The sequence below is a fragment of the Sorex araneus genome, chromosome 7 (assembly GCF_027595985.1).
Source record: "Sorex araneus isolate mSorAra2 chromosome 7, mSorAra2.pri, whole genome shotgun sequence".
In the NCBI taxonomy this organism is placed as follows: Eukaryota; Metazoa; Chordata; class Mammalia; order Eulipotyphla; family Soricidae; genus Sorex; species Sorex araneus.
In genome coordinates this window covers 19,651,537-19,712,484 of record NC_073308.1, presented here as the reverse complement: position 1 = coordinate 19,712,484, position 60,948 = coordinate 19,651,537, and the positions used below count along the sequence as shown (strand labels likewise).

At 46.9% G+C, this 60,948-nt stretch overlaps 1 protein-coding gene across 2 annotated transcripts; it reads left to right on the top strand.

Annotated features, from left to right (window-relative positions):
- The first annotated feature begins 2,107 nt into the window (after positions 1–2,107).
- SLC30A10 (solute carrier family 30 member 10) lies at positions 2,108–41,046 on the top strand. 2 transcript variants are annotated; one of them, XM_055144314.1, is made up of 4 exons: positions 2,108–2,558; positions 27,351–27,428; positions 32,237–32,476; positions 35,379–41,046. In XM_055144314.1, exons 1-4 carry the CDS (start codon positions 2,108–2,110, stop codon positions 35,864–35,866), a joined length of 1,257 nt encoding a protein of 418 aa, XP_055000289.1. In that variant the 3' UTR covers positions 35,867–41,046. The 2 variants fall into 2 exon arrangements, with proteins under 2 accessions (XP_055000289.1, XP_055000288.1); XM_055144313.1 differs by lacking the exon at positions 2,108–2,558 and adding an exon at positions 25,924–26,602.
- The last annotated feature ends 19,902 nt before the right edge of the window (positions 41,047–60,948 follow it).

The following is a 60,948-nucleotide window of genomic DNA, read 5'->3' as shown; positions in this document are numbered from 1 at the left end:
GATAATATTCAGCCACACTTGTGTATAATTGCTACCCCCAACCCTGGATGATTTCTCTATAACTGACTCTGCGAGACATGAATAAAGCGCGACTGATGACCAGCCAGCCGGGTAACCCCTGTCCATCTCTGTCGCCATCGGCCAGCTGGGTGGGGGGACGTGATTTGGCCTCAATGCACGTATCGTATAACCACAGGTTGAACACACAAGGAAATGACTTTAAAATTAACTAACAAACAGTTTGACTTGTTGTTTACAGTACTATTGCTGATAGAGTTTCATACATGACACTTTCCCACCTTCCAGCAGCACCTCCTCCTCCCAGTTGGACGTTCCCTATCCTCCGCATAGCCCTTGCCCCTCCCCATCCTGACCCCCCCCCCCCCCCGCTCCTCAAGAGACATGTTTCCTACCAGTTCCCAGGTTCTTTTTCCCCCTGACTTTGGGTATTCGTGATTCCCCCATTAGTTTCCTTTATATGCCTGCATATGATAAAGATAATTTTGTGTTGGTTTTCCTCCGGACTAATTTCACTTAGCCTGAGACTCTTCAGGTCCTTTTGTGTAGCAACGAAATTCATGACTTTATCTTTTCTTCTTCTGGACTGGAGTGATAGCACAGCGGGTAGGGCGTTTGCCTTGCACACGGCTGACACTGGTTTGATTCCTCCATCCCTCTTGGAGAGCCTGGCAAACTACCACGTGTATCCCTCCCGCATGGCAGAGCCTGGTAAGCTACCCATGGCATATTCGATAGGCCACAAACAGTAACAACAAGTCTCCCAATGGAGACGTTACTGGTGCCCACTGGAGCAAATGATGAACAACTGGACGACAATGCTACAGTGTAGTGCTATCTTTTCTTATGACTGAGTAACATTCCATTGTATGTATCTTATCTTCTTTCTCCAGTCACCTATTCATGCACTCCTGGGTTGTTTCAAGATTTGGGCTACTGTGGATAGTGTTGCAGAGGTGTTTGTCTTGCACGCAAACAAACCAGGGTTTGCTCCCTGACACCTGGTATGGTCTCCCCTAAGCCCTGCCAGGAGTGATCCCTGAATACTGCCAGGAGTGACCCCCAAAACAACAATAACAACAACAACAAAACTCAAAAGAGGGTGCTGGAGCAGTGCACAGCGGGTAGGGCATTTGCCTTGCACGCAGCCGACCCGGGTTCAATTCCCAGCATCCCATATGGTCCCCTGAGCACCACTAGGAGTAATTCCTGTGTGCATGAGCCAGGAGTAACCCCTGTGCATCGCCGGGTGTAACCCAAAAAGAAAAAAAAACCCAAAAACTTCAAAAGGGACAGGGGTGTGGGAGGCTGAGAGACCGGACAGATGCTAGGGCACTCACCTTGCACATGACTGACCCGTGTTAGTTTCCTGGTACCACATATGGACTCCTGAGCAACACCAGAGTGGTCCCTGAGAACAGAACCAAAAAAAAGTCCTAAGCAGAGTTGGGTGTGGTCTAAGCACCCCCTACCGCACAAGAAAAGACACTGTGGTTATCTTCCTGATGTGAACTGGAGAGCGTCTCTCGTGCCTCGGTGGAAAGGCATGTCACCTCTTCTGAGGCAAGGCAGGCTTTCCTAATCTTGCGAGAATGTTTGCCAGGAGTGCAGCTATTTCTCCTATTTCAGGAGGCAGGGAGCATATCACTTCATGTTGCCTTTTTCCACCTGCAGCTGAGGTCTCCAGATCACCGCCCCCCCAGAATATTCCCTTGAAGCATGCAACCATTTACACCCCAGCTAGATAAGATCCTATGGTGCCACTCATGACTTCAGCTCCCAGAACTTATCTTGCATGTGGAGCGGGTAGGCCATGGCCAGTGGAGGTGCTTCTTGCAGGATCCGAAGACACAGAGGTGCTGGGCCTTGGGACCCATGCGTGATCCAAAAGAATCCCTTGGTGACTGGCCAGCACCTTCTTTTTTATAGCGTCCGGCTCACGTGACCCCTCTTGCTTAATTGCCCTTTACACCGTGTTATGGCTTTATAGCAGCCTATAAAAGGTGATTTCCAAAGGCAAAGCGCAGAGAAGCTGGAGGGAGAGTGATGCGGGAGGCACCTTGAGCCCTGCCCTGCCGCGGCGGCCGCCATGGGCCGATACTCGGGCCGGAGCTGCCGGCTCATCCTCATGTGCATTGTCAGTCTGCTGCTCTTCGTGCTGGAGCTGGTGGTCGCCTTCATTGGCAACTCCCTGTCACTGGCCTCCGACGCCTTTGCCGTCCTCTCGCACCTGGTGTCCATGATCATCGGGCTCTTCAGCCTCTGGGCCAGCCACGTCCAGCAGCACAGGAAGAGCACGTTTGGCCTCATGCGGGCCGATGTGGTGGGCGCTTTTGGCAACTCCCTCTTTGCCGTGGCACTCATGTTCAGCATCCTGATCGAGGCCGGCAAACGGTACGTCACGCCGCAGAAGACCGAGGAGCCGCTGCTGGTGCTCGGCACAGGGGTCATCGGGCTCTTCTTCAACGTCCTCAACTATGTCATCTTCCTGGACTGCTGCTACTGCTCGGGACACAGGCGCCCTGCAGACATTGAGGCAGGTAAGACTCCAGCTGCTCCGTGGCTCCAGAGGCCCTGGCACCCCCTCTCGCTCCCCCCCCCCATACACCCCGCATTTGATCCCTGAACTCACAGTCTTTCCCGGGAGTTCCCTCCGGTCTGCACAGGCGGCCGCTCCCCCCTTTCACCTGGGGAACCCTCCCCGGGAAGGGAAAGGTGCTGGGACATGGCTGCAGGAATGAAAGACCATGCTTTAGACCATGTTTTAGTGTCCCCCATAAAATTGAAAAACAAATAAACTGGGTTTTGCCACCAGTTGAAAATATCAAACAGTCGGCAGGGTGGATAAGGAGTAGAGGAAGAGCAGGGAAACGGAGAGAAACAGGAAAGGAGACCCGAGCCGACTTAGTTCTTCTGTGAGTTGGTGAGTTTGGGTTCATCTTCCCACTGGACAGCTAAGGAAAGGCCCGAGGGATTTTTAGGAGGATCTGAAGAGTGGGTGTTCTATTTGCTTGGTTGGGGCTGGAGAGACTGTAAGGCTAAGGCGCTTGCCCTGCAGACAGCCCACTCTGGTCCAATTCCCGGCACCACATGTTGTCCCCCAACACCATCAGGAGTGACTGTATCTATGCACAGTCAGGAGCAGATCCTGAGCACCACGGGGTGGCGGGGGGTGGTGGGGGCCCTCCAAAGCAAACACTAACCCAATAATCAAAGTCATTAGGTTGTCGAAGCTTGAAATCTTGGAAGAGAACAAAAAATCCAAGACAGATCCAAAGAACAGATTATTGCCACATAAGGAATTATGTTCATATATATTTATATTTCTTGAACTGTGCATAAATAAGTATATGTAAAGGGACCAAGAAGACAGCTAAAGGGGTTGAGCTTTACAAGCTTGATCCTGGCAGTGCAAGGACCCTGGAACACCACCAGGTGTAGCACCTATTTAAAAAATAGAGGAGTACTGGAGTCAGGAGTCAGCCCTGGCACTGCTGGGTGCAGCCCCCAATCAAAATAAAGCAAAAAAAAACCCAACCAAACAAAATATTGGGCCAGAGAGTAAGTACAGCTGATAAGGTTTGCATGCCCTCAACCCAGGTTTGATCCCTGGCACCCACATATATAGTCCCCTGAGCCCCATTCCTGAGCTCAGAGCCAGGAGTGCACCCTGAGCATATGGCTGAGGGGGAAATAAGTGAAAATGTTGTGCATAAGAGAAATTTTCTGTACTTTTAGAAAGGAGGCCTAGAGCAGTCCAGAGTGAGGTTCAATGCCAGGGCATCTTAAAACTCCTTCACAGGGTGTTGGGCCCCCTTTGCGGACTGGAGGGGGCCCAATGCTGGACTCAACAGGCACAGGACAAAGGAATGACTCTGACACAGGCCTTTGAATTACACAGTGGCCTGGGCCATTTATTCTAATGCTCACTGGAATTTAAGGGGATTTCAAGCTGTTATTTTCTTGGGAGATTTTCTGACTAATAGAGACATTTTATAACAAAACTCAGGGAACTCAGAGTGCAAGCTTGGATTTTCATTGGAACCCTCCTGTCTTGGTGACCACTGACCATTGTGTCCAACCAACCCAGGCCTTCTCCTGGGCTCAGTCTGAATTTTGCTCTTGGTAGGTTATGTCTTAGGAGAATTACTGTATTGGTGTTAAGAGTCAAAGGGAAGAAATAAGAAACTAGAGTCTGTGTCATTCAACTGATGTGGCCCTCATGTTTTGTAAGAGAGAATAGTTATGCCTTGCTTAGATCAGTCATGTTTGATGTTCCTAATAATCAAATTCACATGTGTGACACAAGACAAATATTTGTTAGTGCTCAGTGCTTGAAGCAAAGCAACTGAGTTGAAGCGAATGGTCAGTCCTGACAGTGGAAGTTGTGCCTTTAATAAGCTTTCCACTACGTTTCTATTTCAAAATTGGATTTAAAATTGCCATTGGATGCGTATCTGAATAGAACCAAAGCAGTTAAGGCAAAAAGAGTTGACACTCTGGTTTGCAGGAAAACTGATGAACAGCCATAGTTCTGCTTTGGTAAACTGAGCCACACACCTACCACTGCAGGTAGGTTTTAGTGGAGCTGCTCGGAAGAGAAGCCTTTTCAACTTTCCCCATATACCAAGATATCAAGATGCTTGAGAGATTCTGTCGACTCCATGGTTTTTTGCATTTTAAGTCCTGTGTCTCTATTTTCTTTTGAAATGTTTGATGCTGTATTCTACTTTAAATAATTAAGTACAGTGTAGTAAGTCCACACACCTGTAGTCTATGCTTTTAGAAGATCCATGTTTTCTATATATATTATTATTTATTTGGGATTGGGGGCTAGTCATGGCTGTGTGTGTAGGGATCACTTCTAGCAGGCTAGGAGAACCATAGGGGTTGCAGGTGATCAAAGCCAGTTGCTCTGTGTGTGAGGCAAATGCCTATCTGCTTTACTATCACTCCAGCTCCTATTAAAAATTTTATAGTGTTTTAAACATCCAGGTTGTTTTAGGATAGTTCTAGGGGTTGCATTATATTTCTATTCATGTCTTTATCACTTCCAAAAAATATGCATTTTAATATTCTTCCCATCAGCTCAACCAGTTTAAAGTTGTTGGAATATAGCTCTAAATATTTTAGGCCTGACTTTGGTTTGTCCTTTCTCCCTTGCTATAAAGACTTTAGCTTTTTCTGGTAATAATCTTTAAACAATTCTAGACTACATTGGTATGTCCTGCTCCCCTTGCCACTAGGAGCTTAAGTATATCAGTCACGCCCATCAAGGTGCTCCCGAGTCACTCCCATTCCTTTGTTTATCCGTAATCACTTCTATGCTCCCTTCCCCAACTAGTCATTCAGCTCTTCCCCTAATCAGACTCTGTTAATTTGTAAGGTCAGAATTTGCTAGGACAGTATACTTGTATTGTAAGTTAATACTGCCTTTCTCCACTCCTTATGTCTTTTGAATAGTTTACTTTAAAACAATATCCTTTTTGTATGGACAAAGAAAGACAATTGTTAATATGCTTTGGAACATGGGATTTAATTGGCTTCAAATATTATTCACTCCCAGGCATCTGCTTTCTTGACTTAAGCCTCAGCTGCCCTACTTCCTAGCACCCCCAAAAGCAGGGTCCCGACGAGGGATGGAACGGATCCAGGGAAAGCGGTGAGTTATGTGCTACCCTGGCATCGAGATGGGCCTGGCCAAAGTGCCTAATACATAACTATATGTTAAGTGCTTGGTCATGGACATGTCATGTCATGATCCAAGAGCAACAATGAGACTAGGACCCTGCTAGGGCTATGAAAGACTAATCTGGCCTGAGCACTGTAGTCTGAGATCAAGATGATCCCAGGAGAGCAATTCTATAAGCTTAATGCATATCTTGCTATGTCTATACAAAATGATTAATAATATGAATACTTATATGTTAGTTGGACAAGGAGAGGAGAAACACACCCATGGGATTCTGCTCTTGGGCGGGTGTCCTGCTGAAAGAGTATCTGTCCTAGTAGAAGCATTCCCTAAGGGATAGAACTTTACCCCCTACTGATTGTAACCACACCTATGTGTAAGCCCTGGCCCCTGATGCGGGGGGTGGGGGGTGGGGGGTGGGGGGGTGGCTGTTAAGGTGGCTGTATGAGGGGGTTTGGGGAAGAAGCAGAGAGAGAGACGGGAGTGTATAGAGAGGAGATTGGAATAAACTGCGATTGAAACCAACTAGCTTGGCTCCGTTCCTTCCTTCGCCTGCCTCATCATCGCCATCAACCTCCCCGGGGTGGGGAAGCGGCTGGAGACTACCGAACTCGGGCGGCAGGAGAGACAGCGCCGCTGCCCCGTGCCCAGTGCCTGGTGCGGTGAGGTGCTCCTCTCCCTCGCCCCCATTCTTTTTCTTTTTTATGTTTTTACACAAAAGTAAACTTAGAAGTTAAATGAATTTCATGAATGGACATTAAGTGAAGTTTAATAGTCTCCCATTTTAAGAAGAAATGTTATTAACCTCTACTCATGGAATTATGCAAGAAGGTATAAAATATAAGTAAATAGGATTCTTAAAAATAATTTATTGAATCACTGAAAATTACAAAGTTGCAAACTTATTCGTGATTGAGTTTCAGGGGTACAATGCTTGAGCACTCATCCCCTCACCATGCCCACATCCCTCCACTAATCTCTGGGGAACGGCATTCTTGACATTAAAATAGTTGACCTAGATTTCAGCTGAAGATTTTAGGATGAGACATTTTTGTAACTGCGTACTGAAAAGGGGCTGGTAAGATGATGCAGAGGTTTAGGCGCTTGCTATGCACATGGCTGATACTAACTTGATCCCCAGCAAAGTATAATAGGTCTCTCTGCCGGGAGTGAGCTCGAAGCACAGATCCAGAAATAAATCGTGAGCATAGCTGAGTGTAGGCCCCTAATAAAACCAAAAACTGCATCTGAGCACGGATGTTGACTAGTCTTGTTAAGTAGCTGTGCTGATAATTTCTCCATACATACAAACATCAAATCATTATCCTACACACACAAAAATAATTTGATGTAATATGTTAACTATACCCCAAGAAATATTTTTGAAAAATACACTTGTGGACTGGTAATGTAGCTCAGCAGTAGAATACTTGCCTGGCACACATAAAACCCTGAATTTGATCCCTCCCTAGTAACACACACCACACCACACACACACACACACACACACACACTAGCATTTGCTAGAAAAGAAAAGAATTTCTGTATGTCTAGAGCCATCATTCGCATACAGTTCCTATAATCCGGAGATATGTCACTTCTGGCCTACCAACCAGCACCAGATAACCACCCAGTTCTTGGGTGAAATCTGGGGACAGAATAAACTTAGCAAGGCCTTTCATCCCCCAGATTTTGGGAATCTTCCACTTGTTCTGTGTCCTGCCTGGTGTGAGAAGACACCTGTTTTGCTTTGTGATTGAGATCATAGAGAGTAATAAGAATAATCAAGACCACTAACTTCAAACTAAGTGTGAAAAAGACAGTTTTGAAACTTCCTTAAGAGTTGTAAAGTAAGATAGGGCACGGAATGAACACTCGAGTCAGCAGGGCTCAGGGGTGGAGCACTTGCCTTGTGTGTGTGAGTTCCAGGGCTCGAGTCCCAGCATTGCAGAAACAGTAAGATGAGCCCGAGAGATGGCGCAGGGGTAAAGGTCTTGCCTGCAGCCAACCCAGGCTCAATCTTGGGCACGCAGAGTCCGTTGAGCATCACTAGGTGTGGCCTAACCTTCCTCCCTGCCGCACCCTCCCCAAAGAAACAAAGCATAGAGAAGAATGTCTGGGAGATGTCCGGAAAGCGAGGGTGCCTGTGGCCCCACATGGGCGTCAGCTGAGGGCCAGCATGTGGCTCAGTGGCAGAGCACAGACCTTGCATGTGTGAGGCCCTGGGATCGATCCTTTGCTAAGGGAAAAGCAAACAAAAATGAAGATAGGCGAGTATCTGGGGCAAAAGTGGAAAAGATAAAACTTTCAAACATGAAGGAACAAAAGACCACATAGATGTCAAGTCCCAACTTTGCAATTATTATGCATCAGTGTGACTAGGGGAGAGACTCACCTGTTTGGGGGAAGGGGACCACAAGATGCAGACCCAGATGCTGTTGACTTCCTCATGCTCACCCTTTTTGGTTAAATTTGCTGCCTGCTCATTTCCCTTCCCCCCCTTGACCAGGTTTTGTATATATCTTCTGGCTTTCATATTTTGGGGTGCTCCCAAGCAAACTCAGGGGTCCAGCTACCACTCCTGTGATTCTTTGCCCTCTGGGCTGGCTGGTTGAATGCTGGGTCTAAGGAGGTGATGTTATTTTTACCCAAAGGGGCCAGGGACTCCCATACTTCCCAACACTTGATTTTTTTTTATGCCTATCTATTCAGGCTTGCATTTTCTTTAAAATTTACCCTCCCGGGGCTGGAAAGAGAGAGAGTACAGTGGGTAGGGCACTTACCTTGCACACAGCTAATTAGTGTTTGATCCCCGGCACCACATAGGGTTCCCTGATGCCTGTAAGGAGTGATCCCTGAGTGCAGAGCTGGGAGTAAGCCCTGAGCGCAGCTGGGTGTGGTCCCTAAATCAAAATAAAATAAAATTTACCTTCTAGAACTCTCTGATCTTGACTTGAATAGAGATCACGAGCCTTTATTTGAAACCAAAGGTAACTGGTTGCGGCGGTTTAGAGCAGGCTTCTCAGTCATGTAATTCATCATTTAACGAGCATCTATGAAATATGCTTCTTACTTTTTTCCTCCTTTCATATGAACTACATTGTTTTGTTTTGTTTTGGAGCCACACCCGGCAATACTAAGGGGCTACTCCTGGCTGTGCACTCAGGAATCACTCCTGGTGAGCTCTGGGGGCCGTAGGGGATGTAAGGGATTGCAAGGCAAGCATCCGACTTGCGGTACTATCACTCCAGCCCTCATTTGAACTTACTCAAAATATGTGTGTGTCAGTGTGTGTTTTGGCCACACCCAGCAGTGAGGGGGTGGGGGGAAGCTGCTCCCAGCTGTGTGGTTGGGGCTGAGGGCATCCACGGGGGGCTGGGGGTGGGTCTCAAGCACAGATGCATGTACTCTGCCCACCAAGCTCTCCCTCTGACCCTTTCAGCTCTTTCTGTTTTGAATCCAAATAGTCAAGCTTCACCGCCGCACCCTCTTTTGGGCCTCCCTGCCTCACTCAGTCGTGTTCTTTGCTGAGAAGGGCTTAGAGTACAGTACTGATCAGGGTCTCGTGACAGTTTAAGGCTTCATACTGTAAACTGATGGGAGCCCAGCACTGGGTAGAGCGGTGGGCCCTGAAAGCGAAGGCCGTTGCCTTTCCTTTGGAGCCAGTGTCTCCAGAGACAAGCAGCACAGGCTGGCTGGAAGTTTGGACCAGTGGGGTGGGTGGGTTTGTAGTCCCTCTGGAGTTAGGGACCAGACACTGCCCCCCAGGACACAGCTCTCCCAGTTGCCCTGGGGAGGGGTCCTGCCATAGGATCTCTGATGACCTTGCCTGCCTCAGGACTGGAATGATAGGAAATTTGCGTCATTATTAATCACGTGAGCATGATGCTTGGAGTGCTCCGAAGCTGTTACTTTGCCTTCTGTCCATATCTGACACATCTGACGCTTTCTGAGCACGGGCACAGACTATCAGCTTCCACGGCGGTGGCCAGTGGGCCGGGGGAGGCAGGGATAAAGACACACTTGTCACAGAGCAGATCCTACTGTGCTCTAGATCTTGGTTTATTCTTTCTGATGCTGGAGCAATAGCACAGTGGATAGGGCGTTTGCCTTGCACGAGGCCGACCCAGGTTCAATTCCTCCGCCCGTCTCAGAGAGCCCAGCAAGCTACCGAGAGTATCTCGCCTGCACGGCAGAGCCTGGAAAGCTACCCGTGGTGTATTCGATATGCCAAAAACAGTAGCAACAAGTCTCACAATGGAGATGTTACTGTTGCCCGCCCAAGCAAATCGATGAACAATGGGACACCAGTGCTACAGTGCAGCTGACAGCTTGCCAAGCCCCCAGAGTTGGAGCTCTGGGTGAGTAACAGGATGGAGGAAGGAGGGGTCCAAAGTGAGGAGCAATTTCCAGCTATGAAATAATATTCAGTGTGGGATGAAGTGGGGAGGAAGGTCAAGAAACCTGCCTCTTGTTCTCTCAGTCCCTTCCCCCTTGTTTGGAGGCTTCTCTGATACCAAGTTAAGCCTTAAGGAGGCTGAGCACTTGCTGATATCTGGGAGCTGTCAGGGCTGGGGACACGTGGAAAACATCAGTGCCCTGCACATGCAGTGGGACGAATATGTTTTGCAAAATACCCAGCTGGTGGGGATATTTGCAATTTCTATGCTCAGACAAGAAAACAGAGATAGAAAAACACACTGCAGTCACCAGCTGGGTTCTCAGGGGTCTTTAAAGAAACCCGAAGCTCGGGTGTAAGCCTAAATCATGCTTGGCTCCCCGAGTATCGTGGGCAATGAAACATGATTTGGCGATGGTGGAATAATAGCAGGTTCCAAGTACAAATTCGTGGGCAAAAAACTGGGCCAGGAGAGAGATATCAGCAGGCCGAGCTTGCATGTGTCATGGGTGAGAGCCTGTGTTTGATCTCCTGCACCGCATGATCCTCTGAGCACCACCAGGCTGGCCCAAGTACGGAGCTGGGAGTAGCTCTTGGCTCCTTCCCCAAATACTCAGTAGGTTAAATCTCCATTCCTAGAACTGCATGACCCCTAGAAAGTTACTTGAACCGTCTAAATCTCAGTTCCTCCTAAGATTAATCTTAGTTCCTTGCTTTTTTCCCTCATAGAATGTTTTTTTATTACCTATATTTTTAGATACAGATTTTGTTTTATTTTTTGGCAAGTGGTTATATACTTTCTCCATTTTTCAAAAAATTGTATCACAGTGAGATACACAGTTACAAAGTTGTTCATGATTGGGTTTCAGTCATATAATGTTCCAACCCCTGTCCCTCACCACCAACGTCCCTAGTTCCCTCCCGCTCTCTCCCCCTACCTCTTTGGCAGGCACTTTTCTTCTCCCTGTCTCTGTCTCTGTCTATATCTCTGTCTCCCTCTGTCTCTCTGACTCTGTCTCTGTTCTCTCTCTCTCTCTCCTATTTCCTATTGGGCATTAGGGTTTGCAATACAGGTACAGAAAGGTTACCATGCATATCCTTCACCTACTTTCAACACTCATCCTCCCTTTGTAAAGTGGGCAATACTCACCTCCCAAAGATGTGTCTGTGTTGAGATGACCTTGTCCCTATGAAGGAACCCTCAGCACAGTGCTTGAGGGTGTGGTTTGCAGGGATTGTCCAAAGGCTGATGGGCCCAGCATGAAATGGAATTTACTGTGACCCCTTGCTGTGGTCCACAGCGGGGCCAGCAGGCCGCCTGGTCCCGGGACACAGCCCTGTGCCCATCCTCAGAAACCCACACAAAGCATGGTTCTGCCTGGTGGAGGGTGAGCTGTGCCCTTCGTGGGATGGACCAGCAATGAGGAGACAGGTGTTCCAGAACCTCCTCGTGGCCCGCACTCTGTCCTGGAGGGGACACTCCGCCACTTGCGTCATCTCAGTGAGCATCTCGCCTGCTTCGTTTGTTTCCACCCCCACACCTACGTTAAAGACTGCACATGTCTTTCTTTCCATAACAAGCCCACCCTCACAGAGAATTTTTTTCTTTTTTTGACTTAGGTTATAAGCAGTGGTGCTCAAGGCTTATTCCCTGCTTCTGTGCTCAGAGATCACCCTTGGTGATGCAGTATCTTACCTCCTGTACTATTCTCAACCCTCACGTGCATTATTTTTCAAGGGCTCCTGTAAATGTTTCCTTCCTCTTCAATGTTTAAGACAGTTCTTTGTCAAAGGGCATAACTTAATTAATTTTCCCAACAGATTAAAAGGATGCACTTCATATGGTTGTGACCGTATTATTATTCCTAACCAAGAGGGCTAGTTTTCTAGAAGGTGGGGGGAGGAAGTAAGCTTGGGGCACACAGGTAGGGAGCTTGCCTTGCATGTTTCTAACCCAGGTTCGATCCCAAGAACTGCCAGGATGATCCCTGAGCACAGAGTCAGGAAAAAGCCCTGAGCACTGCAGGGTGTGACCTAAGCACCACCACCCCATCTGAATATAGAAAAAAAAATTATGGCTTGGGCTTTCTTATTGCCTGGATGCTTCCAAGCTCTTCATTGTAGAAGGTATTTGTCCATCATGGCGTCTTTGATAGAGAGTCATGGATGTTTTCTAGAAAACATCATGTCTGATTGTCTTGAAGGCGATGACATGGACTGGTTTGTGACCGGGTTTATGAGAGGCAATAATCCCGACAGCCTCATCTTTTGTAGAAGTCTTCCAAAGTCCACTTCCTGGGGATTTATTGTCTATGCAGATGAGAGCGTTCTGAAATAAATGTCTAAGAAGAAATGATTGAAGCAGTGTGGATTCCTGATGTTCGAGACACCAGCAGTGGTTTCAGGTGGGCAGCTGTGCCCCGACATCTGCAACAGCCCCACCAAGTCTGCCTGGAAAAGACTCGTTCCAGCTGCAGCAGGGGAAGGCCTGCCAGGCAACATCTAGCTCTGCTCCGCTCCGCAAATTTGGACTCTTGGAAGGCGCTGGAGGATGATGAGACAGGCCTGGGCTGCTTCCTGACCCAGAGCCCCGCAGTCGGGTGTAGGAGGCACCACCTCGATTCTCCACCCAAAGAAGCGGCCTGGAGATTTTGCAGGAGAATCAAAGTGGGGGACTGAGCCACGAGCGTTCTCACTTGGGGATGAGTCAGGTGGGGACATAGTTGGGCTTTTCCTGATGCCACTAAACAACTTGCATTGTGAGTCTAGGATGAGCTGAGGTTGGACTCAAAGATAATCACACAGTGAGAGAAGCAGGCGCTTACGGGTCTGGGAGAGCTCAGTGGGCAGCGCGCCGGCCTCGCTCCCAGGGCAGGCCCAGAGAGAGGGGCCCGGGGCACTCCACCTACCTTCCACCTACCCCGCATGGAGGCCTGCCTGGGCTGCCCGGGAGGGGGAAGGGGTGAGGAAGAGACAATCCCGGGGTCCCCTCGGGGAGACCTCCCCTTAGCGCCGTACACCCTCCAGCCTTCCATCTGTGCCCTACCAGATCTCCCTGAAGGGCGAAATCAGGGGCTTCCAAATACGTGGGAGCTACCACTCCGCTTTCAGGAAAAAATTTCTCAGTGCCCTCCTGGAAAACCCTTCTTTAAAGTGAAGAAACCGACAGAACCCCACACCCCCACTGTGCCTGTTTTGTACCTATTTATTGTACTGCCGATGTCAGTTTGACTGTCCCAGTTGTAGGGTGGCCCCACCCCTTCACCCCAGCACCCCCAGGGGGCGCTCTTGCTCACGTTGGGACAAACGGGTCTAAGTGACCTCGGGACAGTTGCTCTTCTCCATGCCCAGACCCCCTCTGCTCTGGGCCCCCGTGTCTCCATGGTTCTCCCCTGGGCGCCAGCGCAGCTGTTTTCGGTCCCTCTGACAACAGTGTCCCCGACAGGGGCTGCTTCAGTTCTGTGATCTGAGACCAGAGCTGCTCAGCGCTGCCTGTTGTCAACAGTTGCCCCCGGCTCTGGCTCCCTGGTCTCAGTCACTCACCGTGACTGGGGTCAAAAATATTTATACGGGGGTACTGCCATTTGGACAATGTCAGTTCTCCCAATCCATGAGCAGGGGATGTCTTTCCATTTCCTCGTGTCCTCTTTTATTTTGTGAACTAGCATTTCGTAGTTTTCTTTGTTAAGGTGCTTTGCCTCCTCAGTTAAGCTGATTCGGAGGTACTTGATTTTCTGAGGCATAATTGTGAAGGGGATTGCCTTTTTCATGTCACTTTCTTCTCTATTATTTGCATATAGGAAAGCCATGGACTTTTGGGTATTGATTTTATAGCCTGCAACTTTACTATACAAGTCTAACGTTTCTAGGAGTTTCTTGGTAGAGGTTTTAGGGTTCTCTAAATATAGTATAGCACCTGCGAATAGTGAAAGCTTGATTTATTCCTTTCCTACCTGAATGCCCTTTATATCTTTTTCTTGCCTAACCACTATTGCAAGTACTTCCAGTATATATTGAACAGAAGTGGTGAGAGTGGGCATCCTTGTCTCGTCCCTGATCTTAGAGGAAAGGCTCTTAGTTTTTCCCCATTGAGGATGATACTTGCCATAGGCTTGCGGTAGATGGCTTTGACCATATTGAGGAAAGTCCCTTCTATACTCGTTTTGGCGAGAGTTTTCACCATAAATGAGTGCTGGATCTTGTCAAATGCTTTCTCAGCATCTATTGATATGATTATATGGGTTTTATATTTTCTTTTGTATGACTGAAGCGCAAGCACGAAAGTTTGTAAGTCTGTAACTGTGCCTCACGGTGATTCACTATTAAAATTTTTTTTTAAATATTCATGCGGAAAGATGCGTTGGGGATGGCATGAGAGGCCTCCCAGGGCCTGAGTCTGCAGAGAGGGAGATGATTTGAACCACCCCAGCTGTTCCCGGGGCAGCCTGGCAGCGCCGGGGGACCACGCGGTGCTGGGGAAGAAACTGGGGCTGGCCACATCATAGCACGATAAGGAATTTTTTTTTTTATAATTTATTTATTTTTAATTAGAGAATCACCGTGAGGGTACAGTTACAGATTTATACACTTTTGTGCTTATACTTCCCTCATACAAAGTTCGGGAACCCATCCCTTCACCAGTGCCCATTCTCCACCACCCGTAAACCCGGCGTCCCTCCCACCCTCCCCAATCCCATCTCCCCCCCACCCCACCCTGCCACTGTGGCAGGGCATTCCCTTCTGTTCTCTCTCTCTAATTAGCTGTTGTGGTTTGCAATAAAGGTGTTGAGTGGCCTCTGTGCTCAGTCTCTAGCCCTCATTCAGCCCGCAACTCCCTTCCCCCACATGGCCTTCAACTACAATGTAGTTGGTGATCGCTTCTCTGAGTTGCCCTTTCCCCGGAACGTGAGGCCAGCCTCGAAGCCATGGAGTCAACCTCCTGGTACTTATTTCTACAGTTCTTGGGTGTTAGTCTCCCACTCTGTTATTCTATATACCATAGATGAGTGCAATCTTTCTATGTCTGTCTCTCTCTTTCTGACTCATTTCACTCAGCATGAAACTTTTCATGCCCATCCACTTAACTACAAAATTCTTGACTTCCTTTTTTCTAACAGCTGCATAGTATTCCATTGTATAGATGTACCAAAGTTTCCTCAACCAGTCATCCGTTTTGGGGCATTCGGGTTTTTTCCAGATTCTGGCTATTGTAAACAGTGCTGCGATGAACATACATGTGCAGATGTTGTTTCGATTGTACTTTTTTGCCTCTCTGGGATATATTCCCAGCAGTGGTATTGCTGGGTCAAATGGGAGCTCAACCTCTAGTTTTCTGAGAATCGTCCATACTGTTTTCCAAAAGGGCTGAACTAGCCGGCATTCCCACCAGCAGTGTAGAAGGGTCCCTTTCTCCCCACATCCTCTCCAACAGCGGTTGCTTTTGTTCTTTTGGATGTGTGCCAGTCTCTGTGGTGTGAGGTGGTATCTCATGGTTGTTTTGATCTGCATCTCTCTGATGATTAGTGATGCAGAGCACTTTTTCATGTGCCTTTTGGCCATTCGTATTTCTTCCTTGGTAAAGTTTCTGTTCATTTCTTCGCCCCATTTTTTGATGGGGTTGGATGTTTTCTTTTTGTAGAGTTCAACCAGTGCTTTATATACCATTGATATCAACCCCTTATCTGATGGGTATTGTGTAAATATCCTTTCCCATTCTGTGGATAGTCTTTGTATTCTGGTCACTGTATATCTTGCGGTGCAGAAGCTTTTTAGTTTAATGTAGTCCCATTTGTTGATCTCTGTTTTTACTAGATTGCTTAGTTCCGTGTCACGTTTGAAGATACCTTTATCTTCAATATCGTGGAGGGTTTTGCCGACCTTGTCTTCAATGTACCGATAAGGAATTTTTTTAAAAGAAGAACAGCATTGGGGGAAAAAGTGCAATAATAATGGAAAAGAATGGGGGTGCTCCCAAGCTGTGCGAAAGGACCGGGTCCCTTCCTGCCAACACCAGCAGGGCTCTGTGAGCCTGACTGTTCAGCGCTCAGGCAGGTGAGGTGCTGTGGGGATGCTGAATCCCTAGGGTGCTGGGGTCAGGGACCTTGATGTGTCGGGCGTCCACCTCCATGCATGTGCTCTAGCCCTTTGAACTGTCTCTCGGACCCTGAACAAATGCTTTGTGAGAGAGGTCACATTCATAGAACGTTTATGGCAGTGCATTATTACCATTCTTCCATTTTATTATTGGTGATTGGTGTTAATCTCTTACTATTTCATTTATAAACGAAATCCTCATGTTTTCACATGCACAGAACAAGAATACAGTGTGTATTGGATCCAGTATGATGGGTTTTGTACATTCACAGGGGGTCTTTGATTGTACCCCTCCTCTGGCAAGAGGACATGACTGTATCCTAAAAACTCAGTGGCAGCAGTACGGAAACACCTGCTCTTGGACACAGATGGTGCGTTCCGTCTCCATCTCTGCATACGGGCCTAGGCCAGGCCCAGAGTTATCCCTGAGCACAGAAGCAGGAGTAAGCCCAGAACACAGCTGGGTATGTCCCCGAAACTAAAACCAAGTAGGAAAAAAGAAAGGAATAAAAGAAAAAACATAAGTGGGGACAGAGAAAAAAAAGATAATTTAAACAACATAAATCCCTCCTACTATCAAATTATGAAGGGAAAATTGAAATGGAAAATTAAACACATTTGACTTATGAGTTAGTTAACTCCAGAAATCAGGCCCCTGATTATCCTCGTAAAGACCCAGCCACAGACAGATCGGGAGGGACCACTGGCCCCCCGAGCTCCTCAGCACACTGCTTTTCTGTGCGAGCAGGTCTGAGTGCTTCTTCCTGTCCTGGGTCCCACTGGGCCTGGACTGTCCTGCCAGGGGACCCCCAACCCTCCTCGCAGAGTCAAGGAAATCCCGCACCAAGACTCAGGATTTATTCACAGGCTTTGTTTGCTGTGGTTTGTTTTTCTTTCTGGGCGCCTGGCAGAATCCCTGGTTTTCACGATATCTCTTGGTTTTGACGGCCTTGGTTTCCACCTGCATCACGGCGGGCAGTGACCATTTGGAAGGCCATACAGGCCTTGGGCATGAGGGGGCGGACACAGAGGCCCCCATTAGCCTGTGTGGTGTGACTTGAGAAGGTGATAGGTGTCCAAACAGTCCCTGACAGAACGGAGGTTCCTGTCCCGGCCCTAAGCAGTTTGGGACAAATGTTGGCTCTGGGAAGTTTGGGTGCAGGCTTTGATACCAGCTTTCACCCCGCTCCCTGGGCTCGACCGTAGCCCCCAGCTGTGATGACACCCCTATGACAGTGTTTTCCTTCAGTTCTCTGTTTTGGAGTATTGCTCTCTTAGGGGGTGGGTGGGGGCACACCTGGCTGAGCTCAGGGCTTACTCTTGGCTCCGTGCCCAGCATCCGGTGGGGCTTAGGTGAGAGCATTGGGTGCCAGGGATCAAACTCGGGTCAGACACGGACAAGGCAAACAAGCCCCTCAGCCATGTATGTAATTAGGCCTGATTATTGCACTTTTTCTGTTTTCAGATAGCCATTTGGTTTTTCTTGGTGCCTCCAATTTCTTTTTCTTATCTATTTGTTCCAGTTGGACTGGAGCTATAGCACAGCAGGTAGGGCGTTTGCCTTGCACGCGGCTGACCTGGGTTCAATTCCTCCATCCCTCTCAGAGAGCCCAACAAGCTACCGAGAGTATCCCGCCCGCATGGCAGAGCCTGGCAAGCTACCCGTGGCGTATTCGATATGCCAAACACAGTAACAACAAGTCTCACAATGGAGACATTACTGGTGCCCTCTCGACCAAATCGATGAACAAGAGGACAACAGTGACAGTGACTGATCTGTTTGTTGTTGTTGTTGTTGGGGTCCCACGCAGCCTGTTGGGGTTACTTTCAGTTCCCTTCTTGAGGGTTGGTCACTCCTGGTGGTTCCAGGCCCTCCTGCATACACTCCAGCCTGGCGAGATGTCGCTCTGGACCTGACTCTTCTGTTTCTGTCGGAGACTTTGTGCTACTGCTTCACGTGTGCCCAGGGCCTGTGTGATGGCCTCGGACAACACTGGGAGATCATGTGTTAGCGCTGGGCGACTCTTCAGACCCCGAGATGCCCAGGGCTGCTTGGCTTCAGTGAAAGTTTTCCAACTGCACGTCTGGGATCTTGTGAGACCAGAACTTCCTGGCATTTTCGGGGTGAGCCCCGCTGCTCTGACTGTGCCTGGGGTGTAAGTGCTGCTGGCCCCTGGCAGACGGCAGAGGTCGCCAAGCAGCTCTCTGAGGACACCTTACAGCTGTGGGCTGGGGGACCTCAAGCCCCCAGACACCTTCATGAAGAGCATCCCGAAACCATGTGGCCGCTGTTGCGGCTGTGCAGCATCACAGGCTCTTCACTATCAGCAATAGAAAACAAATGATCTAACAATGCCTTTTCAACAGGTCTGATTTTGGGGGGAATATTCCAAATACTAATAGTGGGTTTTCTATCGAAAATTAAATGCAATCAAAGTTAAAGAGAGAGTAAAGTGAAAATCATCTGCCACACAGGCAAGGTGGGGAGTGAGAGGGGGGTATACTGGGGTTCTTGGTGGTGGAACATGTGCACTGGTGAAGGGATGGGTGTTTGATTATTGTACAACTGAGACTTAAACCTGAAAGCTTTGTAACTGTTCTCACGGTGAGTCAATAAAAAAATAAAATAAAATAAAATAATTTTATGTGTACCAGGGCTGGAGCAATAGCACAGCGTTTGCCTTGCACGTGTCTGACCAGGTTCAATTCCCAGCATCCCATATTGTCCCCTCAGCCCCGCCAGGAGTAATTCCTGAGTGCAGAGCCAGGAGCAACCCCTGAGCATCGCTGGGTGTGACCCAAAAAGCAAAAAAAAAAAAAATTATGTGCACCAATCTTACTGGTGTGAGCTGATATTTCATCGTGGTCTTGATTTGCATTTCTGAGGGGTTCCTTGGGGGAATAAACCATAAGTTTGGCACTAAAGGTTGTTGTTTGCTCTGTCCAGCGTCTGAGAGCAGCTCACGCCAGACTCGGGCTCACAGTGATGCGAGGCCCGGCCCGACCTGGCCACCTGGCTGCTCTCTGGAAATCTCTGGAAATCCCCCAGAGGGTTGCTAATGCTTCACCTCTCTCTCTCCTCCTTCTCCTCAGACATTCTTTCCTTCCACTAGCTCATTGCTCTGGGTCTGCCTTCTGTCCCTTCTCCCCCATAGACTTCCTTCTCATCGCAGCACGAGCAATGAAGTCAGTGTTCCCTGGGTCAGCCACAAACACCCGCTGTCCAAATAATCCTCATCCGCTCTCCGTGCTCTAACTTGCTCCCTCAAAGGGCATTTTCCAGTGAAACCCACCCCTGCCTCAGACCCGAGGGCCTCCCACATGTCTTCTCTTGAGCCCTCCTCAGACCCCACCCTCCTAGGGCCCATCCCGGCCTCCAAACCCAGCTTCCTGCTCTGCCTCTTCCCCCCACCCACAAGAACTGTTTTGAGGTGCGGCTTATCTGAGGCCACGTCTCACATCGCAAGAGACGGGAGGGCTGTGGGGCTTACCCCGCGGGGTCCCCTGGAGGAAGAGGAGGAAGAGCAGAGGCCGGAGGGACCGCCCCTAACCACCGACTTCCATCCCGTCCACAGGTGGCTCTGCTCACTGCCCCCTGTGTGCCGGAGGTCTCCGGCCCTGCATGGTGGACACTGGTCCAGTCCTGCTGACCTCCCCAGGCCAGTGCTGGGAAAGGTCCCTCGTTGTACTGCTCAGACACGGCGCCTGCCGGAGCTCTGAGCATGGGAGAAGCCCGGACACCCTGCGCCATGCCCAGCAGACACGGGCTGGGGGCTGCCGGGCCTTTGCGTCTCAACAGCTGCCACAGTCTTTTCTTTTTTTAGTTAATTAATTAATTTTGTAAAGTCGTTCGTGATTTATTACATTCAATATTGCAACACCAATCCCACCGCCATTGCACCTTCCAAGGCCCTTGTTTGCAATTTTCCCAGCCACCCATCAAGCCTGCTCCTATAGCAGGCCCTGAATGATGCCAGAGTCTTTTTTTTTTAAACAAATTTTATTTATTTATTTATTTATTTATTTATTTATTTTTGCTTTTTGGGTCACACCTGGCAAGGCACAGGGGTTACTCCTGGCTCTGCACTCAGGAATCACCCCTGGCGATGCTCAGGGGACCATACAGGATGCTGGGAATCGAACCCGGGTCGGCCGCGTGCAAGGCAAACGCCCTACCCGCTGTGCTATTGCTCCAGCCCCGATGCCAGAGTCTTTAAAAAGAAATACATTGATGCAGCGCCTCACACTTGAATGTGGCTTGATGAACACAAGCTGCAGCACCGATGTCAATGTGTTAAATTCACTTTTAAATGGAAGTCATGTTGCATTTTACCACGGCCTACATTTCCAGTGCGCAGACCCTGAGGCCCTCTGAAGGGCCATTTCTCTCCTTGGTTGCAGTTGTCCCTCTTAATCCTGATGCCCACCTGCTCAGAACCTGATTGGAGACCAGAACCAGCTCCTGGGCCTGGCGCCCCCTGCTGCTAGCAGCCAGCACTGCCCTGCCGCCTCCAAGGATTTATTCAGTTCCAGGGCCCCAACCTAATCCCCTCCTTAAGAATTTTTAGACGTGTGTGATTCCTGATGTTTTTCTGCACTTCCCTAGCTTCAGGAGCCTGCTCCTTCTCAGTCACGATCACAGCCTTCCTGCTCTCTCTGTCTCTGTCTCTCTTCCCAGAACCCTCCTTGCACAGTAGGATTGAAGCTCAGCATGCAAACCAGTCTGAAAAACCCTTCAGGGGGTTGGAGAGGTAGAACAATGGGCAGGGAATGTGCCTTGCGTGTGCCAACCTGGGTTCTATCCCCGGCACTCCACATGGTCCCTGAGTGATCCCTGAGTCAGAGCCAGGAGAAACCCCAAAGCAAACCAACCCTCTCAAAACTGGAGCCACGGCAGAGGTGAAGGGGCATGGGCCAACCTGGTTTGATCCCACCCCGCCCCCCACATCCCTTGCCCCTCTGAACAGTCAGTGTCCAGACTTGGGGCCCCTGGACATCACCAGGGAGTCCCCTTCTTTCTCTTTTTCTTCCCTTTGCTTTTTGTTCTTCCTTCCATCTCCTCTGTCCCCTCTGGGCTGGAGTGCCTTGAGAGTAGGGTTCCCTCCCAGACGTGTCCTGCCGCGTCCTGAACCAAGACCAGTGCCCAGAGCATGGCAAATGTCCACAGAGCTGTGTAACTGCTCCTGGCTCTCACTGGTCCTTCTGTGGCTTCCGAGTCCCTTAGGATCTCTGCACATTTGCCCTGAGCCCCGGAGACTTGCAAGCACCAGGACTCGGTTTATCCAAAGTCTCTTAGCCTTCTTGTGTTCCACCACTGACTCCGTCTCCTCTCCGGGCTCCACTTTCCTCCCCAGAGATGGCATTGAAGAAGCTGGTCGCTCCCTCCACCCGATGACCAGTCACACAAGCTCCCTTATACAGCAAGAGTCAGAGACACGTGTCAAAGCCAAGCCCTCAGCTACCCAAAGCAGTGAGGTTGCTACTCTTTCTGCAAGTTTCCTTCTGGACCGGCATCTTGTTCTAAGATGCTCTGTGCGTCTGGAAGTTTCTGTGGCTCTGACCGAGGATAACCACCACAGGCAGCTGCCACAGAGAAGGGGTCCCACTTCTTTGAAGTAGGGACATGGTGTCTCAAAGGAAAGGTTCATTTTCTTCCCTGAAGGGAGCATTGTCTATTGTCAGGAAGAACTAAAATGAGAGTTAAAGGGCGCAGAGTGATAGGACAGCATATGGGGGCTTGTCTTGCATGCAGCTGATCCAACTTCAAGCCCTGATGCCCCATAGGTTCCCTGAAAACACCAGGAATTATCCCTGAGCGCTGAGACAGGAGCAAACCCTGAGCACACCGGGGTGTGGCCCCCAGACCAAAAAAGAACATAAAAACAAAATAATTTTTTAAAAAGTAAAAATAAAACCGTGCTCTTTCAACTTCTAAAAAGCAACAGCATATTCATGTCTGGGACCAACACCAAGGCAGAAAAAGCACTTTCCATGTCATTATAGCTGCTCGCTGGAGTACATTGAGTCTGCATCAATAAAAAGCAAGTTAAAAAAAATCACTTCAAGGTGCTGGAGAGATAATATAAGGGTTAGGACACTTGCTTTGCATGCAGGGGACCCTGGTTTGATCCCTGGCACCATATGTGATCTCCTGGCCTTTCTCCTGTGAAGGCCTGGGTCGGACCCCTGGCAGTGACAAACACACGGCATGAATACAATGGAGCACCACACAGCACCTTGGGGCTGAGTGCACGCTTCCCCTGGCTCTGCGCCCCAGCACCCCAGGGGTCCTGAGCACAGGGCTCGGAATAGCTCCCCAGAGCCATAGGTTGTGGCCCCAACCATATCATGAATCCTTTTATTGGTCTAGAACAAAGGCAGTGTAGAAAGGGACAGTGAGGACCTAGAGGTGTTGTGTTTCCGTGGTGCAGGGATCTGACTCAGGGCCTAGCATATACCCCTACACAGCCCCGGCCCGGCCCAGGGGAGGGTGAGGTGGGACAGAGAAGATAGCTCTGCCATTGGGGCTGGAGCAATAGCACAGCGGGTAGGGCGTTTGCCTTGCATGCGGCCGACCCAGGTTGATTCCCAGCATCCCATATGGTCCCCTGAGTACCGCCAGGAGTGATTCCTGAGTGCAGAGCCAGGAGTAACCCCTGTGCATCGCTAGGTGTGACCCAAAAGGAAAAAAAAAAAAGAAAGCTCTGCCATTAAGTCTACACCCTCTTCCTTATAGATGTAATGATTTGGGGGCAAATTACTTAAAACTGCTGGGTTTGGGGGCCTCGTCTCTGAGAGCTCTTCATATTCAGGCTCTAAACTGCTTAGCCCTGCGTGGGGCAGAGCAGGGCTTGGAGTCTGTCCAGCTACTAGGCAGTGTTCCTTGGGCCACACCTGCTCAGGGTTAGCGCCTGGCTCTGTGCCCAGGGTCCCGTCCTGAGGGACCGGAGGGGACCATATGTGGCACTGGAGCTCAAAGTTGGGTTGACGGCATATAGGCAAGTGCCTCACCTGCTGTACCCTCCCTCGTGCCCCACACAGGCCACTTTATACCGTCTATACTCTCTGGAGTATAGACACTTGGAGGTCCCTTATATACGCCTCTTTAGGCGGGCTTCCCTTGCCTCTGCTCAGCGCTTACTTCTGTCTCTGTACTCAGGGATCAGTCGTGATGGTGCTTGGGGGGTCATATGCGGTGCCGGGGGTCAAACCTGGGTTGGCTGCGTGCAAGGCAAATGCCCTCTCCACTGTCCTATCGCTCAGGCCCCAGCACAGTTTTCTCAAGTACACGGGTGACCCCGTGGCCCTCCTGGCAGCCAGGGCCGGCTGAGGGGTGCACAGACCCTGGCAGCCACAGCCACACCCCTGTGCCCCCCTCCCCCCAGCCCTGGGATTGTGACCTTATCCTTATCTGTCTTAGGCTGGGAGAATGACTACTGGCTGGGTGCGGGTGATACGTTTGTGCTGAACTCGGGGTTTTCTTGCTGCTGAGAAGGACACAGACATGCAACAGGCAGGGACAAGCTGCCTTTCCAAGGCGACTTTTGAAGGCCTCACTGGGACCCCCACAGCATGGCTTCCTGTGCCTGTGACGGGTCCAGGCCGGATATGGGGACAGCACTGCTCTGACCTCTCACCTCGCCTTAGTCATGTCACCTGTGCTCAGGTGTCCTTCTGCTCCCTACGTGCTGTGTGGCCAGGCCTGGGAGCAGCTGACACGGGGCCTGACGCCACATGGACCTCAGCACTGGCCCTTCCCTGATGGCGGGCCCGGCCTCTTCGCTCACACCCACACATCTCCACTCACTTTTTTTTTTTTTTTTTAATGAGCAGTGAACTCTTTTGGAGGCTTTCCCAGGTGCCAGCTGCCGCCTGCTCTCTGGTCGCCTCACCTTGTCTAACCCTCCCAACCATGCCTGGTCCCAGCAGGGCAGAGGGGGCTGAGTTTGGGACCTGCAGTCTCCTCTTTTTTTTTTTTTTTGGTGTGGGGGTCAGACCCGGTGTAGCATAGGGGTTACTTCTGGCTTTGCACTCAGGAATTACTCCTGGCGGTGCTCAGGGGACCATACGTGGATGCTGGGAATCGAACCCGGGTTGGCCGCGTGCAAGGCAAACACCCTACCTGCTGTGCTATTGCTCCAGCGCTTCTCCTAACTCTTATTGGCAGTGCTCAAGGATCACTCCTGGTGGTGCTTGGGGATCACATGTGGTGCCAGCGATCAATTCTGAGCCAGCTGCATGCAAGGCAAGCTCCCTGCCCACTTACTGCTTTTAAACAGTGTGTTCATAGATGTGGAGAGATGAAGTTACAGGTTTCTCTGAAGTGATACTTGAGCACTGCCAGTAAGAGTCAGGAGCCTCCGCAAACCCCAAACTCAGGCCCCTCTGCCCTGCTGGAACCTGGGCATGGCCGGAGAATCCCCTGGCTCGGTTGGGAGGGTTAGACAGGGCCAGGTGGCCAGGCAACAGGGTGCGGGGTGCTCCTAGCTGTGGGGCTGGAAAGCTTGGCAGGGTCCCTGGTTTGGAGGTTCCTCTAGGGTAAAGGGTACCGCTGGTTAGGGGCATGTTGTTGATGGCTGGCCATGACCCAGGCCGCTCAGGTGACCAGGAGGCTGCGTGGTATTTCCCCGGGTGAGCCAAGGGGCCGCAGTGAGCATGCTCCTGCAGAATTCTGGGGCTGTTCCGGGCATGACACTTTTCCAGGTCACTTTCAGGCTGGTGGCCGCTCTGCTTTTCAGGACTGGTCACCGCTAGGGGAAGGAAGAGTAGAGACCCTCAGACTTCACCGTTTGCTCTGTGTGTGTTTGGGGTGTGTGTGTGGGGTGGAGGGGGGGAAGGCCTCAGCTAGGAAAAAACAGAATCCCAGACCCAGCTTTCACTGGTTGATCCTCGGCGGTCCTTCCTAAACTGGAAAATCCCCTCTCTTCCCCGGCTCCTCTGCAACCCCCATGTCTGATACCGAACAGAGCCCCTTCTTCCCGCCAACTCCGTCCATCCGACTCTTCTGGTTCTGTGGCCACAGCAGTGATGTTCGCAGGCTCCGTGCTGAGTGTGTGCGGGGACCGGTCATGCCCCTCCAGCGTGGGCTCAGAAGCGTCTGTGAGGTGCGGGGAACCGAACCAGGGGACTGGGAAGCAAGCGCCTTCGGCCTCGCAGGATTTCACCAGCCTCAGAAAAGGCTGCAGGGGCATGAAGCCTCCCTGCGGACCAGCACCCTGAAGTGATGTCCGGTCCCAAAGCGAGGCATGCCCGGGACTTGCAAAAAGCACATGTTCAGTGACGCTTCCAGAGGGGCCCTGGGAAGGAAGGGTGCCGCATGGGGAAGCGCGCAGGGCCGAGGCCCGTGCCCCCCTGCAGGCCGAGAGCTGCAGGATGCAGCGGCCAGGTAGCGGGTGGGCCCCGGGACAGCGCCCGGCCCGCTGCATGGGCACGTAGGCGCCGGCGGCGACGTCCAGCCCCGCGCACACGCCCCGCGGGCGGGAGCCTCTTATCTCTGGGGTCAACAGTCAGGGCGCCGGGGCTCCGAGGAATGCTTCAGATCCCGGGGCGCAGCCCGCGTCTGCCGCAGGGAGGCCGCGGGGCGTGGCAGTCCGGGCGCCCCCTCCTCTCCGCGGCTCCCCAGATCCGGCCCCAAAGCCCGACCTCGGCCTCCTTGGCGCGCGGCCAGGCGCGGGCGCGGGGCGCGGGAGGAGCCGGGGCGGCGGGAGGCCGGGCAGGGCCCTGCGGGTAGATACGGGCCCGCGGCGGTCGTTCGGCGCAGTCGGGTCGCGGGGCGAGCGGGGGGCGCTGCGCGAGCGCCGTCTAAGCCGCGGGCCAACGGGGGAGGCGGCGGTGCGGGACGCGCGTCCCCACGGGCGGCGACATGGGGCGCTACTCGGGCAAGACGTGCCGCCTGCTCTTCATGCTGGTGCTCACCGTGGCCTTCTTCGTGGCCGAGCTGGTGTCGGGCTACGTGGGCAACTCCATCGCGCTGCTGTCCGACTCGTTCAACATGCTGTCCGACCTGATCTCGCTGTGCGTGGGGCTGGGCGCGGGCTACGTGGCCCGGCGGCCCGCGGGGGGCGGCGGCGCCTCGTACGGCTACGCGCGCGCCGAGGTGGTGGGCGCGCTGAGCAACGCCGTGTTCCTGGCCGCGCTCTGCTTCACCATCTTCGTGGAGGCCGTGCTGCGCCTGGTGCGGCCCGAGCGCATCGACGACCCCGAGCTGGTGCTCATCGTGGGCGCGCTGGGGCTGGCGGTCAACGTGCTGGGGCTGCTCATCTTCCAGGACTGCGGCGCCTGCCTCGCCAGCTGCGCCCCGCGCCGCCGCCGCCGCCCGCGCCGCGCGCTCGGGGACCCCTCGGGGGCGCGCGCCGCCGGGAAGGACGAGCAGGGGGCGACGGTGTTCGCCAACGTAGCAGGTGCCTTTCGGATGCAGCCTCCGGCCCCGCTCGGCTTCACCCTCCGACCCCGCGCCCGTCCTCCTTCTCTTCCTTGCCCACTTTTGGTTTCGAAAAAATAATTCGGGCGGGGGGGGGGAGGGGGCAACTAATTCTCCTTGCCTTCTCTTCTGTTAACACATGGTCCCCCATTCTCTTGCATCTCCCCTGGGGTCTCCTTTTCTTTCATTTTGTTTCCTTTCACCCTAGTCGCTCTGCATAGGAATGTGGTTTCCTTGGAAACCGGTTATTATTATTACTAATACTGTTAGGATGCAGCTAACAAGGATGCTGGCCCCTGGGCTTTTCTAGACTGTCTTCTGCACTCCACCCTCCCCTACCCCCACCCCGACGCTCATCCTGCGGTCTCCTGGTGTTAAGGTTTTGGGTTTTGGTGTGTGTGTGTGTGTGTGTGTGTGTGTGTGTGTGTGTGTGTGTGTGTGTGTATTCTTCCTTATCTCTCTTTTGGGTCATAACTTGAACTCTGAATGAAGTCTAAAACTGGGTCGTTAGCTTTATCTCAAGGCCAAAATGCATCATCCCTGGGGTGCTCTCTCTCTCTCTCTCTCTCTCTCTCTCTCTCTCTCTCTCTCTGGTGTGCGCGAGTGTATGTACTGTCAGAGAAGCAAGGGGGGTATTAATAAGAGAAGAACAGACTTTTTTTTGAGTCCTTTGGTTCTTTTTGTTTGTAGAACTCATACACAACACAAGGTTTCTTCTTTGAATGCAGGTGACTCCCTGAACACCCAGAGTGAGCCAGAAGAGACGTTGCAAAAGGAGAAAAAGTCGGATGCCCTGAATATCCGAGGTAGGAGGGATCTGAAGTTGGGGCGAAAAACCATGTCAAGGGCTGGTGCTGGGCTCTGCCACTGTGTTTACTTGTCAGGATTGTGTTGGAAAGGAAGGGCTGCAGGGCGCACTCTGACCCCGGGCTCTTGCTTCATCCCTGCATCGATTCGGAAGCACACATTCGTTGCTAATGATTGATCCTTGCCTCTGCTTCGGCCCCGTGCACGCTGCGTGCGCTTGTCCCGTGCACGCTGCGTGCGCTTGTCCCGGGCAGTGGCCACCGCTGCTTTTGCGCATGCGTGGAAATCACTAGCAGGTTCTCAGCACGACCTGCCGGAACAGAGCTTTGAGAAGTTGGGAAGAGAGTGGGTGGGCCAGATCCAGGTGGCTAAGCCACACTTCTGGATGTTTTTGCCTGGAACGTGCTCTCTGGTGGGGTTGGTGGTTCTTCCCTTCCACTTCCAGGCCCAAACTGGGGTTCTGGTGAGACATGTGGGGTGGAGGACGAGCTCACGAGCTCAGAGTCCTGTATAAGGGTGCAAAGGTGATCTGGGGAATCCCGTGAGCCCTCCTCTCCCTCCCCACGCATCAGGGGAACTCCAGCAGATCACCCCCAGGACTATCTCAGAGTTTTGATAGCTACTTGCAGCCCTTCCCCTTGATGGTTTGGGCTAAGCCTATAATGGGTCTGAGATAGAAAGAGAATGAATAACCCAGGAGAACGCCTCATGTCGGACAGCCTCGTGTCTGATCTACAAAGTGGTCCTTGAAATAGACCCACAGGCTAGAGCAGAAAAGAATGACAGCAGTTCTTACATGTTCAAAGTTTTCAGTGGATTCATTTGAGCGAGTTCAAACGCACTGGGAGGTTTCCTGAAGAGCTTGGCAACTCACTGTTTTTGTTGGAATGAGAGAACCAGTCATGAAAATAAGTATATTGTAGGTTTTCAAGGAATTCACTCTCATGGTCTTTTAGTGTTTCCAAGCACGCATTGCTAATTCGTATGATACAGAACTAAGGAGGGAATATATGGGGTAGAGAGAAATAAATAACAATCCAGAGTGCATTCAAGTAATTTTCTGTGGCCTTGTTTTGGGAGATGTAGCGTAAGGGAAGTTGTATGGTCTTGCTAATTTTATTGCAAAGCTCCTGGGTAGAATGTAGCATCACTTCATGGAATCTTGATAAAAATGGTAAAGAAAAAAATTAAATTTGGCATTAAAAATTAGCATTGCTGGACCTGGCAGGCCTCATGGGCCCCAAGCATAGACACATGTGATTCTGCTTCTGATGGAGAATTCCCCAGAGCACCAGGACGGCCCCCTCTCATCTCTGGATTGGGGCTGGGAGAACATGGCAGGATTTGATCTCCAGACATTAGCGAAATGAAGCTTTCAGCTTCTTGAAAATGGAAAAATAATTTGAGTCATAAATTAATTTAGCAGATTATTTTTAGCATTTAGCCAGTTAACTGGAATTGAATTATATTAGAGAAACTCATGATAACTCATGATAGATTTTGCTTTTTTCATGAAGTGTTTGTTTCAGTGTGTGGACACCGAGTACCTGCTTAACTGTGGCTTATGGGAAGTTTGAAATGTATTTTGTGTAAATGTTAGACACCAATTATGAGGTCTCGCAAAAGGAAACTCGAATTTTGGAACTTATAGGAGCAGAATGCTCCTATAAGGTTTTTTTTTTTTGTGGGGAGGTTGTTTTTGTTGTTTTTGGTTCACATTAAGAGATTCTGAGGGGTTACTTCTGGTCGCTCCTGGTGGGGCTTGGGGAACCGCATAGGATGCTGGGGATTACATCTAGGTTGGGAAGCAGTATTTACCCATTGTACTATGTATGGCTTTGGCCAGGATGCTATACATATGACAGAGACCTTAATTTTTCTCCAGCCTGACTGCCCATTACATTTCCCTCTCTCCTTAATGCTGTTTTATGATCTGGGATAAGTCACAAAGCTGCACTGTGCCTCAGTTTCCTTAATTGTCTAATGGAGAAGGTAGCCACCACAGGAAGTCCTTAAGATAACCAAAATGCCCATTGCATTCTTTTTTTTTTTTTTTTGCTTTTTGGGTCACAACCCAGCAATGCTCAGGGGTTACTCCTGGCTTTACACTCAGGAATTACTCCTGGCGGTGCTTGGGGGACCATATGGGATGCCGGGGATCGAACCCGGGTCGGCCGCGTGCAAGGCAAATGCCCTACCCACTGTGCTGTCGTTCCGGCCCCCCCATTGCATTCTTAAAAACAAAAACCCGGAATCTACATGTTAGCTAGGACATAGCTGTTAGTCTCAAAGCAGTGAAAATGAAGTTAAGAGTATTTACATAATATCCGGTCTTCATTTTTCTTTTTAAAAGTGAAGTGCCATTGGCTTAGGGGATTCTATAATGTTTCACGTATACATCATAGTACTTTGACATTTGATGAACTGCCTTTTTTGGGGGGGGTCACACTGACCATTCACAGGGGTTACTCCTGGCTCATTCACTCAGGAATAACTCCTGGCAGTGCTCCGGGGACCATATGGGATGCTGGGAATCGAACTCATGTCAGCCATGTGCAAGGCAAACACCCTACCCACTGTACTATCGCTCCAGTCCCACAATGAACTGCCTTTTGCTCCCCACCAAAATTGTGGTTCCCAACCATCCCCCTGTGATTGAACCCCCAAAGTGTGGTTCCTGATGTCCCCTCTGATCAAACCCCTGACTTGCTGGTGCCCACCATGTTACTCTCCTAATCAGAGCATTTGTCTTTATTTTCTCTCTGGGATGCTCAGACCCCCCATTACGTTTTCTTCGTGGCCTGAGACAGGAACTGTGTATAAAAAACGCTCTTTTTGAGCTGGGACTGGGGGCCAGAGATGGGGGCCCAGAACTAGAATAGGGACTACTGATTGCAGTTATTGAATCAGGGTTTTGTTGCCTTAAATAAACACTGCATCAGAAGGAGATACGCGTATTCTTTTTATTGCAGAACTTCTATTTTTGGGGGGTATGGGTGGCATGTGGTGATGACATTCAGTGGGGTACAAAATAGCATTTTTGGTGATGTACTCCAGAACACCCACATGTCTCTGAAAGGAAAAAGAAGTACAGAGAATACACAGAGACCAGTGGACCACTTCATGGCAGACAGGAGGGAATCGATCAGTGTCCCGGAGTATGATCGATCCCTCTGAGTGAGCCAGCGGGAGACAGGGAGACACAAACTGATCCCAGTCAGCACTGCTTGCTGGGTCGGTGCTTTGGGGTCACCTGCGTGCAGGCGAAGCACCTGGAGCTCTTGTTTAGATGCAGAATCAGGAGCTTCAGTAGAGCGGAGAGGGGTACCGGAGAGTCCCCATTTCCCCCACAAAGCCCCTGAGGTTGGTGGTCTGCAGACCCACCTTTAGTGGCTGAAGGATGGTATGGACTTGGTGAAAGGAATGATTTTTAATAAAATTCCTGCCAGCAGGACATTCACTGCATCCCCAGATTTCAGCCTCTGTCTCACTGCCAGGTCCACACTCAGCTTGGCTGTGGCGCATGTCCACTCTGGGCCCTTAGAGACAGTTCTCTCAGTGCAAGACATCCAAGGTTTGGTTTGGGGTGGGTTTGGGTTTTCTTGGCCACACCTGGTGGTGCTCAGGGCTTCCTCCTGGCTCTGAGTTCAGGGACCACTCCTGGTGGGACTCAGCCCATATGGGGTGCTGAGTTGGCTGCATCCAAGGCAAGCCCCCTACCTACTGTACCATCTCTGCAGCCCTGCAGGAGGAGTTTAATTTGATGGAACTTGTGGATTTTTTATGCAGTCCCAACCTTGAGAACTTCTTTTTTTTTTTTTTTTTTTGCTTTTTTTGGGTCACACCCGGCAATGCACAGGCTCAATTCCTGGCTCATGCACTCAGGAATTACTCCTGGCGGTGCTCAGGGGACCATATGGGATGCTGGGAATCGAACCCGGGTTGGCCACGTGCAAGGCAAACACCCTACCCACTGTGCTATTGCTCCAGCCCCCCTTGAGAACTTCTTAAATCAAATGCACTGTAGCTTGATTGGAGGTTACTTGAGAAGACACCTCGGGAGGGAAAATGGGTCCAGGAAAAGAAGACAACCAAAAGTGTTCCCCTTTCTTTTAGTGGGGGAATTTTGGAGTCACACCCAACAGTGCTCAGGGGATAATACTCTCTCCAAGCTCTGTGTTGGCTGCATCCAAGGCAAGCTCTGAGTTGGCTGCATCCAAGGCAAGCCCCCTACCTACTGTACCATCTCTGTACAGTGTGACGGCTGCAACACTCCCAGTGTTGCTCCGGGGGGTTCATATGTGGTGCTGGGTTGAACCAGCACCAACCATATGCCAGGCAATTGCCTTAACTCCTGTACCATCTTTCCAGCCCTAAGCTGGCTCTCATCAAAATGTTTCCAGCGGGGCTGGGGGTGTGGCTCAGTGGCAGGTGCTTATCCTATAGTATAAAGTTCCAGGTTTAGCACTCCTCTTCTTCCACACTGTCTGCAAAAATAAACAAACATCAAAAATAAGTCAGAGGGCCCATAGTACAGTGGGTCCAGTGCTTGGCTTGCACACAGCTGCCTCAGGTTTGATCCCTGGCATCCCAAAAGGTCTTTCTGGTCTGCCAGGAATAATTCCTGAGTGTGGAACCAGGAGTAATCCCTGGCTATGGTATCACTGGCTATGGCCCCCCAAACAAAAATGAAATCACTCATAGCACAGAGCTAGATGCACCCTCGGCTGGGTCATGGCGGTGCAGGTGCTGGCGGAGGGTCCTCGCTCTCAGGCACAGTGCTCAGTGATCTGCTTCCTTCTGGCAGGGGTGCTTCTGCACGTGATGGGGGATGCCCTGGGGTCAGTGGTAGTGGTGGTCACTGCTGTCATCTTCTACGTGCTGCCTCTGAAGAAAGAGGACCCGTGTAACTGGCAGTGCTACATCGACCCAAGCCTGACGATCGTCATGGTCATCATCATCTTGTCCTCAGCCTTCCCCCTCATCAAGGAGACGGCTGCAATCCTGCTGCAGATGGTCCCCAAAGGTGTCAACATGGAAGCACTGAGTAAGTTGGTTCCCCACCCAGTCTGTTGGGGCACCTGTCACCTTATCTTGTGGCCTGGGATGATGACCCTTAACTCCAGGAACCCAAGCTCCTCTGGGAGCAAATATTTTGGACTATTTTGTATGGGCCATGCTCTCATTCTTCGGTTGTTGCCCTTCATATCTATGTACATATGCCTATATATATATTGAGGGGTTCCCAAGTGGTGCTCAGGAGGTCCAGGGGCCCTGTGGGAAAGCACCTGGGGATGTTGGGGATGCAGGGCTGCCTGGAAGTGCATCCTTTAGTGCTTCCACTTGGTGATGCTCAGGGGGTCCTTGTCATGCTGGGAATTGAACTTGGGACAGATGACATGCATGCATCTGAGCTGCTATTTTTATTCAAGAAAGGCCACTGATGGGCCACACACCTGGTCTCGATTCCCCTTCCTCTGAAACTTTGCATCATCCACCTCCTGGTCTCTGCAGGTGACCTGCCTCCTCTGTCCTGTTTAGGATTCGCCTGGTTCCTACCCTCCTACATGAGCAAAATTACTTCTCTGCTCAGGTATAACAGAGGCGAGTCTCTCCCACCCAGAGTGATATACACCTGCAGATTGAGTTCTTTAGAGACCTTTAGCATTGCTAAATGCAGTGACCCAGATGCTGGTGAGCAGCTGAATGGGGTAACTTTATTCCCAGCATTTGTAAATGGAGATTACGGGGCTCTGGGTTTTCTTTTTGAGGGGCCACACCCTGCACATGGTGGTAGGGCTATGTGGTGCCACAGATGGAACTCAGGGCTTCACACCTGCATCTTGCATGTGGCAGACCTGGGTTGGATCTGGCACCACATATGGTCCCCTGAGCCCTACCAGGAGCAATCCACAGAGCACAGAACCAAGAATAGGCCCCAAGTGTGTTCCCCAACCCTGAAATTAAAAAATAATTAATGAGAAGTATAATAATAAAAACACATGTGGGTGAGGGTGGTGCCAGAGATTGGAGCTGGGGCCTTGTGTCTTTGAAGCATGAATTCCACCTCTGAGCAAAATCTTTTTTTTTTTTTTTGGCTTTTTGGGTCATACCCAGCGATGCTCAGGGGTTACTCCTGCCTTTGCACTCAGGAATTACTCCTGGCAGTGTTTGGGGGACCATATGGGATGCCGGGGATCGAACCTGGGTCGGCCACGTGCAAGGCAAATGCCCTACCCGCTGTGCTATGGCTCCGGCCCTGAGCGAAATCTTGAGGCCTCTAGCAATGCTTTCAAAGGTGCTTGATAACCTGTTAGGTATTGTTTCAGTGCTTTACCCATTGTTCAGGTTAGTTCTTCATTTAATCCTTAGCTACAACCCCATCATCATTCCCAAATTAAGATTAGGAAATCAGGCACCAGAGTTTAGGTAAATTGCTCAAGATCAGTGGAGGTAGTGAATGAATGACCTGGGATTCAAAGTCGAGCTGGCCTCTGGGTCTTTGCTCAAATCCCTTTTCAGTACTTTTTGCTAAACACACACACATTTAAAAAAGTTTGGCAAATACACAAAAGTCTAAGGTAAGAAAATAGAAATATCTCATAATTGCGCCACCATAATTTTGAGTGTGTGTGTGTGTGTGTGTGTGTGTGTGTGTGTGTGTGTGTGTGCTGATGCTATGGGGAGAAAAAGAGTGAGAAAAGGCAAAGGAAAGGGGAAAGAGTTCTATCGTGTAATACATATTAGCTGTTTGCTTAGTTTTTATCACTTGAAAATCACTTATGCATCTTTTCTCATCTCTGAAAATATTCAACTTGTGCATGGGTGGATTATATTATCATGGAACTATTTTTGTTTTTCCTTATTGGTACATACTATGCTGTTAAATCTTGTCCCACTAAGAAATTGGATATTTCCTTTAGGTTTAATGTCTAGAATTGAAATTGTTGGCAAAGATTTTTATTTGTTTGGTTAAAAATTTTTACTTTGAAGTTGATTTATAACATTATATAGGTTTTAGCATATGGCATTATAAATCAGTCTATTTATGTTCACGCATATGCATTATGTTTGCCACCCCAAGTCTAGTTTCCACCCTTCACCCAATTTTTGTCACCCTTAACCTATTTTGATTCATATTGCAAAATATCCTTTGCCCCCATTATTTTTGGTGGTGTCAGGGATTGAACCCAGATCTCATGCATGCAGAAATGAATCGCATAGACCTCTTATGTAATTCCACTTAGAAAAATGTATACTTAAAATGGGTGTGGCTTCCAGTGACAGTCCATTCCTGTGCCTTCCCTGTTCCCTGAACCACCATGGGCTTCTTGTTGGTACACATTTTCCAGAATTGCCATTTTATTCATTCATTCATTTAATTGGGGAGTTTGGGACCACACTAGCAGTGCTCAGAGCTTTCTCCTGGCTCTGGGCTCAGGGATCACTCCTGGCAGTGCTGGGGGACTCTGGGCACTACCAGGTATTAGAAGGGGGCCAGCTACGTGCAAGGCAAATCCTTTGCCCCTGTGCTATCTCTTCACAGCTCTCGAATCACAATTTTTGTTTCTTTTTTGGGTCACACCCGGTGATGCACAGGGGTCACTGCTGGCTCTGCACTCAGGAATTACCCCTGGTGGTGCTCAGGGGACCATACCGGATGCAGGGAATCAAACCGGGTTGGCCGCGTGCAAGGCAAACGCTCTACCCGCTGTGCTATCGCTCCAGTCCCTGGAATTACAATTTTTAATGGGCTGAGTGAGGACATCAGATAGGAGGAAGAAAGAAGGGAAAATTACTCAGAAAAATGAGTGTGTTTCTTCTGGTTACCTTAAATACGTAGAATCATTTTCATGAGAGGTGCAAAGGGCTGCCAACCTTTCCCTCTGTCCACCCCTGTTTTCGGTTTCCGTATCCGCACTTACCTTGACTGCTCTTCTCCATTCCAGCGAGCAAGCTCTTGACTGTGCCCGGAGTTAGCAGCATCCATGAAATGCACATCTGGGAACTGATCGGTGGCAAGATCATTGCTACTCTGCACATCAAGTACCACAAGGACAGGGGCTATCAGGACGCCAGTAAGAAAATTCGAGAAATCTTCCACCAGGCGGGAATCCACAATGTGACCATCCAGTTTGAACAGGTGGACGGGAAGGAGCCATCGGAACGGGACTCACAGGCCCTCTGCAGCTCGCCCTGCATCTCGGGGGCCTGCAGGAAGCATCTATGCTGTCCACCCAGGGCTCTGCCTCTGACCCATGTCAATGGCTGTGCCGAGCACAATGGCTGTCCCCGGCTGAGCCCCTACCCTGATGCTTGCCTTGGGAATCGAGAAGCCACGGAAGTGGCCATTGATGTGGATGGCGTGAGTGATGGTAAACAGGCAGTTACAAAAACTCAGGAGGACCAGAATTATGTCAACAGCACCTATTTCTAAACTGGGCCACGTAGGCAGACTGTATAGACAGGCCCTTTGCAAAGGGCTGCTGAGGTGCAAGCACCGACCCCAGCCACACTGTGCATGCTCTGTGTTCAGTGAGGGGCCGGCTGGGTGCGATGCAGAGCGGCCGTGGCAATCCTGATGTGAATAAGCCTCCCGCACCAGCCTGGCAGTTTCAAGCTGCTCTCCATCACTTTTGCTTGGAACGGTCGTCTTCCGAGTGTGCTAATCTCTTTATCAGGGACCCATGGCTGTGACCGCAGCGCTCACAGTAGTTATGTTTGAAACTGATTAAAACTGCTTAGTTGGCTGCCAGGTGAGGACGCTCACAGGCTGATGCACTGCAGCTGTTTCTTCAGAATCAGAAAGACAATTGCTCTTTCTCCCCCGGAATTCTGGAGGATCATCCATGAGGAACTTCAGGGAGCCCTGTCACCACAGAACTGTCATATTTGAGTTGTTTTGGAATAAATGTAAAAACGAATTATCTAAAGAGGTACAAACGGTTCGGAGAATGTCAGTGGAAGGAGATTTGAGTGTGGGGGAAGAGGGTAGGAAGAAAATGTTTTGGTGTTAACAATTTATTTGCTGAGGTGGAGAAAAAACGAGCATGCACTTCCAGATGTGGCCATAACAATGAGTTTTAGAGTGTTTAGACGTTTAAATATATGAAATGCATCTCCCTCCCACTTGAAAGTGAGGCTGTTTCTGCTCCCTTGCCCAGACCACACATACTCTGATATTGCCTGTAGGCACAGCTCATATGGGACTGTTCTCCTACATCGCTTCCTCCATTACGATTGTCCAAATTTCCTTTGAGTCTTTCTTTATGTGACCATGTGGATCTAAGGGGGATTTTACTAGGAAAAAAAATGAATATTCCTGGGGGAGAATAAGGTATTAGTTGAGTATTAATTCCTGCCAGCTCTTTCATTAGACATTTTGAAGTATTTATTATAGTTGCCAACTGGTCTGTTGATGGAGGAAGCTTTGTTCAAGTGAGGAATGAGAATGAGTTTAATTGCTCCCTTGAATGTCTTGGGGGCACTTTCTTCTTCTGTCTTTGACTCTCAATTATCATCAAGTTCAAATAAATTGATGTCTAATTTGAAGCCATCATCAATCTGTATGGGTATTGGAGAAGCATCGATGCATGAAATGAATTGATCAGGCAGCAGTCTGCCAATCCAAACGGTCCCAAATAGGGATGAAAATGGGCCCTAGAACTCACCCTAGAACTGGAATCTTCTTTGCTGGGTTGTAGAATTGACTGAAAAAAGTTCCTCTCTTCAATTCTGGGCACTGAGTGGGTCCATACACCATAATCAGAAGTGCTGGGTTAGTCATGGGAAAAAGCTCTCACCGTTTTTTTTTTTTTTTTTTTTTTGGGTCACACCTGGCGATGTACAGGAGTATTTCTTGTCTTTGCACTCAGGAATTACCCATGGCTGTGCTCAGGGGACCATATGGGATGCTGGGAATCAAACCTGGGTCGGACGCATGCAAGGCAAACGCCCTACCCACTGTGCTATTGCTCCAGCCCCTCTCACAGTTTTTTTTCTGCATGAGAAATGTGTCCATTTGAAATTCTATGGCTTCAATAAGTCACTGTGATTGGTAGGGCAGGAATTGTTTTGTGTGTGTTCAGGATTATCATCTGAATTTATATTGGCCATTATTTAGGCTAACAGAAAAATCCCTAAATAAATTTTTATTGCTGGGATGCTGGGATCTTGAGTTAGTTCTAGATACATCATAACCAAAAGGAGGTAAAATATAAGTCAACATTTTAATATCTGTTATTAGAAACCTAAAAGGGAACTCTCACAAAACAGAGGATTTCTCTATGAAGTGCACCAAATGGACTAAATCCCCATAAATGGGACCCATGAAGCCTTGAGCAGAGCCAAAGAGAGATTTGTTTCTCACTTTCAAACAGAAACGGCAAATTTGATTTTATATCATGCTGCTTTTATTGACGGCGAAAACAGCAATTTTACAGTTTTTGTGCAGTTGGCTAAAGGAATGCATGTTAGTTTACATCCGAATAATGCCTTTAATCTCCACAGTATTTTCCTGGAAAGGAAAGGGCGCTTAATTCCAATATAATTAAATCTAGCCTTGGAAAAGCATCTTCACAGGACCTTTTATGAACATAAAAAATTCTGAAGTAGAGTTCATAGGAAATCTTACCTTTCAAAGGCACTTATTCCGAGAGTTCTTAATAATGTCTCAACAGTGGATAAAGTGCAATACTTTTGCTTTAATTTGGGGCTGCTGTCCCTTCCGAAGCCTGAAGGAATGTGATTTCACTGCTGTCTACTCTCTTTTGTGGTGCACTTTGGGTCCCCCTTGAGGAAATAAGAGTTTCTCTTTTTGTTCTTTGAGTCATGACTCTGCTGGTATTTGGTGCTTGTGAGCTGTAGATTTAACTGTCATTCTTTTGTGATTTTGGGCACACACCTAGCTATATTCAGTGCCCACTCCTGGCTCTGTGCTCAGGGATTCGCTCTTGGTGGTGTTTAGGGGACATTATGGGGTGCCAGGGATCAAACCCAGCTCAGCTGCACGCAACTGACCATCTGTCCTCTATCTCTGGCCCCTGAACTGTTGACTTAAGCAGATCTTGGTCTCTGAGATTTAAAACATTCTGCCCCTTAATTCGGGTTCCTGTGTGCTTAGAACATTCCCGAGAATTTCCTCAACTTTTCCCCCTCAGTCTGGGGTTTCTTTGTCCATTTACATTTTTTATCAATAGTTTGTTTTATTAAGATAACAGTAACATATGCCTCCTCCTTTTTAGAAAGAACAGAAAATAACTGTTCAGAGTCGCAGGTTTCTCGTGTGTGTGGTGGACAGCTGTTGTGTGGACTAAGCTGGCCGCCATGGAGCAGCCACGTCCTCTGCCGTGTTCTGCAGCGCCACCTCCAGGGAGCACGAGGCGCCTGCTGTGGCCCAGCTTCCAACTCTGCTTTGGGAAAACAGAAATAGTGACTTTTTTCATGCTATACAGCCAGCAGCCTTCACAGTGAACAGGAAGACATGTATTGGTTGTCCTTCTATTTCTTTATCAACAAAACTGGCAGATACCATTTTATGGAGAATTTTTAAAACTCTCTATACATAGTTACTCATTATTATTTTGCTCTCAGCTGGCCAGATGCTGGTGTGGGCCATCCTATTTGAAATAATTTTTATTTTTGGCTTTTTGGGACACACCCAGTGATGCTCAGGAATTATTCCTGGTGGTGCTTGGGGGACCATAAGGGATGCCGGAAATTGAACCCGGGTTGGCCATTTACAAGGCAAATTCTGTACTGTCGCTCTGGTCCTTTGAAATAATTTCTCAAAAAATTCTCCATAAGTAGTTACTATTATTTTTTTTTTTGCTTTCAGCTGACCAGATGCTAGTGGGGGGGGCAGCCTGAACCACCAAAGTCCAAGAGAAATGGGTACTTTAAGAGGTAGATGGAATAAAAAAAGGCAAATGCTTTGTGAGCTAGTAGAAGTCTTTATTATGAATTTTCGAATCTTGAGATTGAATATTTCAAATGGGATTATTTTTTAGCTTTGGGGGTGCTCTTTTGTACCTTGCCCTGGTCTCTACCCACCAAATTCCATGGTTATCCCCACAAATAATACTAGAAATGTCCTCAGAGTTGTCCCCTAGGGGACCAGTTGCCCCAGTTCTGAATTGCTGGCTTCACCCAGGCCTGGCAGAGGAAGCTGAGATCTGCCCTTCCCAACACAATGATCCTTACAGTGGAATCGTCCAATCCCACAGAATTCAGCCCTAAATGTATTTAAGGGGTGAGATTGACTCTCTACAAATTGCAATGATCTCTACACTAGAAATGTGAATATTTATTCATTTTAATTTTAATTTTTGGGGGCCACACCCACTGGTGTTCAGGGCTTCCTTCTGGCTCTGTCATTCCTGGTAGTCGAGCCATTTGTGGTGCCAGGAACAAGCCAGGGTCAGCTGCATGCTAGGCAAGCACCTTAACCCCTGTACTATAACTCTGTTCCTCAAATTTAAACATTTAAAGCAAAATAGTTGGGGTGGGATGGTGGGAAGGTATTGTCCTTACAAATCTGATTCCCCTGATGGGTCATTCTGATAGTGAAGGAAATAAAGAAAAAAAACTAGCATTTTCTTTCACTGTTCTGGGATGAAGAATTCAATTCTTCAATTCACGAATACCCTTAGTATTATGAAGCCACTGTGGATACTGGATAATATGGTACCATGTAAGGTACGTCTCCTTTAGAACCTAAACTGATGGCTCTTGACCAGTAGCTCATCTTTTGTATTATGGGCAAATTCATTGTTAAAAAGTCCTTTTTTTTTAATGGCCAACTTACTCCTCAGTCAAATCACACTCATTTTTCTCAAGATGTCAAAATACATTTATTTCTCACTTTTAAGTGATCATGCATTTAAGTGCATCTTCATACTCTTGCAATGAAAGCCTGCCAAAAAAGAAAAAAGACCTGCATAGATGAGGGGACACATCAGCTGGTTAGGGTTTGAGTGGAGCTGGAGTAAGGGCCAGCAAGTGTCTGCCTGACCCTCAGCTATCCTTCACCAGGTCATCTGTCCCCCTGGTGCTTATCTGCATATTTGCATGACAACCCAGATTGATCGCCATGCTTGGGAATCAGAATGAATCAGAAGCCAGCTGCTTGTGCCCTCTGGTTACTTACCATTCATCACTGTCCCTGAAGGCCTTGTCCATGGATACGGGGGTCAGCTGAGGCTGGATGGGCTCCTCTCTCTGCAGGTGTTCCATTCCGGACTTTCCTGTTTATGTGACCCTTTCCTGGAATGTCGCTAGATGCGTCAGTGGTCTCCTTTTAGTCCCCAACCAGGCCCAAGACCCTGAACCAGCTCAGACTTCTCATGGACTTTCCCAGGAGAGGGACCTCTTTCCCGAGCTCTGAGGTTATGTTACAGTGTTGTGGAGTTTTGTTGCTTCAAGTCTTCCTTCTGTCCTCAATGGGCAGTTTTGTCAAAGTCTGATCATCATTCTGGGGGGTTGTTGAAATGCTAAGATGCTGCGTTGAAGGAATCCATTCCTAATTGCATGTGAGACCCCCGACCCTTCACAATGTATGCACTTGTGCACATATGTTTGAAATTGAAATTTGTTCAGTGGTCCTGTCAATAAAGTGTTTTTAAAACAAATGTGTATCTGAGATTATGTCTGTGGGAATCAAACAGATCATTCTTTTGTCTTTTGTTACATCCTCTTATCAGCTTATTAATCATTCCTTGGGTTGGTTTCCTTTCTCTTTTTTAAAAAAGCATTTAATGAGATGGTACAGTGGGGAAGGCACTTGCCTTGGATGTGGTAACCTGGTTTCAATTCCCAGCATCCCATCTGGTGCTCAGGGATCAGTCCTGGTAAAGCTCAGAGGATCATATGAGGTGGTGGGGATCGAACCTGGATCAGCAGCATGCAAGGCAAGGGCCCTATCTACTGTACTATTGCTCTGGTCCTCAGTAAATACTTCTTAAGTAAATGAGTAAATGTGTAGTTGAGTGAAGAGATGTAGCTTTTGGTGTTACCACTTCTGGCTTTGGGTACATTATTAGACTGCATTGAGCTTCAGTTCCTCATGTAGAAAGGAACTGACTTGAAAGTCTGAGTTACCTGTCACGTGGGATGTTGGTAGCTGATAATAGGCTGGCAAGAGTGGCCGGAAGTATTCACTGGCTTTTCTGCTCAGCCTGCTATCCATACTCTTCCCATCCTTCTGCCTGTTTCTAGCTCTGCAGCTTCCTTTTGTCACTTAAACACCATTTAATCACAAATCATGAATCACGAAATCCCATTGATTGTCGATTTCTCGAGCCGGCTCAGTAACCTCTCCATTTGTCCTATCCCTGAGATTTTGGAAGCCTCTCTCCACTGTCCTTCCCAACAATGACGCATTGGAGGCTCTTTCAGGGTCTGGGGAATGAGATCCAGCTTGTTACTGGCTTTAGCATATGAATACACCATGGGAAGCTTTCAAGGTTGTCCCATGTGGGCAGGAAACTCCAGTGGCTTGCTAGTTTCTTCCAGAGGGAGAAGTAGGTTATAAGATATCTTCTGGGAGCTTGCTTTTAAGTCTCTGGATGTTGGCCGTTGATGGGATTACACACACCTGGGTTCCTCTGCCGGTACCTTCATGCGTAAGGCTTGTCCAAACGTGTGGAGAGGGGCCTTGAGCATGGCTGTGGCTAGGTTCTGGTGGTCTTCGGCCACCGGGAGCTCTGCTCAGGGCGGGGAGGGAAGCTGGAACCCATCCCCTCCGAGGGGCCCCAGGGAAGACAGCCAGGCGTATGGGCAAGAGACTCTCTGCATTACTCTTCTGGGAGCTTGCTTTTACGTCTCTGGATGTTGGCCGTTGATGGGATTACACACACCTGGGTTCCTCTGACGGTACCATTTAATACTAAAAAAAAAAAAAAGTACCAAATATCAGTATAAGAATAAACACAGTGAAAGCAGAGTCCAGAAGATTTGGTGCTTGAACTCAGCCTGTGGAGTGGACAACAGGGGCAGTGGGCTCAGGAGGGCCTGGGCCTCAGTCCTCAGGTATATGTGGAGGAGGGAGGTGTGGTGGGGAAGGAGCAGAATATTGTGGGGGAGCAATATTACCCCCGCATCTTCCTCCATCCCATGCTCCGCTGTGTCTCCCCCAGCACGTGTGGGTGGCAGCTCATGGTGTGGGAACTCAAGCTCTGACATGTTCTCAGAAGCCCGTGGACTCCCCAAATACACTGGGTACGCATCAGTTCTTTTTTCACTCCTTTAAGATTTGGCGGCCAGACCCGGAGGTGCTCAGGGCTTGCTCCTAGTCCTTCACTCTGGGATCACTGTTGGCAGGGCTCAGGAGACCCTTTCTGTGATGGATGTGGACCCTGAAATGCTGTGGGGAGAGTGTCATGCTGATAGGCCTGTGGATGGTATCAACCCTGCCCCTGTGAGCTGCATCACCCCAGGAGAGACCTTGTCAGTGTGCTAAAAACAGTCTTTGGCAGCTGCCAAGAATAAATAAATAAATTAACTAATTAATTAAAAATAGGGAATCTGCCCTGAGAGAGGGTTGTGAGAAGCCCATCCAGGACCTGAGGGGGTGCTGAGCATAGGGCCTGGCCCAGGAAATGCTGTGGATGCTAAAACTCTAAAATGCCCACAATTCGCAGAGAGATTCCAGCTGCCTGTACTCCATTTTAACCCTCTGCTAGAGGGTTAAAATGTAGAAATAACCAAGTGTAGACTAGTGGGGTCTCTTTTGGGTGGAAGATGGGGTGAGGGTGAGGGGACAGAGAGAAGAAGTCAATAGACACGGAGCACGAGGTCTGCATGCTGGAGGGCCAGGTTCAGTCCCCAGCACTGTACAGGCCCCCTTCCCTCCACTCCCCTGCCACCCCAGCTTGGCCAGGAGCAACCCCTAACACAGAGCCAGGGGGTAAAAGCTGCTGGTAGTTTCTGTTGGGTCTCTCTGTGTGTAAACACAAAAAAAAGGGGGCACAGGGCAGCGGCGCTCTATCTCTCCTGCCACCTGTGTTCAGTAGTCTCAAGCCACTTCCCCCACCCCAGGGAGGTTGATGGCAATGAGGAGGTGAAGGACGGAATGAGGGCCAGGCTGGTTGGTCTCAGTTGCAGTTTATTCCATTCCCACCTCCATTCTCCTCTGATTCTCCTCCTGCTTCTCCCTCCCACATTCTACTTCATTCTCCTTCTCGCTCTGGATCTGGATCTGGCCCTCCCCAGGCCACTCTTACCGCCTAGTTAAATCCCCCAGCATGAGGGGTTGGGGCTTACACATAGGCATGGTCACAATCAATAGGGGTAAAGTTCTTTCCCTCAGGGGATGTTGCTTCTAGGACAGATTCTCTTTCAGCAGGACGACCCACCCAAGAGCAGAATCCCATGGGTGTGTTTCTCCTCTCCTTGTCCAAACTAACATATAAGCATTCATAATATTGATCATGTTGTATGGACACAGTAAGAGAAACACTATGCTTGTAGAATTGCTCTTCTGGGGTCATCTTGATCTCAGACTACAGTGCTCAGGCCAGATTAGTCTTTCCTATCACTAGCAGGGTCCTAGTCTCGTCGTTACTTTTGGATCATGACAGCATTTGTCCATGATCAAGCTCTCAACTTATAGTTAAGAATCATGGTGGTTTGGCCTGGCCCATATCGATGCCAGGGTAGCTCACAGCTTGCCCTGGGTCCCTTCAGTCCCTCGTTGGGACCCTGATTTTGGGGTGCTAGGAACTAAGGGCAACTGAGGCTTAAGTTGAGAAAGCAGATGCCCAGGAATGAATAATATTCAAAGCCAATTAAATCCTAAGTTATAAAAGCATATTAGCAACTGTCTTTCTTTGTCCATACAAAAAGGACATTGCTTTAAAGTAAACTATTTAAAAGAGATAAAAAGAGGAGAAAGACAATATTTCACTCATACATATAAAATCTTAGATTTTTTGAGGAAATCTGACCTTACAGGTTAACAGAGTCTGATTAGGGGGAAAAGGTGATAGACTGGTTGGGGAAGAGAGCATGGAGAGGAGTTTACAGATAAACACAGTGGAATGGAAGTACCTCAGGAACACTGTGATAAACCTAAGCTCTTCCTGTAGCAAGGGGAACAGGACATACCAATGTTGTCTTAAAACCTTTAGAGATTATTACTAGATAAACCTAAACTCTTTGTGGCAAGGGAGAAAGGACAAACCAATGATATCCTACACCTCTGTGTGTATCTGTTTCCCTGACTTTCTCTTCTTAGCATAGAGGTCAAATATGCCTTCACTGTGTAGATGTACCAAAGTTTCTTTAACTAGTCATCTGTTCTAGGGCACTTCGGTTGTTTCCAGATTTTGGCTATTGTGAACAGTGCTGCAATGATGCAGCTGTTAGGAGAGATGAAGTAATGAAATTTGTTTATAAATGGATAGACATAGGGGCTGGAGAGATAGCACAGCGGGTAGGGCGTTTGCCTTGCACGCGGCCAACCCGGGTTCAAATCCCAGCATCCCATATGGTCCCCTGAGCACAGCCAGGGGTAATTCCTGAGTGCAGAGCCAGGAGTAACCCCTGTGCATTGCCAGGTGTGACCCAAAAAGCAAAAAAAAAATGGATAGACATAGACAGTATCATGCTAAGTGAAATGAGTCAGAGAGGGACAGACATATAAGGACTGCACTCATTTGTGGAGTATAGAATAACATAACATGAGGCTGACACCCAAGGACAGTAAATACAAGGGCCAGGAGGATTTCCCCATAGCTGGAAGTCTGCTTCATGAGCAGAGGGGAGAAGGCAGATGGAATAGAGAAGGGATCACTAAGAAAATGATGGCTGGAGGAACCAGTCGGGATGGGAGATGTGTGCCGAAAGTAGATAATGGACCAAACATGGTGACATCTCAGTGTCTGTGTTGCAAGCCATAATGCCCAAAAGTAGAGAGAGAGTATGCGGAATATTGTCTGCCATGGAGGCAGGGGGAGGGTGGAGAAGGGGGGATATACTCGGGATATTGGTGGTGGGGAATGTGCAGTGGTGGAGAGCTGGGTGTTTGATCATTGTGTGATTGTAACCCAAACATAAAGCTTGTAACTATCTCACGGTGATTTAATAAAATTAAAAAACAAAACAAAACAAAATATGCCCTCACTTTAGCCTTGTCTCATTTCTTTATACCATAGGATAATTTTGGGGGAAAAATCCAAGAGTCTTGGGCTCAGGCAATAGAGCAAAGAGCTGAAGCAGGGACTTTGATGCACAAGGCCCTGATCCCTGGCTCTCCATGGTGCTCCCAGCACTTCTGGGTGTAATCCTGCTGGCCTCCTACTCTGGCCTCCGTAACACTGCATCGTCTGGTTGAGTGTGGAAGCACTGTGTCTGCTTAGAAGACCCCTAGTTACTTTCTCCACATCTCTCACTCGTGGCTCTGAGACCATCAGAACCGCTCTTCTGCCATGATCGTGAAAATATCACGGGCGGGAGGGTGCCAGTAACCTGCGTGTCCCAGCAGGGAAGGTCACTCAGACCATTGGCCACATGGCCAGGAAGCTGCCTGTCCATCACTGGCCAACTGATATGTGCGTGCGGGAATGCAAAGAGCAGCACCTAGCTCACATCACTCTCCGTGTCCCACGAGCTGCTCCTCACCCTTTCCATGTAACATTCTAGCGGGCTCCCCAGAACCATCACTGGAGCAGCTATCTGTGGAACTGCAGAGGCAACCGTGTCTGAGGGGCTGCCTCCTATCTCCCCCTGCCAGCGTCCTGGACAAGGCCCCACGCCCACTGGCTTTTCCAGCTATCCTATCTGCACAGCACCGAACCCTCTGCTCATCTGATAAGCCCAGGTCACTTGTTATTGTTACTGGTATCTCTTTGTGTGTATTTTATTTATTTTTCATGTATTTTTATTTTTTCATTTGTTGAATCACTGTGAATCAAAAAGTTACAAAGTTGTTCATTATTGTGTTCCAGGGCTACAAAGTTTGAGCATCCATCCCTTCAACCAGTGTCCCCAGTGTCCTTCCTGCCCCCAGTGTGTGTCTTTGACAGGCACTTTCTTTTTCTTTTGTTCTTGTAGGCACTGTGGTTTGCAGTGCTCTTCTTGAGAGGGTACCATGCATGTCTGGGTGTCTCTGATGCCTTGTGCCACCTCCTGATTCCTGCCCCTTTTTGGCGGTTGCTTTCATTACTAAATGGTCACAAGGTAAGAGCAACACGGGCTTGTGTGAAGTGGTGGCCATCATTTCACACTCCAGAGGAAAGCTTGCTTCATAAGGCTCCTGTTTTGTACTTTAGCATCTTAAAATGAACAATACATTGTTTATCTTTGTGGTCAGCACATCAAGGCCTACTCTAGTTTTTATAAACAGTTATACCATGTTCTAGTGGAAGGCTCAGCTCCATACTTGTAGCCCTAGTCTCCTGCTGATTAATTGTGCTTGTTTGTTTTGTTTAGGGGACTGTTGTGTTCAGGTCTATCATTTAACTGCATTTCAAACATGAGTAAATAAGGTTAGGTCAGGTGAGTTCCCCCAAATCACAGCTAGTTAGAAGCAACACCAGGATTGGAATTGATGTCAGCTGACTTAAGGACCATATTCTAACTAACCACTACACATTACTGTCTTACAACATAGATTCCAGGATTTGGACAAAAGACATGAAAGTGGTGTTGAATGACTGAACTTGAGAAACTCTTGTGTAATGGAAAGCTTATGAATTTGGGGCCAGATGACACTCAGATGCTGGATAAAGTGTTCACCAATTGTCCATGTTTTTGGACATGTACATGATCCCTATTGAAACAAGGGAGAGAAACCAGATAGATTGTAAAGGAGTAAGGCTTGAATGTGAATGATCATGCTTTGATCTCTGGCATATATCAAAGTCTAAGTCCCCTGAGCACTACCAGAGTGACCCTTGAGCACAGAACCTCGAATTAGCCCTGAGCAACACTGGGTATGGCCCCAAAACAGAATAAACAAACCCACACACAAAAAAGAGAAACAGCGAATGAGAAAAGGGAAAATCTTATCCTATTCTATATTCGAACTCAACATTCCCTTACTCTCTCATCTTCCACTTGCTTCATTGATACAGATTTAGGGTCAGAGCATTGAGGGAACTTCAGAAAGGATCAGCTTCCAGTGCCAGACCACCTGGCATGTCGGCCACTCCACTCAGAGCTGGCACAGTGGCACCCACCATCCTCAAGTGACCAGCCGTGACCGACCCGGGGCCTGGTGAAATTCGCTGTCGCCAGGTTTTCCCACGAGAAACAGCCCAGAGCACAGGCCGGTGGCCAGGACAAGACTCCTGTTCTGGAAGGGTGCTGGGTTGTCGGGCTGGGACTCTGTCTCCATGAGATGAACAGGGAGCGCAAGACGGTGCTGCCTCTAGTGCTCCTGAGTGGGTTCTCACAGAATTGGTTCCTCTCCCTGCTGTTCATTGTAGAGGGAGGTTCTTGATCTGTGAGGCGGACGTGCGGGCAGGGACAGCAGAGGTTTCAAGTGGGGAATGCCTGGAGCAGCATTCTTGTGGTAAAATATTTCCAGCTTTTATAACTTTGAACCCATTATCCTGTCAGGAATAATACAAATCGCTCCAGACTATTTATCCAAGTGATTACAATGGCATTGGTAAAGATAGGGGCCATTATATTCCTCACCAATGATTAAACTATGACAAATATGAGTTAGTTGCATTTTAAGGAAAAAGATTGATGTGCTCAGCATTCTGAAATTAGCCAGATGTCCAGAGAGATCATTGGAAAAGAGATTTCAAGCATCTTCACTGAAAGAGATTTTTATTAGCCCTCTCATCTCCCCTCACGGCTAGATTTTCCCTTTCAAAGAAAATCTGCATTCTCCTTGACTTCTGTGACACAGGCGAGTGGGACCTGGGTCCATGGCTTTCTGATCTAATCGCCGTATTTCCACACAGGACGGATGCGTGATCCTGAGTAATTCATGAAGTCTGTCTTATCAATCAGTGGGGGAATAGTGATACATGCATCGTCTGTCTCAGGGTTAAAGTGGGGGTTATCATGCCAAATACTAAATGTGAAAGTGTTCTGAAAGCTGCGAAGCACCATAAAATGCAAGGCATGACCCCCAAGTCTTGCAAACAGGAGCCAGCTCCTTTTCCCTTGCCCAGCTCTGCATGCTCATTCCCCTCTTTCCTAAAGCTTAACTCCAACACAATGACACGACTGTGACATTGTGCTGTCTTGATGGCCACGGAAATACATCTTTGTGAGTTTTTGTTGTTCTGTTTTTAACTGCAAAACGAAATCCCATTCACGTGTCTGTGTGAAGCTAGTGAAAAATGATAGGTGAAAAATACTCAGGAAGTAAGGAAAAAGACTTACAAGCTATGATTCTTTTTCACTTTTTTAATTAGTTTTGGGGGCGACACCCAGCTTATTCTCTGGACTCCGGAATCACCCCTGGTGAGGCTCGCAAACCTCAGGTGCTGGGAATCAAGCCTGGGTTGGTTGCCTGCAAGACAAGTGCCTTGCCCACTGGAATAACTCTCTGGCCCTGTTTTTTCATTTTAGTAGGAGTTTTAAGTGCTTATGTTAAACAAAATTCAAAAGAAACTTTAGGATGCTTTAGTGCGCTCTCTCTCTCTCTCTCTCTCTCTCTCTCTCTCTCTCTCTCTCTCTCTCCCCGCCCCCCCCCTCCCCATCCATAGAAAGGCAGGCTGGGGGTGATGCATTTCCCCAAGAGAACATAGGTCCTTCAGGGATCTACAAACGGAATTTCCTTGGTTGGTTTACTTTTTGTTTGGGGACCACATCCAATTGTGCTCAAGGTTTACATCTGTCTCTGTGCTTTGGAATCAATCCTGGTGGAACTTGGGGACCATACACCATGTCAGGGATTGAGCCAGACAAGTGCCTGAACCCTTGTGTTCTCTTCCCAGCCCCTGCAGATGGATTTTTAAGAAGGTCCTTGAAATCATTGCCTAGCTTAGGACCTGTGTGTATACACACACTCTGTAGGGTGACCTCATAGCTTTGATCAGGTTCTCCAAGACTCTGTGAATTAAAGGAAACAAAGACAAATTAAGAACAGAGTGAGAGGGGACTGGAGAGATAGTTCAGTGGGCAGGACTCTTGCCTTGTACCTGGCCAACCTGGTTTGATACCCAGCATCCCATATGGTCTCCCAAGCACCACCAAGAGCAACCACTGATCACCATCAAGTGTTACTCTTGACCCAAAAGCAAGCAAGCAAACAAATAAAAGAGCAGGGTGAGAGAGCAAGGCTGTTTTGTGACTAACTATGCCATGTTCCTGGCATTGGGATTACGTGGCAGGCTTGTCAGAGAGGACTTTACAGAAGAAATGAGTTTAGCTGTATCCTGAATGGTGGCGTGGTCCTGCTGCCCAGGAGGCACCTATTTCCTGGAGAGATAAGACTGATTGGTCAAGTGCAAAGCCAGATAGAAAGACTTTATCCCATCCAGCACTTCACTAATTGCTAACACTACAGCTAATTGCATTAGTCATGGCTTCTACTTCAACTTCTTAATCGGGTGGACATTGACTTTGGTGCATTTTATACCTTCCTGGAATGAAACAAAAAGTTCCAGTGAACTGATGATCAAATGAGGGGGCAGCAAAAAAAAAATAAAAGGTGGAAGTCATGGAAATGGAGTCAACCAGATATCCCCTCTCCCCCAGGCTGTGAATATACAGGATTAAGAGACTTTGAGAGTTGGTAGGAAGAGGACCACCCAGCATGCCTCAGCAAAACTCACCCTGCCAATGCAGACCTGGAGACTCCCACTCAGAATCCGGGCTGCTTTCCTGCCCAGCTCAGAGGTGCTGGGGCCACAAGGACCATGTCTAGAGGTGCTAGGCAATGTCACCATGCAGGGCCTGGGATCAGACTTGGAGGTTCTGCAGGTGCTCCAGCTGTTTGCACCATCCCCTCTGATCCTTATTGGCTTCCTGAGTGCTTCCCCATTCCCAATGGTTTGCAGTGGTGTGTCTTCTGCGAGGAGTTCAAAACTTGTCTCTGGAAAACAGGGGGGCCCTTCCTGCTGACCTGCCTCTGGTTTCTCTCACCAGGATGCTTTGGTTTTCAATGATCAGATCTTTCACATTCTTGGCTCATTTATTCTGAAATCTTGATTCTTTTTGAAGCTATTGCAAATAGGGTAGTTTTAAAGATCTCTTATTTATTTATTTTACAAGTAAAATCTTCCATTAAAAATACATGTCCCCATCTTCTCCTTATTTCTTATCCCATCATCTTTCCTTTAATTTTATTTTTTTTCTTCTTTCTTTTTTGGGTGGAGTGCATTTGGGTACTCAGGCCTTACTCCTGGTTTTAGTGCTTGGGGTTACCCTTGGTGGTACTTGGGGGCCCATATGTTGACCAAGGGATAGAGCTGGTGAATGGAACTATATGTGAGGCAAGTGCCTTGCCAGCTGTACTATCTCTCTGGCCTCCTGTTAAATCTTTTCATTAGCTAGTTTATTGCTGGTGCATAGAGATGCAACTGATTTGTATGTGATGATTTTTTGTTGTTGGTTTTGAATCTGACAACTTTAGGGCTTGGGGCACGTAAGATCATGGTAGAAGCACCTATAGATTTATCTTTGACTCTTCCATAAAAATAAGGGGAATCTGATTTTTTACATATTTCATCTGTTAAAAATATTTTGTCTTGTTTGGCTTATCTATTAGAATGTATAAAGTTGACCTGAGTCTTTTGAGCTTTTAGGTTCTGGAGAGCGATGGACAAATAAGAGGGGGAAATGTGGCCATTTTCAGCATAGAGGGTGGTTCAAGGCAATAAATCATCACACGGGATAGAATTTTACTTTCACTGTTAATTTGGCCTTGCTTCATTATGCCTGAAAAAAAGAAGAATTTTAAATAGCTACAATAATTTGTTAATGAGTCCGTGGTATAAAATATGTAAATGGTGACATAAAAAACACGAAGTGGTGAGGGACTAAGAGTGGTTGTACAGAGGGCTGCCTCTTGCCTCACATGCAGCCTGTCCAAGTTCCATCCCTGGGACCACAAATGGTCCCCCAACCCCTTCCAGGTGTGATTCCCTGAGCACAGAGCCAGCAATAAGCCTGGGTAAGTCAGGTACGGTGGTCCTCCAAAAAATTGCCCAAAACACAAATCAAGAAAGTGAAGGGGTAGAGTTTTGTATGTGATAAATTAATAAACTGTATTATGATTAAGTCAATAGACTGTTAGTTGCTGATGTAAGATGTTTTATGTATGTCATGTCATAACCACAAAGCTAAAAAGTTACTATAAGCTCACAAAAGATAGAAAGAAACCAAAGCATACCTCTATGAAAAATCATGTATTACTTGACCAAGGTCAACTGCAAAAGAGAAAGGAAGGAACAAAGAACAAAATAGCTAGAAAACAATAAAGAAGATGACACCAGCAAGGCCATACTACTGATAATTAGTCTGTAAAAAAAGGTGAATTTTCCAATCAAAAGACATGAAATGGCTTGGTAGATTGAGGGGAAAAAGTCACAAAATAACAAGACCCAATATATGTTGCCTTCAAAAGACTCATTTCAACTTTAATGATACACGTAGCCTTGAAGGAATAAAAAAAGTCAAAAGAGAGCAGATGAAATAAGCTATAAGGTGAAAATGGTCATGAAACAAATATGGTAATCAAATAATCAGGGAGTCAGTCCATCAAGAAGATAAACAACTGTAAACACATATGTACCCAGTACCACAGTGTCTAAATAGATTTAGCAAACATTAATGGATCTGCAGAAAGAGGTCACAACACTTCAGTAATAGTATGGGACATCTATGCCCAATTTTCACCTCAAACTTGTACAGTATTACAGGTCAGTTGTTTCTCAATAAAACTGGAAAACATACACATATGATGTGAAATGATTCTTTTTTGGGGTGTGTTTTGGGCCATACCCAGTGGTGCTCAGGGCTTATTTCTGGCTCTGCGCTCAGGGATCACTCTGGGCAGAGATTGGAGAACTTTATGGGGTGCCTGGGATGAACCTGGGTCATCTGCATGAAAGGTGAGCACCCTCCCCGCTGTGTGATCACTCAAGCCCTAAAAGACTTCTTTTTGAAACTTTTTTATTTTATAAAGTGGTTCACAATATTTGATTACATTTAATATTTGAACACCAATCCTACCACCATTATACCTTCTGACCACCATATTTCAGATGCTTCCTTCCCATACCCCAACCCCTGCCCCAAAGAAGAACTGAAATAATTTATTTTGTATTATTTGTTATGAAAAACTGCTAAAAATGCTTCCAAAAAAGTTTCCTTAGAGGGAAGAGTGTGACGATGGTTGTATTTAAGAGATCACTAACATGTTGTTAAAGGTTGAGCCTTCTGTGCTTATACATATCACTGTCACTGCTATCCTGTTGCTCATCAATTTGCTCTAGTGGGCACCAGTAACATCTCCATTGTGAGACTTGATGTTACTGTTTTTGGCATATCAGATACGCCATGGGTAGCTTGCCAAGCTCTGCTGTAAGGGCTGGATACTCTCAGTAGCTTGCCAGGCTCTCCGGAGGGGCAGAGGAATCGAACCCGGGTCGGCCACGTGCAAGGCAAGTGCCCTACCCCGCTGTGCTACCACTTCAGCCTGCCTATATATATATATATATATATATATACATATATATATACGTATACGCACATACACACACATATATAGTATCTGTAAAAAATATTTCCCTCTCCATGGCTTTCTTATATACAAATAATGAAAGAGAAGAAAGAGACATTAAAAAAAAATCCCGTTCACAATAGTACCTCAGAAAATCAAGTACCTTGGAATCAGCTTAGCCAAAGAGGTGAAAGACCTATACAAGGAAAATTACAAAACACTACTTCAAGAAATAAAGGAAGACACTAGGAAATGGAGACACATCCCCTGCTTATGGATAGGGAGAATTAACATTATCAAAATGACATTACTGCCCAAAGCACTATACAAATTTAATGCAGTCCCTATCAGGATACCCATGACATTTTTTAAAGAAATAGACAAAACACTCCTGAAATTTATATGGAACAATAAACCCCCACGAATAGCTAAAGCAATCCTTGGAACAAAGAAGATGGGTGGCGTCTCCTTCCCCAACTTCAAACTCTACTACAAAGCAGTAGTAATTAAAACAGCATGGTATTGGGACAAATAAAGACCTGCAGATCAATGGAACAGAGTTGAATATCCTGTTACAGACCCCCAAATATACGGCCACTTAATCTTTGACAAAGGAGCAAGAAATGCAAAGTGGAACAAGGAAAGCCTCTTCAACAAGTGGTGCTGGGAAAACTGGATAGCTACCTGCAAAAAATGAACTCTGATCTCTGTCTAATACCAGGCACAAAAGTCACATCAAAGTGGATTAAAGACCTCAATATCTATAAGGTTCATAGAAGAAAATGTAGGCAGAATCCTCCATGACATTGAAGCTCAAAGCATCTTTAAGGATGAAACAGCACTGACCATGCAAGTGGAAGCAAACATAAACAAATGGGACTACATCAAGCTAAGAAGCTTCTGCACTTCAAAATAAACAGTGACCAAAATACAGAAAGAGCCCACAGAATGGGAAAGAATATTTACCCAATACCCATCTGATAAGGGATTAATATCCAGGATATACAAGATACTTGTAGAAATGTATAAGAAAAAAACCTCCAACCCCATCAAGAAATGGGGAGAAGAAATGAACAGAAGTTTCCTCAAAAAAGAAATACATATGGCCAAAATACATATGACTAGCTCCACATCACTAGTCATCAGGGAGATGCAAATCAAAATAACAATGAGATATCATCTCACACCACAGAGACTGGCATACGTTTAAAAGAACAAAAGCAACCAGTTTTTTTTTTTTTTTTTTTTTTTTGCTGACATGGATGTGGGGAAAAAGGGACGTTTCTTCACTGTTGGTGGGATGCCAACTGGTCCAGCATTTCTGGAAAACAATATGGACAGTCCTTCAAAAACTAGAAATTTAGCTTCCATATGACCCTGCAATACCACTTCTGGGAATATATCCTGAGGATGCAAAAGAGCACAGTAGAAATGACATCTGTACCTATATATTCATTGCAGCTCTGTTCACAATAGCCCAAATCTGGAAACAATCCGAGTGCCCTAAAACAGATGACTGGTTAAAGAAACTTTGGTACATCTACGCAATGGAATACTATGCAGCAGTTAGGAGAGATGAAGTCATGAAATTTGCTTATAAATGGATAAACATGAGAGTATCATGCTAAGTGAAATGAGTCAGAAAGAGAGGGACAGATATAGAAGGACTGCACTCATTTGTGGAGTGTAGGGCAGCATCACATGAGGCTGACACCCAAAGACAGTAGATGCAAGGGCCAGAGGGATTGCTGCCTAGCTGGAAGACTGCTTCGTGAGCGGAGGGGAGAAGGCAGATGGAATAGAGAAGGGATCACTAAGGAAAAGATGGCTGGAGGAACCAGTTGGGATGGGAGATGCATTCCAAAAGTAGATAATGGACCAAACATGATGACCTCTCAGTGTCTGTTGCAAGCCATAATGTCCAAAAGTAGAGAGAGAGTATGAGGAGTATTGTCTGCCATGGAGGCAGGGGGAGGGTGGGAAAGGGGGTACACCCGGGATATTGGTGGTGGGGAATGTGCACTGGTGGAGGGATGGGTGTTTGATCATTGTGAGATTGCAACCCAAACATAAAGCTTGTAACTCTCACGGTGATTCAATAAAATTAAAAAAATTAAAAAGAATATTCCCTCTAAGATTGGTTGCCTCCTACTTAAAACCCCATCACATGTGGTATGGTACTCTGAGTATGGGTGATGTGAAGTATACGGCTGTACAGTCCAGAAATAGTTCAATTCTGGATGAGTCTTAGGCAGAGTGTGTGGAGAGCAGCATAATAAAGGCACGGTTGAGTACTGGAGGTTTTCACTGCCGGGGCTGGGTCCCTTGGGGCGGGAAGGGCTCTCACCTGCCCACCTTAGGGGTGCCCCAAGTGAAAGAGCCTGGTGCAGGTTTGGCGGCATGGTTGTGGCATGTCCCCAAATGACTTTTCTAAGTGGACAGAGATAACGCAGCACAAAGGACACAATACAGGTGTTTTGCCGCCAAAGCCTCCATGCTGGAGAGTGGCAGAGCTGCGTGGCCTCATCCGGAACTCCAGGGATTTATAATTATTCATAAGAGAGGGGAGTTTTGGGTACATGGATCACACAGCAAGGGACAATGCCAAAGGCTGATCTCCAAAGAGTTCTTCACCCAGAGTCACACACACTGCAGGTAGTGGAATTAATTGTAATCAATTATGCTTTGTCTTACTGCATTAATGCCATCAGTATGATACATTATTAATTGGGATTAGATTTTTAAACTTTTTGTTTTTCAAGCTATAATTCACTAAAATATATAACCTAACTTTGTTTTTGTATGCTGAAAAGAATAATAAATATTATCTGAACCAACAATGGAAATCTCAAAAAGTTTTGTCCCTAGAGTATCTTACTCAAATATAAAACATGTTAATGTAGTTTAAAACATTTTGTTTTCTTTTTCTGGAAGACAGAGGCTCTTTGTTTCTCAGCCCCGTTAGCATTAACCGGACTGCTGACGAGGAGGGTAGCTGATAGTATGATTCAAAAGAACTGTTCTCATCTTGGATTAAAAGGCTGCGTTTGAGGGAGCCTCAGAGACTTGACTGTGAAAGTTCCAGCCGCCTGGGCAACTGTGCCACGCAGAAGCAGAATTCCAGTTTTGAATTGCTTCCAAGGAAGGCTTTATTCAGTGCAGGAAGTGTGGGAATGCAGCAGAATTTTTAAAGAAGCTTGGTGCAATTTTGCATCATGATTACAGAGTTGCAGGACACCCATCCTTTCCCTATTTGCATTTTCTTAGAGGAAAAAATGATGAAAGAAAAGATGAGTAGGTTGTAATGATCTATGGTTTGCTAGAGAAAACATTAAAAACAGAACCAATTCAATATAGACTGAGAGGACCTGTATATTGCTCCCCTAATCTACAGGTTCCTTTTCTCGATTTACTAAGCAAGGGTACAAGATGATCTTTTACCTACAGTGAACCACAACTCTTAGTGTAGCCTTTATTAATAAATTCATAAAAGCTGAATACAAACAAAATGTCACTTCAAAAGTATTTTTGGGTTTCTCCTTAGTGAGAAGACTTAACCTTGGATCACAAAATTGCTCCTATCTACTACTGTAAATTTTCACCAGTACTGTAAGACATGCTTTGAATTTCAATAAAAGGTAATCACTGAATTTCTTGAACTTGTGAACGAATGTAGGATATTCCTGTGTGATATTTTTATACCTATACTAATTTAGTTTATTATTTCACAAGGGAAATACTTTTCCATTTTGACCTGCAGAGATCTCATGCCTTGAAAAGTCCTAATCCTAAAGTAGAATTTGTTTTCATAACAAATAAGAAAGCAGAAAAAAAACTCCACGTATCTTAGTAATAATCACATTTAAAAATAAGGTGTGAGGTATTTTCATCTTTGTTTCTTTTATCACATATTAATAGCAATATTATCTCAAATCAAGTTTTTAGACACATAGTAAGCAAAAGTACAAATGAGATCCTACTGTTAACTTTTCAGACTGAGATTTAGGAGAGTTATAGAAGAGAAAGGCTTGAAATAAATGTTGGAGATCCCAACTGTCGCCTTCTGTCTGCCACAAGGTAAATAAAAACCATGGCAGAGCTATAATTCCCTGCATCTGCAACATTGGGAGAAGTCTTCTCTGATGAGATTACATACAAATTTTCGAGAAACAAGAATCCTTGATGAAACACTAAGTTCTTGTGGGGAAATTTCCCCACTGCCTGGTTACGCTCTTTATATTCATTTTCATTTATACCGTAATGATCCAATGATAATACTGACGGGTCAACATTGTGATTATCTCCCGTTTGATGGTGGAAGACAATTGTACCATAGAGAAATAATGTCATTACATGAGTAATAAAGCTATGACCCGAACCCAGGTAGATTGGTTTGGGGCCCCCTTCCTCCCTGTACTATCCTATCTTGTTCCAGGATGTAAGTCTCTGCTGCCTCTTAAAAGTTTTTCAAAGGTTGTTTACCTAAAAGTAGCAGTGAAAGACACACCCCTGACAAGTTATGCTTTGAGAAAAGCAATCAGAAAACTCTTAGCGCAGCTGCAAGAATTTCATTATCTTTGTTCTCAAGGGGCTAGAAGGAAATCAAGAGATAATGCCAGTAGCATGCAGTTAGCTTCCGACTACGCAAATACAGAGGGGCCATTATTGTCTGTGCTTTCGGTAGTAACTGTGTGCTATAAATTCACACAGTAAAGCACATGTAATTGGTCAAACAAAAATCCCAATATTGTACAGAGAAAACCAGCCCCCTCATGCACACAAAAAGAAAGGTCACAAAGTTCATGGACTTACACCCTCTGTTACATTATTGATTAGGCTACATATATTTTTTTTTGTTCAAAGAGTTAAAACAATGACTCTAAATAAATGTTAAGATGTGAAGGAAATAATTTGCCGTTCATTTCATTCCAAAAGACAACAGAAAAGCTCCAAACAATAAGCTGGAAGCTTAGATGCGCTGATCTAAATTCTTCAGAAAGTAAACAATTTTAATTCATTTTTATCTAGTTCCTGGACAAGTTTAATGTCGTTTCTATAACATAATATACATCACTCAGAAGGTTGAGTCAAGATGCAGATGTTATTTAAAACATTACCATCAAACAATGAGTATTATAAACAAGATAGATGCCATTATACAAGAGAAAGTGAATTGATTACATATGGTTATTGGTTACAGAATGAGAGAAAGGACAAAATTTAATGGTATTTATTTATTTGTTATTTGGCAAGGTTGCCAAGACTAATAAACACATATTTTGATTCAGCAGGAAAATTAATTGTTGATAATGTTAACAGCTTGTAGAACATTATATTAGGCAAATAGGCATTCTACTTTCAAATTATCTCATTACATTTCCTGAAGCCTTTAGATTATCTAAGATTTTTTGGAAGCAAAATATTTTAAGGAGGCAATTTCCAATATATTATTATAAACATAGCACTCTTAGGTATTATATTTCAAATATTAAAGAAATTAAACATTCTCTTGATTGTTAAACCTTTAATAAACTTATTCAGTGCTTTAAATTTTAAGACCACATTTGGTTATAAGAATGTTAGAAATTAAATAAATGTGCACATTTATTTTCTTGATATAAAAAATTTACCCTACACAATGATAACTTTACACCAGACAAAATATATGTGATATGGAATTTATGATTTTATGGTTTTTCCTAGATGTATAAAATGGATTGAAACAATGTAAAAGACACAACATTTAGCATCTTCTTAAATATTTGTTTGATTTTCTTAGGAATATATATTTTCCCTTTAAAAATATTATGGACCTGGAGTAATATTACTCATCATGATGATATTATTCACCATTATAATATCATCATGATATTATATTATACAGTAGCACTGTAACACTGTCATCCCATTGTTCATCGATTTGTTTGAGTGGGCACCAGTAACGTCTCCATTGTGAGACTTGTTACTGTTTTTGGCACACAGAATACACCATGGGTAGCTTGCCAGGCTCTGTCATTTGAGTGGGATACTCTCGGTAGCTTGCCAGGCTCTCCAAGAGGGATGGAGGAATCGAACCTGGGTTGACCTTGTGCAAGGCAAATGCCCTACCCGCTGTGCTATGTAATCCTTAGAGTAAAATTCTTCTCAATTCAAGAATGGTCAGTTCTAATGGGCTTGGTAAAACAGAGGAATTAATGTTAACATCTTTCTATTTTACTTTTCAGGACCATTTTCTTTTTTCTTTGCAGGGTTTGTTTGCTCCTGAGATATTAAGTTATAGCCAACAAAATTCAATGGAACCTTTACAAAATTTTCAGTTCATTCTTTATTTTCTCATATAAGGTTTTTGAATTGACTAGAAAATGTTTTAGTTAAATTAAAATTGTTAACTGTGAATAGCTTCTCATCTTACCTGTTACAGTATAATTCGATATTTTTATTTCTTGAATCCTTTTTCATTCTATTTTCTTTAAAAAAATTCTGAAAAGTTTTGTGACAATGTTAAAGGAAATTCTTCTGATATGGGAGCACTTTTTTTAAAGTAAAAAACATGTTAAAACATTTGTAACATAATATATGAATATGCTAATTCATAAGTCATAAGGACTTAAGGATTTTCAAACTATAAAGAAATATTAGTCAACAATAAGTTAAAGACCTCTAATCTTTCGCTAAGAGAAAATTTTGTTTCCTGTATGGATCTGGCACATGGTAAATTCTCAAGACGCAGAGAAGAGATTCTGGAGAAGATGACAATTTCCAGGAACCTCCTGATGAATTAACTCAGCCCCAGAGGGACTGCAGAGAGAGTTTAGTCTGGATACACCTATCTGCGTGTGCTAAGGTTATCAAAGGACTAATCTAAGCAAAATCAGAATTCCCAAGATTTACTCTCAAAGGAATAGATGCTTTCTGATGCCAAGCTAACCAGAGCTTCAATTTGTCCAAATACTCATTCATGTTAAACAGAGCATGGTCTAAAAACAAAGAAATAAGACATTTGGGTGATGACTGATTAGAAATCAGTTTGGTAACTTTCCCCCTATGATTAAGTTTAACCTATAGCAATAAGAAATGTAATTTCTAGAATAAGGCTGAGAAGGTAATTTAAAACTCAGCATTAAAATTGTGCACGATTTCAAATTTGTCCAAGATCTCGAATTTTAGGGTATATCCCATGTACTTCCTTAAATCATTTTCTAAGAGACTATTTTTTTTCTGGAGGTTTGATAGTTTATATTTTTAAATATACCTCTTAGCATATTACATTTACTAATAATTTGTTATGTTCCTTATTTTCACATGAATTAGCTTGAAATAGCATCTAAATTTCACACTGTTTACATTGGAAAAAAGCACATATGGTGCATGCAATTTGCCTCTAGTTCCTTAAATGACTGAAGATAAAACATTAATTTTTACCATGGAAGATACTGATTGTCTGTTACACTTTCCCTCTAAATTTGTACCCATATTTTATTCTATTATTTTTTAACTTGGTGGTTTGAATGTTATACAAAGCATATCATGTCTGCAAGCTTAGTTTATGAAAATATAATTGATCAGCCTCCTTAACTTGAACTAATCAATCTTGTTTTTTTGGGTACCATCTGACATTTACTTCAGGGATAACTCCTTGACTTCAGGGATAATCTATAAGTTTTTCAGTACTGATTTTAATATATTTCTCTGTTCCTGGAAAATGGTCTTTCCCTTCCATTTGTGCATCAAAGTTTAAAATTAGCCTTTAGTTTCAGAAGATCTGGCTTTCACATGTCCTTTGTATATTTTTCCACTGAATCAGGAAAAATGAAAACAGAAAACTTTGAGAAATATTATTTTGTCTCTGGACAACTACACAAGGAGAAAAATTCTCACAAATACAACAT

Bases quoted from the DNA above. Each gene is read 5' to 3' on its own strand.
- SLC30A10 (XM_055144313.1), top strand. From the start codon at position 26,065: ATGGGGCGCTACTCGGGCAAGACGTGCCGCCTGCTCTTCATGCTGGTG. The intron at 26,603-27,350 runs GTGCCTTTCGGA...CTTTGAATGCAG, and splicing joins GGTGTTCGCCAACGTAGCAG to GTGACTCCCTGAACACCCAG. The intron at 32,477-35,378 runs GTAAGTTGGTTC...TCTCCATTCCAG, and splicing joins TGTCAACATGGAAGCACTGA to CGAGCAAGCTCTTGACTGTG.